This window comes from Spinacia oleracea, chromosome 6 (assembly GCF_020520425.1).
Source record: "Spinacia oleracea cultivar Varoflay chromosome 6, BTI_SOV_V1, whole genome shotgun sequence".
NCBI lineage: Eukaryota > Viridiplantae > Streptophyta > Magnoliopsida > Caryophyllales > Amaranthaceae > Spinacia > Spinacia oleracea.
The window spans coordinates 77348144-77419369 of record NC_079492.1 but is presented as its reverse complement, the minus strand read 5'-3'; the positions used below and the strand labels follow the sequence as shown (position 1 = coordinate 77419369).

The following is a 71226-nucleotide window of genomic DNA, read 5'->3' as shown; positions in this document are numbered from 1 at the left end:
GCGTGTAGCATCAATATTTAGCATATCTTTATTTCCTTGAATCAAGAACTATTCCTATGTACCTTTTCAAGTACCATAAGTATTCTTGATCTCAATCTAGTTGATCTTCACTTAGATCAATAGAGATTGGTATATGTTCGTCATGGCTAAAGTCATACGATACGTTTTTGGCGATCCTCATATTATATCATACATGATAAATTCTTTTGCAGAATAATTCCCAATTGAATTCTATTCATGTAACTTTAGCTTATTCAATTTCAGCAGATACTGAATCCAGCTAAATTCTTTGACATATAATATAGGTTAAGAATCTCATTTAGACTCTTTGATGTTTAACTTAGTAAATGCTTATACATAGTTCAAACATCCTTTACTTAGAATTATTCACATGGGTCGAATATCTCCAATGGAGACTTTCGTGTTTGATTTAGTAAATGCCATTACTTAATCCAAAACAATATCATAAGATTTTTTGCAAATAGATCTTAATACCCAGTATGTACTAAGTTTCGCCATGGTCCATCATTGATGAATTATTTCAAATCTAAGTCATTAGCATTTGAATGTTATTTCACAATAGAGAGATATGTGTGTAATACACATAGGACCAATTAAGTTTTAAGTACTCCCACTAAACTTCTTATATATCTATAAGAATCATGTACATTTTATGAAACTAAAATACTTATTAGCTTCACTAAAATACATTTCTAATTCCCAATTGCTTGCTTAAATCTGTACTTAGATTTCATAAGCTAGCTTTCCTTTTCAAGCATTTATTTGGATCCACAAATCCTATGACATACCATGTACATAGTTTATTCCAACATTTGATTGAGGAATACGTTTTGTCATCCAATTGCTATATGTACCAATATGCAATCATTGCTTGAATTATAGACTTGAGCATTACGATTATGCATGAGGTTTCAACACAATTTACACCATGAATTTGCTTGTAACCTTTAGCAACTAATCTAGCTTTGTGTGTGAACACAATTCCATGTTTGATGGTTTTTATCCTTAAAACAAACTTGCAACCAATAGGTGTGAACCCATTCTTGCAAATCAACAAAATTTCAATTTTGTCATCAAAACATTGAGTATGTTTTATGGCCTCTAACCATTTAAAACATTTGAGTCTATATATGGCCTCTAACCATTTTAGGGAATCTAGGTTTCGTCATAGCTTTCTTACAAGTCACAAACTCATTAATCTACATGATAATAGTTTGACTGCAAGTTGTAGGTTTCTTCACTATTTAATAGAAGAATCTCATAGTTTCATTGACCTGATCTCTATGTTTCTTTACTATCTAATAGAAGAATCTCATAGTTTCAGTGACTTGAATTCTATGCCTACTTGGGTATAGAACATCAAACATTAGAATATCAATAGCCACTTGAAAGTCCTTTGAATATTCTGTTCTCTTTGAAGCACTTGTAAAGTCTTCTAAGAGATATCTATTCTTTAAAGCCACTTCTAAAGTCCTTAAAGAATAAGTTCGGATTTTCTGAAGTACTTCGAAAAGCCTCCGGAATGTCCGTTTATGTTTGTTGTTCGCCTCGAAAACTTTCGAGGTCTATTTTCTCCCACTTGTCATTTTGGAAACGAATCTCCAAAAGGACATTATTTCGAGCAAACAAACATTATGTTCTCAAAAATTCGTGGTAGAAACAATACCCTTGTGTCTCATTTGAATAAATCACAATGAAACATATATCTAGACTTGGGCCTTAGTTTGTTGAATAACAAACACTAAGCTCCCACTGAGTTTAGCAACTCTTTAGATATATATAATTGAAAAGATATCCTGAAATTTCTTTTCAATAGCTTTGACGAATTTGGTTTAGTTTGGTGGTAGTTGAGCATTTTGTTTTAGAAATTATAGGAAAAGTCTTTATGATTCATCATTGATCGAATCAAGTACTAATTGACTTCGATCATTCCAACGTAGATATGCCATATCTTATGGAGCTAGATTGTGAAATTACAACACACAATCATTGATGATCATATTTGGTCTCAAGTAATCATCAACATGATCTAACCTAGATCTTTATGATTTCTTGCCGAGTGGATTTTATACTTCTGAATCTTTGAACTAGCCAAACAGATTCAACTTATATCACATTTGAGTAAATAAACCTATATTCACTCAAATCCATGTGAAATAATAAAGTCATAAAACCTTTCTTTAGCTTTGAACTCTATCGTCTAGGCGTTCTAACAATAGTTCATATTCTTTGTTACTTTCAACAAGTAAGACTAGCTTGTCTTAAGTTGATCTAGAAATCAACCAACTTTCAAAAGTCCATCAAAATAGAGCTTATGAATGTTAACTTGTTGATATGGTCTAAGCAATAATGCCAAAGATTTAATGGAACTCAAATCAAGGGTTTGATTTGAACCTAGTAAAGTTCTTTAAAGAGTTGTTTGTTTTAATCAAGCATATTGACTCAACCAGTAATTGACCATTTCATTCAAATAAACAAACAAACAAGCATTGTTTTTGTTCTTCTGAATGTGAGTCTTTCTGTGTTTGAAGCAGAAATTTAGGTATGCTGATTATGGAACAAAATAGCCATTAAGTTCCAGCCTTTGAAAGGTCTTAAAACAAACTAGATGACCCTACAACTAATGTAGCATTGCCATGCTTCATTTCCCACTTGTAGGTCATTAGTGTATCCTAGCTTCCATTGTTTGAGTTATTACCGAAGTAAGAACCTCAAGCGGTATATGATACCAAGGAAGTTTGATTGCTAGGTCACTTCTCTTTAAACATAATTTATAGGTAGAAACGGAATCGTAAATTCCTTTCATTTGTTCCTCGTTTTCCTATTTCTTGTACCCTTTCTTATAGTCTTAAGAATTGAATTCTTTAGTGTTGACTTTTATACTTTGTTAGACATGTCCAATGTCACCAACAAGGTTCTTTACCATTTTAATTTATGTTGAATATTCTGTTTCAACTAGATGATCTTACCAGAAGCTTCTAAAGTTCTCTAAGCATCGATCTATTCGAATGTCTAGGAACTAGACTCATTCGAGAATTAAATGGAAAAAGGATTTTAGGTTGTTAACCATTGGTAAGGCTGAGCGTTTAAACTCAATGCTTTATAATCTCAAAACTACATTGTATTTTGAATTCACAAGCACCAATTGGTTTGCCATTCGATTTTGATATTCGAAAACAACCATAAAAGTCGATATAAGAAACGTACATTTTAAATTGCTCACTTTCTCTCATTTCCGTGAATCGTTCTTGGATTCACTACCAATCGAGGAAATTTACTGTTACCTTTCTAAAAGGATTTATTGCAGTGCAAGATATTTAATTATAAACAATAATTAAAACATACATTGAAGCATGCAAAGTCTAAACATTTATCATGAATAATAACTTGAAATTAAAGCAACCATGCAATTCAAACAAGTTATTAGCATTTTATTCGATTTTATTGTTCCGGCAGGTGTGAATAAAATGATTCCAAGATCCTAAAATCATTGAAGAACTAAGCACAGTTTGTCGACTTAATCCTAGAACATCTTAGGTAAGCAAAAGCCTTTTGCTAATAGTCTAGAAACTATTCTTGGTTGATAGGTACGTCTAAGAACTTATTAGGTAAACCTATCGAATTTGCCACGACATAAAAGGACTCCTTACTTATATCGTTGAGTTTCACCAAAACTAACATGTACTCACAATTATTTGTGTACCTTGCCCCTTTAGGACCAATAAGTAACACCTCGCTGAGCGAAAACTATTACTAGATTGATGTAAAGGATATCCAAGCAAGTGTATATTTTGGCATGGCACCTTTTAACTCAATTTTTAAGTTTGGAACTTAAGGCTCTTACTATGTTGGTTAGATTTTAAGTGAACTAAAATCCTTAATCATGCAACATAATCAAGCTTTTGATCTCATGCATTTTAAGACATATTTAAAACAATAAATAACTTAAAACATGCATAAGATATTTGTGATCTAGTATGGCCCGACTTCATCTTGAAGCTTTGACTTCAAAGTCCGTCTTGAAAATCTCCGTGGGAGGCACCATTTTCTTCAAATAGGATAAGCTATAACTAATTACAACTATTTGATGGTTCGCAGACCATATTTGAATTGAAAAATAACTTTGGTACTTTAGACCAATTACATTCAAATTAATGGTACGCAGACCATATTTTCTATCCTATTTGGGCCATACTAGTCACTTCATAACCTGCAAAACAGTACATATACAATATATACCATTCACCCATTAATTATCATGAATGGCCCACATAGTTGGTTAGTAAAACACATTATGCATCACGTAAACATTTGCAGCAATTAATCAAGGGCACCAATAATCTACCAATTATTCAGTCCTTATTAATTCTAATCAAGTTGTTTTAACCTTAAGGATTTGTAGACCTAATCAAGAGTTTATGACTAAAAAGCGCTCCCACTTAAACCAATAAATTCATATGCTTTACCAATTTTAAACATAAAAATGTATTTCTAGTCCAACCGGAAACATACAAATTTAATTAAAATTTAAAGCTCATATCAATTTATAATTGAATCCAAAAATTTAATTTAATTTCAGTCGTATTTAAATTAATTCATGATTTTAATTTTAGTAAAATAATTAGAATAAATAACATTTATTATAATTATAATATTCAAAATTAAAATCCAAGAAAATAATTCAAATTATTAATTTTAAAATTAATTAAAATTACGTGAACTGAAATTTTCAAATTAAACATTCAAAACGATCTAATCGTAACGCAAACACCCTACGCGTTGCACGCCCATGGACCGTACGCACACAGCCATTGCTGGCCATGTGCGCGCAGCCCATGCGCTCGTCGCATAGCTGCTGTTGTCCTATCGCAAGCCTCCGCACAGCGCCCCATCGCACGCGAGCTATCGCTCGCAGTGCGCGCGCGCGCGAGATCGCTCGCTGGGTGCGCGACATCGCTCGCTGGGCGCGCTGGCTCGCTCGCTGTGCGCGCGAGCCATCGCTCGCTGGGGCGCGACATCGCTCGCTGGGCGGGCGACATCGCGCGCTGTGCGCGCGAGCCATCGCTCGCTGGGGCGCGACATCGCTCGCTGGGCGAGCGACATCGCGCGCTGTGCGCGCGAGTAGTGCTGGGCGCAGCGCTCGTGGCACGCGAGCTTGCGCTCGCTGCGCGCGAGGCTGCGCGCTCTTGTGCGAGGCAGCGCGCGCTGTGGCGCAGCTCGCTTGCTGCCCACACGCGACTGCCTTGGCTCGCCCTTCGCCCATGCCCATTCGTTCATTGCTCGTGGCACACGACACAAGGCAGGGCTGCTGCCTTGTGCTCGTGCACTACGCCCTTGCTCATTGCATTCGTGCCGCACGGGCGACGAGCTCCCTTGCTCGTCGTCGCATGCCCGCATTATACAACACCCCTTAAGGGTAACACGAAGCGTCCATTGCTTCGTGCGTGCAAGTTATCTGAACGAATCGCATAAAATTTAAAATTTATATTTAAAATTAATGACAAATTAATAAATAATATTAATTTCATAATTTTAGGGCGAAAAAATCGAAAATTTATTATCCAATTGATTTCCGATTGATATGAATTCAAGTCTAGGTCATAAAAATTTAAAATTTATCGTAAATTTACAATTTTTATGGTGGTTTTTAATCATAGGTTTCTAATTAAATTACAATTAATTATGAAAATCAAATTAATTCTAAATTATTCTAATTTTCAACAAATTAATCATAATTACAAATTAGATTGCATAATTAACAAGACTAGGCATTCAAACTTGTTAAACATATGCAGTAGGTCAATCAAAAATTCAAGATTTATCAACAAGAATCGCAAATATTTAATTTAACATCTTAAATTTACGAAATTTTGCATTCGAAAAACTAAAACCTTCGAAAAGTCATAGTTAGGCTTCGAATTTGAGAATTCTGGGTTCGGCAGAAAAGTACTATTTTTGTCAAAATTTTAGAATCCTTTTACATGCGGAATTGACACAAAAATCACTCAATTCGGATGAGTAACGAAGAAACTGCCGAAAAACTGCGTACGTATAATTAAATAAACGCAATTTGCAATTAATTAACAATTACGAAAATTAATCACCCCTTTTAATTCTTGCAAATTTGTAATATTTAACCATGTTCATGCAATTTAGATTATGAAAATAATAAGGGGCTCGTGATACCACTGTTAGGTTATGATTCATATGACAGTTCATAAATCATGCGGAAAAACCATAAAGCCAGGAAACATATTATTTACACATAATCATTTAGCATAGTTTAGATGCATACTCTTTGTTGCGTGCCTTCCCTAGCTGCGCCCGAACCGAACAAGAACAAGTCTTTAGGACTCCAAGTGTCGTCCCTCCGTAGATAGTCCACAGCACGTCCGGATCCGCCTTAAGATTGACCAACTAGAATCGCCCTTAAGGTTCTAATATTTTCGGTTGGGTAGGCAAGAATATTGGCTGATTTTTCTGCTTAAAAATCTTAGTTTTGAATACTTAAAAACTTGTATATAAATAATGAGCCCTAGGCCTTTATTTATAGAGTTATGGAAAAGGAATCGCAATCCTAGTAGGATACGAATTAATTGAAATTAGAATCCTACATGAATTCTATTTAATTAATTTATCTAATTAGGAATAGGAATTTAATCACACACTAACTCTTGCAGTTTTAGGAATCACGCATGAGCACAAACTCACACACACACACGGCAGCCACAAGGGCTGCCCATGCGCATGCGAGCAGCAGCCCATGCAGCGCGGCCCACGCATCTGTGGCCTTGGTGCGCGCTGGGCTTGTGGCGTGCGTGCTTGCTGGGCGATGGCCCGGCTTCGTGCTGGGCCTTCGTCCGGCAGGCCTCGTCCGATGCTAATTCGTACGATACGCTTCCGATTAAATTTCCATTTCCGGAATCTATTTCCGATACGAACAATATTTAATATTTCCGATTCCGGAATTAATTTCCGATTCGAACAAATATTTAATATTTCCGTTTCCGGAATTATTTTCCGATTCCGGTAATATTTCCGATTCTGACAATATTTCCGTTTCCGGCAATATTTCCGATTCTGGTAATATTTCCATTTCCAATAATATTTTCCGATACGTACCATGTTTCCGTTTCCGGCAACATCTACGACTTGGATAATATTCATATTTCCGATACGATCCATATTTCCGTTTCCGGCAATATCATCGTTTCCGGAGTATTCATTTCTTGCCTGTGACGATCTTAGCTCCCACTGAAACCAAGATCCGTCGGTTCCGAATATTCATAGATGGAGTATTTAATGCCATTAAATACTTGATCCGTTTACGTACTATTTGTGTGACCCTACGGGTTCAGTCAAGAGTAAGCTGTGGATTAATATCATTAATTCCACTTGAACTGAAGCGGCCTCTAGCTAGGCATTCAGCTCACTTGATCTCACTGAATTATTAACTTGTTAATTAATACTGAACCGCATTTATTAGACTTAACATAGAATGCATACTTGGACCAAGGGCATTATTTCCTTCACTCAATGAGGAGGACGAGCAGGCAAACCGCACTCCCCCTGGTGGACACCTAGATCCTCAATCAGATACAGTAATGGAGGAAAATCGTGTCTGTGGGTGCCCTACGAGCTATCTTGGCCGAGTTCCAAGCTGATATGGGCAAGACAATCAACGCTGAGGTGCAGAAGAGCATGTTGATTTACATCACCACCTCGGCTGCCAATCATGAGAGGCTGGAAGATAATAGGCCATCACTTTCTCTGCGTCCCCCGAACGTCTAGACCAGGCAGACAGGAGGCGGCTGCCAGCAAATCAGGCCAATCAGACCCTGTCTTACCTGCCGCGCCGACTGCCTCAGCGGCTGGTCGGCGAAACGTCTCGAGGACGTAAGCAGCCACACGGAGAGCAGGTACCTGATTCTGAATCTGAACTTTCTGATACAGGGTCAACCCCCGTCATGCCGGATAGACCTCTACCTCACCCAACTTACACATACTTGAGTCAAGCGCGCCCCGGGGCCACTCTTCCAACTCTTCAAACTCGACGTCGTTAGTCTTCTCGGCGGGAGCCGTACTCAAGGTACCAGGATCCTGTGTATCACATTCAGGAGGGAGTGTCCAACATGGCTCTAGGACATTCCACCCCTTTTGCAGATAACATCATGAGAGCACCAAGGGAACCCAAGGTTAAGCCGCCCAACATTGACGCCTATGATGGGACTACAGATCCAGACATGCATCACTTAGGTTACCGGCATCATATGTATGTTCAAGGAACAACCGACTCAACTTGGTGTAAGTATTTCCCGGGTACACTCAAAGGAGTAGTGTCTAAGTGGTTTGAGAGGCTTCCAGCTGGAACCATTTGCTCTTTCTCGGAGCTCGAGTTATTATTTTCTACTCGGTTCATGGCTCACAAGGAAGAGAAGAAGACGAGCATGAATTTGAGTCGAATTCAGCAAGGGAAAGATGAGTCTTTGAGGAGCTATGTGAAAAGATTCAACTTAGAAGCAGGGAAAATCCCAGATTTGCCGGATGGTGTTGCATTTGATAACTTCATTAGAGTGCTTAAGAAGGGCTCATTCAAGTTTGATCTGGTAAAGAAAAGTGTGCGAACCATGGCAGAGGTGCTAGATGAGGTCGAGGACTTTATCCACGCAACAGAGATTCGCAGCTTCCCGAAAGAGCCTCGAGGAAGTGATACCGTTGAGCCGGCAGCAAAGAAAGAAAAATTTGAGAAGAAGAGCCGGCCTAATGGGACTTGGGCTATTGCAAAAGAGTCAGACAGGGCTCCCGGGGCGGCAGGCTAGAAGAGGTCCAGAACTTATGACCGATAGCGATTTGAGTATAACACAGACATGTACACAATCCTGATGAACGTTGGGTCCAAGTATGAGATTGACCGGCCATTTCCCATGAAGTCGCCCCCAGAAAGTAGGGACCCCAAGCTGTACTGTCACTTTCATAGTGACATTGGACATGACACCAAAGAATGTAAGAGCCTAAAAAGGGCACTGGACGGCCTAGCTTCTAAGGGATTCCTAAAGAGTTATATCAGCATGAACACAGGAGGTTCTGGAAAACCATTCTACAAAAATAACAAATCACCTACCTCGGAAGAGGATGGAAACCGTACTGATCCAGAGTTTGTGGGCATCATATCAGGAGGGTTGGCTGCCGGAGGTCCAACCATGAGAGGTCAGAAAGATTATGCCAAGCGGCTGGGGCAAGTGATGTTGTCAGGCAAGGCCACAGCCGACCCGTTTCCAAAAGTAGAAATCGGCGAGGCCAGCCGTGGAAAAATAGCCACCCCGCATGACGACCCGTTGGTAATTGAGCTGAAGGTCGCCAATCTGAGGGTTAGGCGTATCTTGGTTGATACAGGAAGTTCGTTTGACGTAATTAGTCTTGAGTGCTTGAACCGGCTGCAACATGATCCCTCAAAGATAGAGAAAATTCACTATCCCATTATAGGCTTCGGAGGTAGTGTCATTCATCCAGTAGGCATCATTTCTCTCCCTCTGCGGATGGGAAATAAGAAAGAATCTCGTTAAATGGACGTCCGTTTCCTCATAGTGATAGATCTGACGGGCTATAATATTATTTTGGGGCGTCCTAGTTTGAACATGGCAAAGGCTGTTATTGTTACTCACTTGATGCTTCTTAAGTTTGTCTGTGATGATGGGAGCGTCAACACCATACATGGTGATCAGCAGCTAGCTAGAGACTGCTATTTAACCACCTTGAGTCCAGAAGCATGGGGGTCAGGTGAAGAGAAAGACACATTGGGAAACAAACGAAAGTGCGGCGGCACACAATCTAAATCCCTGAAAGAGACATTAACTATATCTCAGCGGCGCACATGGAAGAAAGACGACCAGAGCCTGTTGGGGCTCATTACAATGTGGTATTGAATACAGACAAACCATACAGAGTAGTGCCCATTGGAATTCCTCCTGACGACCCGCTGGCGGCAGAGTTGTTCCACCTATTGAGAGAGTTTGAAGATATCTTTGCCTTTACTGTTGAAGAAATGTCGGGCATTGACCCTGCCGTGGCCGTCCATAAGCTGAATGTGGACCCAAATTTTAAACCGGTCCGTCAGACGAAAAGGAACCATGGGGAAGATAGAAATCAGGCGGCAGCGGCGGAAATACAGAAGTTGATGGATGCAGGGCTTGTTCGGCCTAGTCAGTATCCCGACTGGGTTGCTAATGTGGTCCTCGTCAAGAAACCGAACGGCACCTGGAGGATGTGTGTTGATTACACCAACCTCAATAAGGCATGTCCCAAAGACAGCTTCCCATTGCCAAAGATCGACCGGCTTGTCGACTCCACGGCGGGGCATGTCATGATGAGCTTCATGGATGCATACTCAGGGTTTCATCAAATTCCCCTATGGCCTGACGACCAGGAAAAGACGTCATTTGTTACTGAACAAGGTCTATACTTCTACAAAGTAATGCCGTTTGGGTTAAAGAATGCGTCGGCCACCTTTCAGCGTCTTATTAACACTGTGTTCACCAAACAGCTCGGCAGAAACATTGAAGCTTACAATGATGATATGATTGTGAAAAGTAAGCAGCGGGCGGCTCATATAGCTAATCTGAGGGAGACATTTGAGATTATACGAGCTTACAACATGAGATTGAATCCTAAGAAGTGTGTGTTTGGAGTAACGTCGGGAAAATTCTTAGGTTTCTTGATTGATGAAAGAGGAATTGAAGCCGACCCGGACAAGATCCAGGCAGTAATTGATATGAGCTCACCAAAGACAGTAAAAGAAGTCCAGCGGCTCACAGGTTGTCTGGCCGCCCTGGGCAGATTCCTTTCCAGAGCCAGAGACAAATGTCACTACTTTTTTAGAGCAATCAGAAAGAAGGATAAGTTTGAATGGTCGGATGAAGCCGAGGCGACTCTGGTAAAATTAAAAGATCATTTGCACACCTTACCTCGTCTTGTTAGCCATTTGCAGGGAGAGACTTTATACATGTATCTTGTTGTATCTGAACACTCGCTGAGTGTCGTTCTACTGACAGAGAGGGAAGGAATACAGATGCCAGTGTACTTCATCAGTCATGTTCTTCAAAATGCTGAAATTAGATACCCTATAGTGGAAAATTTTGGTTTAGCCTTGTTCATGGCCAGAAAAAAGCTTCATCCTTATTTCTTAGCCCACAGGATAGTGGTCTACTCAGATCAACCGCTTAAACTGCCTTTCACGAAGCTGGAGGCGTCAGGCCGAATGCTGAATTGGGTTATCGAGCTGAATGCCTTTGATATCACTTATGAACCCAGGAAAGCCTTCAAGGGGCAAGCTTGTGCAGACTTTATTGTTGAAATGACGAGGCCAGTCTTTGCTAAGAATACGAAGACGGTGTGGACACTGTACGTAGACGGTTCGTCCATGCAGAACAGATGTGGAGCCGGGATAATCTGTCAATCACCAGAAGGGGATACTTTCAAGTATGCTATGCGGTTTAACTTTCAGGCGTCCAACAATGAGGCCGAGTATGAAGCCGTGCTTTGTGGCATTAAAATGTGTAAAGCGGCCGGCGCCGAGGAGATCTTAGCACTATTTGACTCTCAACTGATTGTGAGCCAAGTCAATGGAACTTACGAGGCTAGGGATCCGACGATGATTAAGTATATGCAGGCCGTCCACCAAGAGCTGGAGCAACTAAAAAGCTTTGAAGTAAGGCAAGTCCCTCGCTCAGAAAACAACCAAGCCGATGCCTTGTCAAAATTGGTCAGCTCTGCATCTTGTGATACCCCTCGTCACGTGTTCTAGGAGGTAAAGGAATATAAAAGCGTTGAGCAAATGGAGGTAGAAACTTTGGATAGGACCTCCACGTGGATGGATGACATAATTAACTTCAAAATGAATGGAGTCTTTCCACAAGACTCAAGGCAAGCGGCAAAACTTCAGAAAAAATGCTCCTGGTTTGAAATGTGGAACGGCACTCTTTACAAAAAGTCCTACTCCCGTCCTTTGTTGAGATGTGTGAAGCCTGAAAAGGGGAAAGAAATCCTAGAAGACCTTCACCAGGGACTGTGTAGCTCGCATATTGGGGGAAGGGCTTTGGCAGAAAAGGCACTTCGAACCGGCTATTATTGGCCGACTCTTAAGGATGATGCAATCATATTGGTCAAGAAGTGTGACAAATGTCAGCGCTTTGCTCACCTAATACACCGACCGGCTTGTGAGGGGGTCGAAAAAGTGCGAGGCTAATGCGTGACCTTGTCCCTCGTGGGTGTGACGATTCTTTTTATTCAATCAAGTGTAATTGGATTTCCTGTGAGTATACACCCAATTGACTAGTAATATAGGAGTCGTCATTCAGTTTTTAACGACAATGAGAAAAACTGACAAAACCCGGTTATCGTGACATAAAGGGAGTGCAATTATGTTTGACCACGACGGCCGTAGGTTCCCTTGTGATCCCTGGTGTGGGGATCTCTCAATATACACCCGCAAGGTAGAGATTGAGGGTTCGGGGGACTGTAACTACCGAGAGGAGTACTTTGCTCGTCGATAACTCCAGAGGCAGGATATCCTTACTAGCTCAGCATAAATAATTGAAGGGATATGCGTTAACTATTAAACTAATCTGAGTTGATTTTAGCAGTATGCAACATATAATACTAATTCGATCGTGATTATCTGATTTAAATAGCATTAAGGGACCTAGCATGATAATCTGATTTCCCAAAAATATTATATTTGTTAAGCGTGATAGAACAATCAGATTAGGTTAGTTTAACAGTTCATAAAAAGGGCGAGGAAAGCAGTTAAATCATCGAAAAGGGACACATTACGACGCACCCGTGAGAGGTGCGTCACGGTTCTCAGAAAACTAACCACTTTGACTTTGCTATTTCTCCTTTTTATTTAACGAATCTCAATTATGGGACAGGATACGTTCTGTTCGATTTATGGATCGATTGCGACAGAACGCGTGAACAGTTTCGCAGCGAGAGGCTTAGGCTAAAGGTTGGAGTCAATACTCAGAATATAATTATGTGTTGCTGTGTGTTCTTTCACGTCGAATTTAGGGGCCTATTTATAGGGAAGAGTTCGTGGAAAGATAGAATTGCAGAGTTCTAATCTACAAAGAATTAGGAAAAAACACGTACCCAAGTATTTTCAGCGCCCAGGCCTGGGCGCCGAAGATTTCGGCGCCCAGAGCCAGGCGTTGAAAATAGGGTCTGGGCTGTTTTCTTTAGTCAGATTCGGATTCCTGAAATCCGTAGAGTTTGAGATTAATTCGAGTCTTTTAGCGCGTATCAATTTTATGACGGAATGCGTCTGGGCCCGTTACGAACTCTAGGCTCGTTAGGATTTTAATTAATACGTAACTCTTATTTCTGAATCATATTAGGAATAGGATTCTCGCAGTTTTCTATCTCATTTAGGATTTATGTTGGAATGCAACACCTAATTCTGACAGATTTCTATCTTTTATGATTTTCCACTTTTAGAAGCTATCTTTTACGGCAGTTACTATTTTTAGCAGGTTTCCATAAATAGCAGGTTTCGGGTGAAATGAAATGGGGAATCGAGATTCGTTTATTTTATAGGAGATGCGTTGTCAAGTGGAGTTTTTACGTCTTCATCATCGAACCTTTCCCTTTCGGGAATGGGGACAAAAGTAGGTGTCTACAGTTAGCCCCCACTTTGACTGAGTCTTGGAGTAAGACGATGGTCAAAGTATTAGACGGAGTGCATCACACAAGCCATGGTGTATGTGACCTGTTTAGTGAGGGTCTCACGAGCCCCCGAGTGATAACATTTGACTTAAGGGTCATCACTTGAAGTGTCGACATATCCCTCACGTGTCATTGGGATTTGTCAACTGATAGTATAGAAACTTCCTCACTTTGTCATTGGAAGGATCTAAAGGTGCGTAGAAACTCCCTCACTTTGTCATTGGGAGTAGCTACAGATGTTTTCGAAATTAAAGCTGTAAAGTGTAATTGGGCCTGGCCAAGCCTAATCACGAGGTAAAACGTTTTTAAAGATTCTCATTTTCAGGGCTAGCTAAACGAGAAAACCCCCTTGTTTTTATAGGACGTAAAACGAAGGAAAATCCAGCACATCGTTCTTTTTTGGAAAAACGGAAAACCAATCCTTTAATTTTTGGAAAAAGGGAAAACCGAAAAAAGTTATCGCTGCAGCGACTAAGGACCTGCGCGGTTAGTGACGCAGACCCCGCCCGCTGAAGGTGGGCGAGCCTGTCCGCTGAGGGTGGACGCCCCGTCCGATAGAAGTGGACGAATCTGTTTTGATGTTTTGAAAATAAGGACCTACGCGGTTTGTGACGTAGACCCCGCCGGCTGAAGATGGCGAACCTGTCCGCTGAGGGTGGACGCCCCGTCCGATAGAAGTGGACGAATCCGTTTTGAAATTTTATTTTGTTTTTTTTTTGAAAATAAGGACCTACGTGGTTTGCGCCGTAGACCCCGCCGGCTGAAGATGGCGAGCCTATTTTAAATTTGAAGACTTTATTTTTCGAAAACTGAGGACCTGCGCGGCTAGTGACGCAGACCCCGCCCGCTGAGGGTGGGCGAGCCTATTTTGAATTTCTTATTTTGCCTATGTAGAAGGGCTTTTGTGATTACAACCTGTTGGTGGGTCGTAATATTTCCTGATTAGATGTGTCCTATAAGTGGGTCCACACTGTGTATATTTTTGTTTAACAATATTTTTTTTTTCAAAATACCGTTTTTTTTGGGAAAGAAATATCAAGATAACGGATATCTTACACAAAATAGGGGAGTACGCGTGCCCGACAGCGAATATTCGCTGTCTGGGAAGCATTTTCAGCGCCCAGCTGTGGGCGCTTGAATTTCTAACGCCCAGAGCTGGGCGTTGAAAATGCGAAGGGGAAGGCTGGTCTTTAAATACGCGGGCCGTCTCCTTCCTTTCCCATTTCCACCATTTTCGCTCAAACTCTTCACTTCTTTCTACTGATTTTTGCTCGTTTCTTTCACTTTTCTTCACGAATTCTACTCCAAATCACTTTCTAATCTTCCCAATGTAAGTATTTTTCAGTAATTTTGAGCTTTTTTGTCAATTTCAGTATTTTTGTCAAGTATTTTTGTGCATGAAATTGATTTGGGGTTTTTTGATTTTGTGCCCCTTTCCTTCAATTAGATAGTTGGAAATGTTCCACATAACATGTTAATTAGTTCGTGCATGTTTAATTTTTGCAAGTATGTTGATTTTTGTTGAATTTGGGCATTTTCATGCTAGCCCCCAAGTATACCTACGACCCTAGTATTTTCTTATAATGTAGGTATTCTTGGTATATTGCTTGCGTTCCTCATAATTCATGGGTGACAAATCATGGGAGAATTTTGATTTTGCTGGAGTTAATTTTTACTTTAGGGAATTTTGCTAAGTATGAACTTAGTATCATGTTTTTAGGGAACAAAAAATTGTATGACTCCATTTCATGAGTGAAATGCACTCTTTTTAGGGATCGGTATGAGTGCCGATTTTGTCAAAGGTATAATGCCTTGTTGTATTGTTGATCAGCATGTCTGACGAGTCGTTACCCCCTCCTGGTGGCCACGAGGAGCGTGGCATGACGCGTCAGTCTACTAGCCCTGGTCCCTTATGGGTGGGCCCTGAGCTCTACGACGGTCGTGATCTGCACTACGACCTAGAGCACCACGTGACTTCCCACCTTCACGCGAGGAGAGAGACTACGGTTCGCGGCTATGGCGCAGCGACGAGTGAGACCGTTTTTAGCTATCTGAGCTCGGACGCCCAGGCCTTGGTGAGGGCGAGCTCACTGTTTCCGGTGGTTGAGACCTTCTGGGAGATACTGCGGCTTAACATCTCCTTGTCCTTTCTGCGGTCGTTCATAAGGTGGTGGTGGGATACCACCAACACCTTCCATTTTCCTTGGGGCGAGATGACGATCACTCCTGAGGACTACACAGCTTTGACGGGCGTGACCTTTACAGGGAACCCCGTTCGTCTGAGGTCGGATGGCCTATCGCCGACTGTTGCTGAGGGTACCAGGCTTCTGGGCTCGTGGATGGGTAGTAGATTACCTTCGTACCAGCCCCGTGGGATACCTTTCACTGACCTGATGTGGGCTTTGGAGCATGGGGTAGAGGAGTCGCCTTCGAGACAGGCTCGGCTGTTCTACCTCCATTTTATTACTTCCACTTTTCTATGGGTCCGACTGACACCTTTGACCCGAGGTGGATAGGCATGGTGGAGGACGTGTCTACACTGGGTGACTATCGCTGGGGCGATTTGGGCTATGCGACGCTTGTCGGCCAGATGAGTTTGTCGGTGCGCGACTCGGACCCGAGTAGACGTCACTTTGTGATTACATTAGCGGGAGTGCCGCATTTGATCGAGGTATGTGCCTAGGCTTTCTTTTGTTTTCTCGCTTTTACCGGGCCTCTTTTTTTATGTTTTATTATCCTTTTCTTTTTTGCAGCTGTGGGCCTTTGAGCACTTACCTTGGCCGGCTCCCCGAAAGGGGTAGAGGCCTTTGGAGTTCCCTGCCGGTCGCCGTTGGGGTTGGAAGAAGAAGCTGACAGTGCGTCCACTGCCCGATACCGTGTGGGATCTTATCCGGGACGGGAACCCCGAGCATGTACAGAATCTTATCCTCTATCTCGTATTTCGTCATTCTTTTATTTTTTTTTTATGTGCGAGATCTGACTGTGTTTGTACAAAAACAGGTGGTTTGGACCCCATGGCTCTCTTTTAGGGGTACCCATGCTTCGGTCAGGGATAGTTATGCCCTGAGCCAGATGCGGGTCTTGTTCGTTGGCCGCCGGGACCCTGTCTGGTACCTGGGAGAGCGGGTACGTATGCAGACGGTCGGGGCTTTTTCGGTGCCCAGGCCTCCGCCTGCGACCATGCTGTCTACTCGCTCGATAGGCGAGTCGTGGAGGGTCCACTCGAGGACTGGCGTGCCGGCGACGGGGTTGGTGATAGAGGGAGCTAGCTATTACCAGTTTATCCAGGATTCTCTTCGTCTCCCAGAGCCTGGCGCTGTAAGTTGCCTCCTCTCTTTGTATTGATTTTAGTGTTTTCATGCTCGTGCCCATGTGTTTATGCCTACTGTGTTTTGTGCAGGAGTGTCCTGACCCTTCGTTGGGGGGATGGGTGCTTCCCGATGCTCAGATCTCATATACCAGAGAGAGCGGATCCGAGATTGTGGAGACTTTCCCGGAAGACCGGGTTTTTCATGCTCCGCTCCCTAAGGGAGTAGAGGCGGTATGCACCTTTTATTTGTGTACTCTTCTTATATTTTTTTCTTTCTTTTTTACTGACATTCTTGTTTCAGGTTCCGGCCCGTACGGCCAATGCGATGGTAGGGGTGATCAACCGGTTGAAGTCCGCGTTGGTTCGAGCTCGGTCTGCACTTTCTTGCAGGAGCCCCCACTCTACTCGGGTAATGTGCCCTCTTTTTTTTGATCTGTACCTTTTGTTTGGCTTTCGGTTATTCACTCTCTTTTTGTCCTTTTTTGCAGACGGCTGCTGGACGTGCCGGGGCCGACGACGCGGGTCCCTCGGGCGAGGGACACGGTCGTGAGAGAGAGAGGGCACGGCACTCGCCCCTACAGCATCGCCGTTCTGACGCGGGGGTGAGTTCTTCCGGGGAGAGGTCCGAGCCGGAGCGTAGGCGACGTTCCGTGTCGGTGGCCCGAGAGCCTAGCCCCGAGTTGCAGTCACAACCTCATCTTTGGGGTGACTCTGGCTGGGGGCCTCATACCACGGGGAGTGGAGTGGATGGACCAGCGAGGCTTGGAGACATGGAGCCGATGACGAGTCTTAGGCTTACCTCCTGTTTGTACATATTCATTCTTGTATTCCGCATGTATATATATTTTTTGCGATTTTTGGTGCAAGAATGTTTTGAGCCTTCCGTGGGCTTTGTTTTAACATATTATAGCAATATTAGTTTTCTAAACCAACGACGAATTTTGAAAAGGAAAAGACTTTCGTAAAAATAATGAGTTCATATAAGAGTGCACACATATCTTTAGACTAACCGACTACTTGGGGTATTACATATGCATGTTCACTATTTTTTTGTTTTTTTTTTTTTGCCGACTCGTGCCATACTCCTTTGTTGGGCTTGTTCCTGGAAATTCTTGTGGCTTTGTTTTTTTCATTCTATTTGGTCTTGCCCGTGCATGGGTTAGGGTAGAGTGCCCTTTGCAATATCTTTTCTTCTTGATGTGTTGCATGACTTTATTTATTTTTTAATTTTTATTGGACCGAATCCTTGAGAAGGATTGCCTACGTATTTTGTCAGAATCAGGTCGCGCGTAGTTCTAGCTTTTGAAAAAAAAATTTGAAAGGGTGTTCATTACACGCCTGCTTCCCCCCCCCCCCCCCCAAGTGTTCGTGGTTCTTTTGCGGGTTAGAAAAAGGAGTACGAACACTTTGCAGAAGCGGGAGGGTAGGTGGCAAGAGAGAATGACGCCCGATCTAGGGCGAAGGAAATATCGGCGCCCAGGCCTGGGCGTGAAAAATAACAGCGCCCAATCCTGGGCGTTGAAGTTTTGTCCTTCGCTTTTTCTACTTTATCGAGTTTTATGCCGTTTGCTTAGAGTAATGCGCAGAATGTTTGCTTATGAGTCTTAATGTGTTTTATTAGATGCCTTAACTCTGGACGGAATTTAAATATGGTACTTTTTTAATTGGTCTAAGTTTGTGAGGTTAGCGAATTCCGCTCCATCTATGTCAGCTAGTTGGACTGCTCCGCCAGGTAGGATGGTCTTTACAAAATACGGTCCTGTCCAGTTAGGCCGGAATTTTCCTCGAGGGTCCGTAGTAGGTGCGCGGACTTCTTTTAATACAAGATCGCCTTCTTTGATATTTCGAGGTTTGACTCTTTTGTTGAATTGCCTTGCGATGCGCTTTTGATACACTTGCACGTGATGTAGAGCTCTCAACCTCCGTTCGTCTAAAAGGACGAGCTCGTCGTACCTAGCTTGAACCCAATCAGCTTCGGGTAGCTTGCTTTCTAGGACGATCCGGAGGGAGGGAATCTCCAACTCGACCGGTTGCACTGCTTCCATTCCGTATACCAAGGAGTAGGGTGTTACTCCAATGGAGGCGCGGATTGAGGTTCGATAGCCCCATAATGCGAAGTGTAATTTGTTGGGCCAATCCTTATAATTTTCAGCCATTTTTTCGATTATGACTTTAATATTTTTGTTGGCCGCCTCTACCGCGCCGTTCATTTGCGGTCTGTAGGGAGAGGATTTATGGTGTTTGACATGATATTTTTTGAGCAGGTCTTAGACTTCGGCCCTGAAGTGGGAACCTTGGTCGCTTATGATTTCATGTGGAACCCCGTATCGACAGAATATGTTCTTTTCTAGGAATCGAGCGACATGTTTGGCTGTTAATTTTGCATAGGAGACTGCCTCTACCCATTTAGTGAAGTAATCAATTGCGACTAAAACGTACTCGTGTCCCCCTACGCCTGTTGGTGTTACCTTGCCGATTATATCTATACCCCAGGTGGAAAAGGGCCATGGAAAAGTGAAGGTGTATAGTTCTGAGGGAGGCAAATGGTTAAGGTTACTGAAGATTTGGCATTTTGGGCAAGTTTTTACAAAGTGATGACAATCAGTTTCCATAGTGGTCCAATAGTATCCTGAGCGGGATATTTTTCGGGATAGCATTTTTCCGTTCATATGGGGTCCGCACATGCCGTTATGGTATTCTTCCATCAGTCTTTGGGCTTGGTTTTGATGGACACAAAGTAATTTGATTTTATTCGGCGTGTATTTGTACAGTTCTCCCAGAATTATGCTATATTGTGAAGCGAGGAGGCGTAGGGCCTTTTGTGCTCGCGGGGAAGTGTTTGGGGGAATTCCCCACTTGTTTTGTAACGAAGGATGTCCGTGTACCATGGTTCTTCTTCAGTGTTTATTTCAGGTTCGGAGTCTATGGCACAACAATAAGCCGGCTCTTTCCTTCGCTCGACCCGAAGGGTCATTCCGTCCCATTCATTCGGGATGTTAAGGATTGAAGCTAGCTTCGCTAGTGCATCTGCGAATTGGTTGTCCTCTCTTGGCAAGTACGTATACTCGATTTTTTCAAATTGCTCGGCTATTTGGTCCAAGTGAGCTTGATATTTTGAGAGACTAGTGCTTCGGACCTTCCATCTTTTGGATATATGGTTGATTATTAGGGAAGAATCCCCGAAGACTTGTAGGTATTTGACTCCGAGGCTAACTGCGGCCTCTAGCCCAACTATGCAGGCCTCGTATTCGGCGGCATTGTTTGTGGCCTCGAAGTCAAGTTTGACGGAAATTGGTATATGGGCTCCTTCGGGACTGACTAGGAGAACTCCGACGCCGCATCCTTTTTGGTTGGACGCGCCATCGAAGTATAGTGTCCAATAGTCGTCTTGTATCATCAGAAGTTCCTCGTCGGGGAGGAGGTAAGCTTCCGTGGTTTCCTCATTCGTGGCATGCTCGGCCAGGAATTCGGCTACCTCTCTTCCTTTGATTGTTTTTTCCGGCATGAATTTTAGGTCGAATTTTGAGAGCATGACTAGCCACCTGGACAGGCGACCATTTAGGGCGGGCTTTTCGAACATGTATTTTAAGGGATCTAGTTGTGAGACTATGTGAACAGTGTGGGCCAATAGGTAATGTCTGAGTTTTTTGGATGCCCATACGAGGGCGAGACAGGTTTTCTCAAGTTCTGTGTATCTCGTCTCGTACTGTATGAACTTCTTGCTCAAGTAGTAAATGGCTCGCTCGGATCCATGTACACACTGTGAGAGCATAGCTCCTGCTGCAGTATCTGTGACGGTTAGGTATAGGCGTAAAGGGATTCCAGGTAAAGGCGGGGAGAGGACGGGTGGTTTGCTTAGGTATTCTTTGATTTTATCGAAGGCAGTTTGGCATTGTTCATCCCATTCGATCTTTTCTTCTTTTCTTAATTTTTTGAATATTGGCTCACAAGTCATAGTAAGCTTGGAAATGAACCTACTAATGTATTGCAGCTTTCCTAGAAAGCCCCTTATCTGTTTTTCAGTTTTTGGTGGGGGCATTTCGGTAATGGCTTTGATCTTAGATGGGTCAATATCGATTCCTCGCGTACTAACAACATATCCTAGCAATTTTCCCGAGGTTACCTCGAACACACATTTTTGTGGATTTAGTCTCATGTTATATTTCAAGATTCGGGTGAAGAACTTTTTAAGTGCCGGGAGGTGACCGCGCCGGTCTTTAGATTTGACGATCATGTCGTCCACATAGACCTCGATTTCTTTATGTATCATGTCATGGAGTAACGTGGTGGCTGTTCTTTGATAGGTGGCCCCCGCGTTTTTCAAACCAAAAGGCATTACAGTGTAACAATATGTCCCCCAAGGGGTAATGAAAGTTGTTTTTTCCATGTCTTCTTCTGCCATGAGTATTTGGTTATATCCGGCGTACCCGTCCATAAAGGAGAGGAGCGCGTGTTCTGCGGTGTTGTCTACTAGTATGTCAATGTGAGGTAGAGGGAAGTCATCTTTAGGACTGGCTTTATTGAGGTCTCGAAAGTCTACGCACATTCGCACTCGTCCATCTTTTTTAGCTACGGGGACAATATTGGCCACCCATTCTGGGTAGTTGGAGACTTTTATAAAGCCGGCGTCTAATTGCTTAGTGACTTCTTCTTTTATTTTCAAGGCTATCTCTGGTTTGAGCCGTCGTAGCTTTTGTTTTACTGGCGTCATTTTGGGATCTAGCGGAATTTTATGCTCAGCGATTTCTCGATCTATTCCTGGCATGTCTTTGTAGGACCAAGCAAAGACACCCTCGAATTCCCGCAAAGTGGAGATTAGATTGGCCTTTTCAGTGGGAGTTAAGGTGAGGCCAATTTTAATAATTTTAGGATTTTCTTCTGTTCCAATATTTACCGATTCTGTGTCCTCAATTATAGGAGTTTTGAGTTCTTGCTCACTTACATCTTTTATTAGTTCGGTATATTCCTCTTCTGGCTCTTTTTCGTGCTCATTAGTGGCGAGACATTCTGCATTATTACTCGGATTTTTAAGCGGCACATACTCAAAAGTTTTGTTTATCTTATTAAAGTCATGAAGCATTACATCAAAGAGATCTCCCGGAGTAGAGATTTCCGGGTCTAAACTATTTTTGGGAGGGGTTACAATTTTGCTAGGTTCGGACTCAGAGTCAGACTCGGATTCAGACTCTAATTCTTCGTACATCGGACCCTCTCCCACAGATATCTTGAACTTCATCCCACGAGCGTTAGTCCATTTGAAAGTCTTGCGCCACCCTCGTTGGATTTGGTCATCTTTTGAGGGTGATGGAGCGATCAATTTAGTAGGATCGAACACTTCATCTTGGAGAGCTAATGCCATAATTTTTGTTTCTTTCTTTTCTTTTCTAACCCAAACAATAGCCCGAGAGCGTGTGAGTTGGGGAGCGTTTTTGGCATAGCATGGTTCTTTGGGGCGAGTGGCCTTCGAGAACGTAAAGGGTCGTGTCCCAGAGCTTGCATCTCTTGGGTTTGTGCGACCTCTAGGTATAGATGTTCGGGATATGCTCCTTCCATCGCGTTCCTTGATGGCTATCACGGGCAAGTACTCAGGGGCCCTGCATTATTGTTGTGGAGTAGGAGACACATTAGTTTGTTTCGTGAGTCGGTTTTTTTAGACATTCTATGACTACCCTTAAGTCGGACTAGTATATTTGGAATGTTATGTGTGCACTTTAAACTCTTTATGTTTTTGAAAATCTCTGCCCGTGTGACATTCATGATTATTTGTATGGTCGACTTTTAGTGTCGAGCATTGCCGTCGTAGGAGGCCTAACAACGACGCAAAGAGTTATTAATTTTTCGCGAGTCGCTTTTGAAATCGAGTGCTTTTCTTACGCCCTCGTAGCAATTCTTTTTATGAACATTTTTTGCTACGTATTTTCCTTTCGTGCGGGCACCGAAGCTGTTGCGCCTGACCAGAAGGCCAAGCAGCAACTTCAGCGCCCAGCGAGGGGCGTGAGAATTTCTGGCGCCCAGCCAGGGGCGTTGAAAATGCGTCCCTGGTTGGTTCTCGTTTTCTGTCTTCTGTTTATGCGACTTCGATTTGCGTGCTTGCCTAATAACGTCCTTTACGCGTGGCAGCGTTTGTGGGATTCGTTACAGGCCATCCCGAGCGTCGCTTATTTTGTGGCGATCATTCGGGTTTGCGGAACACGTGTTTCGGTATAACTCTTTGGCAAATTAGTCTATGAATGTTTGGGCAGTTTTTAAGGTCGTTGGTTTTCTAGGATAGTTTGTCACACACAATCACATATTTCGCTACACATAACTACATTACAAACATGGATTTGAAAATTAAATATGCCACGTAGTTTATGATAGGCTTCTATGGGTAGTTTATTTGCGCCTGCCTTGGTACCGCTTCTATCGTAGATCCAACACATGCCCCGGTCGAGGTAGTGTCTTCAACAGACGAATTTCGCTCAAGAGGCCAACCCGCAAGTGCAAGCCAAGGGGGCATGCAGGCGAGAGGGACCTAATGGGCGAGCGATTGGGTTCGGGATAGGTGTAATACCTGCACAAGTACCGAGTGGGAAACATGCGCGGCGTATGCACCCCCCTATTGGCGAAAAAAGGTAACCTTAGTCCCAACTCCCGAGGGAGCCGAGATTCGTTATGATGTTCTGCCCGTTCACATTAATATGCTGATTTTCAGGTCGTCCCAACTTGATGGGGAAATAAACGCGGGGTAGGATCGTTTCACCCTTCGGCTATTTTGATTACCTACAAGCACGAATATTTCCTTCACTATCCCCAGTGGAGTCGCCACTGTGAGGGGGTCGAAAAAGCGCGAGGCTAATGCGTGACCTTGTCCCTCGTGGGTGTGACGATTCTTTTTATTCAATCAAGTGTAATTGGATTTCCTGTGAGTATACACCCAATTGACTAGTAATATAGGAGTCGCCATTCAGTTTTTAACGACAATGAGAAAAACTGACAAAACCCGGTTATCGTGACATAAAGGGAGTGCAATTATGTTTGACCACGACAGCCGTAGGTTCCCTTGTGATCCCTAGTGTGGGGATCTCTCTATATACACCCGCAAGGTAGAGATTGAGGGTTCGGGGGACTGTAACTACCGAGAGGAGTACTTCGCTCGTCAATAACTCCAGAGGCAGGATATCCTTACTAGCTCAGCATAAATAATTGAAGGGACGTGCGTTAACTATTAAACTAATCTGAGTTGATTTTAGCAGTATACAACATATAATACTAATTCGATCGTGATTATCTGATTTAAATAGCATTAAGGGACCTAGCATGATAATCTGATTACCCAAAAATATTATATTTGTTAAGCGTGATAGAACAATCAGATTAGGTTAGTTTAACAGTTCATAAAAAGGGCGAGGAAAGCAGTTAAATCATCGAAAAGGGACACATTACGACGCACCCTTGAGAGGTGCGTCACGGTTCTCAGAAGACTAACCACTTTGACTTTGCTATTTCTCCTTTTTATTTAACGAATCTCAATTATGGGACAGGATACGTTCTGTTCGATTTATGGATCGATTGCGACAGAACGCGTGAACAGTTTCGTAGCGAGAGGCTTAGGCTAAGGGTTGGAGTCAATACTCAGAATATAATTATGTGTTGTTGTGTGTTCTTTCACGTCGAATTTAGGGGCCTATTTATAGGGAAGAGTTCGTGGAAAGATAGAATTGCAGAGTTCTAATCTACAAAGAATTAGGAAAAAACACGTACCCAGGTATTTTCAGCGCCCAGGCCTGGGCGCCGAAGATTTCGGCGCCCAGAGCCAGGCGTTGAAAATAGGGTCTGGGCTGTTTTCTTTAGTCAGATTCGGATTCCTGAAATCCGTAGAGTTTGAGATTAATTCGAGTCTTTTAGCGCGTATCAATTTTATGACGGAATGCGTCTGGGCCCGTTACGAACTCTAGGCTTGTTAGGATTTTAATTAATACGTAACTCTTATTTCTGAATCATATTAGGAATAGGATTCTCGCAGTTTTCTATCTCATTTAGGATTTATGTTGGAATGCAACACCTAATTCTGACAGATTTCTATCTTTTATGATTTGCCACTTTTAGAAGCTACCTTTTACGGGAGTTACTATTTTTAGCAGGTTTCCATAAATAGCAGGTTTCGGGTGAAATGAAATGGGGAATCGAGATTCGTTTATTTTATAGGAGAGGCGTTGTCAAGTGGAGTTTTTACGTCTTCATCATCGAACCTTTCCCTTTCGGGAATGGGGACAAAAGTAGGTGTCTACACGGCTCGAGTTCTGACACCCATCACGAGTCCAATTCCTTTTGGTAAGTGGGGAATGGATCTCCTAGGCCCGTTTACTGCCGCTCCTGGAAGGAGGCGTTATGTCATTGTTGTTGTAGATTACTTCACCAAGTGGGTGGAGGCAGAAGCACTCAAGAATATAAAAACCGGTGATGTAAGAGCGTTCATTTGGAAAAATATCATGACCCGTTTTGGAATCCCACAGGCTATCGTCTTTGATAATGGGCCTCAGTTTAAGACGCCTAAGCTGAAAGAATGGCTAGCGGACCATGGCATACACAGCTGTTTTGCCTCTGTCGGACGTCCCCAAGCCAATGGCCAGGTTGAGGCATTTAACAAAATAATCTCTGAAGGGATGAAAAAGAAGCTTGACGAAGCCAAAGGTCTATGGGCTGATGAGTTGCCAAACGTATTATGGTAAATCCGCACCACGGCTAAGAACTCCACCGGCGAAACACCCTTCTTGTTAGCTTATGGTGCCGAGGCCGTCTTACCCATAGAGATGTGTGACCAACCTTGAGGGTCATGTTGTACGACGAAAATGCTAACTGGGAAATGATGAAAGCGGCCTTGGATTTCTTGCTTGAGGTTAGAGGAAATGCAGCCCTAAGACAACAGTTGTACAAGATAAGAATGGCGAGGGAATACAACAAGAAAGTCTCTAACAAAGTGCTCAAAGTGGGAGATTTTGTCCTCCGAAAAATGGAATCCACAGGCCGAGCCAATGAACAGGGTAAGTTGACGCCTACCTGGGAAGGACCCTATGAGATCTATGATGAAGTCAGGGATGGAACTTACCGCATTCAGGACATGCAAGGACGGCCTATCCTGCTCACCTGGAATGCTGACAATCTCAAGAAATATTTCTTCTAGATATATGCTAGCTTCGCCTTACATAGAAGGATCTGTTGCTCAAGAAGCGACCTCTAATGGTCTCAATAGGGTAGTAATCACTTTTGTAACCGGCTAAATTTGCCTTGTAAAGTTATAAATAATACTACTCTACTTATTTCATATTATTTTTTGCTCGCACGTCGAATATAAAATTATTCACCCCATGCATACCAAAGCCTAACTGAATGACGGCCTGAGAAGTGGCCCAGATTAGCACCAATTCGTAACAAGCCTAATTGTTTGAAGCCTAAGAAGTGGCCTAGATTAGCACCAAGTTGTAGGCTGATCACCTATCCAACTTTCACCTCAGCGGCACAACATGCCACTGGTAACCCATACGCAAGGGCAAGTCCATAATTCGCATGCGGCATATTTAGTTGCCCGCGGCAAGAATGACCTTGAAACATAGGTTGCTTGCCCAAAAGTTCAGCGGCACAAATGACCTTGAGACAAAGGTTGTTTGCTCAAAGGCTCCGCGGCAAGAAAAACCTTGAAACATAGGTTGCTTGCCCAAAAGTTCAGCGGCACAAATGACCTTGAGACAAAGGTTGTTTGCCCAAAATTTCGGCGGCACGGACATCCTTGGAACAAAGGGTTGTTCGTGCAATTCCTTGGTCGTCCAATCCATTTGACGAGCATGTCTAGCGGCAACCATACCTATTGATTGACTTGCTTCAATCAATATCGTAGTAAACACGCTCGTCAAAGATTGTGACGACCACAAATGTGCCTAGCGTGTACTCAGGTGCCCGCGGCAGAAATAACCTTGGAGCAAAGGTTGTTTGCCCAAAAGTTCGGCGGCACGAACATCCTTGGAACAAAGGGTTGTTCGTGCAATTCCTTGGTCGTCCACTCCATTTGACGAGCATTTCTAGCGGAAATCATACCTATTGATTGACTTGCGTCAATCAATATCGTAGTAGACACGCTCATCAAAGATTGTGACGACCACAAATGTGCCTAGCGCGTACTCAGGTGCCCGCGGCAGAAATAACCTTGGAGCGAAGGTTGCTTGCCCAAAATTTCAGCGGCACAAATGACCTTGAGACAAAGGTTGTTTGCCCAAAAGTTTGGCGGCACGAACATCCTTGGAACAAAGGGTTGTTCGTGCAATTCCTTGGTCGTCCACTCCATTTGACGAGTATATCTATCGGCAATCATACCTAAATATCGTAGTAGACACGCTCGTCAAAGATTGTGACGGCCAAAAATGTGCCTAGCGCGTACTCAGATGCCCGCGGCAGAAATAACCTTGGAGCAAAAGTTGTTTGCCCAAAAGTTCGGCGGCACGAACATCCTTGGAACAAAGGGTTGTTCGTGCAATTCCTTGGTCGTCCAATCCATTTGACGAGCATGTCTAGCGGCAATCATACCTATTGATTGACTTGCGTCAATCAATATCACTATAGACACGCTCGTCAACAAAACGTGACGACCACATAAGTGCCTAGTGTATACTAAACGGCCGGCGGCAGCATGTCATGACATTCACTCCTTGGTCGCCAACTTCATCTGATGGGCAGGTTAAACCTTTCGATGAGCGTCAGATAAGGTGACGACCATACCTATTGATTGGAAGCAGCATGGTTAAGAAAAACCGAAGTACGAAAAACAAATAAACACGAGATAAAAGAAATAACAAAAGTAGCCTACTTATAAGAACAACGCCCATAGTAAGGCGTGCAAAAGTAGCCAAAAAAGAAATTATTGTGTGCTCAGCGGGCATAATGGTACAGACGCCAGCGGCGCCAAAACAGAACAGAAAGAAATTGTTTTTTCCCTTAGTCATAAGAACACTAAAACATAAATTGTTACAAAGCAGAAGGCAGCAAATCAGGGGGCAGCAGCGTCGTCCTCGTCATCAGAAGGCACAAACTCCGGGGGCGGCTGCCCAAGACACTCAGCAGCCAACACAGCAGCATTGTGTTCTAAGCGTCGCTGGAACCACGCGAGGTCATATTCCTCCATGTGGTTCTCCCAGGCATGCTTGACGGCATCCTTCACCGCCTGCTCCCCTTGGTCGTAAGACTCATGGAGACGCTCCCTCAAGGCGCGAACCTGCGACCTAGCAGTCTCCAGCTCCCCCTGAAGTCGCTCAGCATGGCCGGCTACTTCCTTAACTTGAGGATACTCCTGAAGTTGGTCTTGAAGCGTCTGTATCTCTACCGCGGCCTTCTTGCCCTCCTCGACCATCTCCATTATGTCCGTATCCTGCTTCAAAATCTTTTTTAGCAGCTCGGCCTTTTCGGATCTTAAGGACGCCACCTCCTTCGCCTGAAGATCTATGGTCGTCTGCATCTCCAGGCGGACCTCCTCAATTTACTTGAAAGCATAATCACCATGATGAACGGACTCGGCCACCTGAGCTTTGAGCTCCTCGGCCGTGTTGGTCTTCCAACTCTTGTAGAACTCCATGCGGCAGAACAACTGCAAAAAAGTTCTATATGTTAGTAAACAGTCCAAAAACCTTTCACATACAGATAAATTTATTAATGAAGAGAGAAAAACTTACGTCAAGTAGGCTGGCCTGGATGGCACCAAATTGAGCGTCTGTCCGACGACCAGGAAGAGAAGCGACATATTCTTTTGGGACGGCCTTAAAAACCTTGCGGTATATAGCCGCCCTATCCCTTGACGAATAGTGAGCAGTAGCGGGGATATTCTCGTCCTCTGCCAAAGCTGCTTCCTTCCCCTTTTCTTCTTTAGCTATAGGAAAAACAATGGCCTTAGGATGACGAGGAGAGTAAGATGAACTGCCAGATGAGGCTCGATACGTCTGTACGACGTTCGAATAAAACTTACCACCCGAAGACCTGGCTCGGCGGGCCACCTCCGCGGGGATTTGCGAACGGACATTAGCTGGAATTCGAGCTAAAGGATCTGTCGGCTCAGTTAGGTGCCCCACTGACTTCGATTTGGACACCAAGTCCATAATCAAGGAAGGCTTATCTACTGCCAGCTCGTCCTCAACAGGGTAACCACTCTCGGCAGCTTGTGACTCCTCCTTCTCCGCTGGACGACGAGGCCTGGGCCGAGGCTTCTTAAAGCTGCTTGGGGTCTCCGAGGCAGCCGGCGCTGATCTCTTCTTCAGCTGCGAAAGAGTGGTCCCCTTCTCTCTCGCCGCCGCCTTAGCCGCATCCTTCGCTTGCTTACCAAGAATACACATAAAAGTCAGAAAAGTGATCACAAGGCATTTACTAAATAGTGGCCCGTCATCAAAAAGGACGCCCGTCCAAAAGAAAATGACAAGGTGTACCTTAGTAATCACAAGCCACTTACCAAATAGTGGCTCGTCACCAAAAAGGACGCCCGTCCAAACGTAAATGACGGGGCGTACCTTAGCAATCACAAGACATTTACTAAATAGTGGCCCGTCATCAAAAAGGACGCCCGTCCAAAAGAAAATGACGAGGCGTACCTTAGTAATCACAAGCCATTTACTAAATAGTGGCTCGTCAATAAAGGGGACGCCCGTCCAAATGAAAGTGACGAGGCGTACCTTAGTTGTCAAAATCCACTTTTCTGGACGAGTGTATTTAATTCACAAAAAGGACGAATTGGTAAAGTATTGTTACTCACCTTCTCCTCCAGCTCAGCCTTGGCCTTCTTCATTTTGGCCTCGTAGATGTCGGCCATCTAGTATGTCATGTCGCCCTTGCCTTTGTCCGCTTCAGACAGCTTACTCATTACTTCCTCTGCACACAAAAAGAAATAATGGTTATAAAGAGAATGGAACAAAGCCAGACGGTGTGTATTCTAAGACGCTACCTTTAGACATGGAATACCCTAAACCCACAGCGGCTAAAAATGCTTCATTCCGCAACTGGCTTATGTGCGGCAACCACTCGGCCGGCACATGAAATGTCTTGTTGGCAGTCAAATGATGAGTGTTGGCCTTAAACAACACCATGATATGATCCCACTCTTCGGCAGAAAGAGGTGGGAGAGCCTCGTCGTGTTCCATAAAATTAGCCGTGCGACTCCAGTGCCTCATTCTATCGTACATCTCCTGGTCGTTAGTATGAAACACGACCCATCTCTTCCTCCACATGTGCCATTTGCTGAGTTTACCCACCACAATCTGGTACGTACCCCGGCTACTCAGATTGAACCACCCTTCGGCGGCATTAGGGGAACGGGAGATGGAAACCTGATGCAAGAATGCGTTGAAGGACGGCTTCACGTTGTTCAGCGCATATTTGGCGATGTAGCCGAATACATCTACCCAGGAGTTTGGGGTCAGTTGAGCCACCCCAATGTTGAACCCATCTAGAACCTCCACAACGAAGGGGTGTGGAGGGAACCTCATGCCAAGCTTAATGGCCGCGACATAAACAGGAAACTCTCCCTCAGCCAGAAGACTGACTGTCGAGTCCAAACCGGCCGACACTCGCATCTGATATCCTTCCCCCACGCAGAGGCCGTCTCTCATCTCGGCCCCATGCCTATCTAGCCATCTCATCCAACCAATATCTGGATGAATCTCCGAAGGAAGAAGCTGAGCTTCTTCCCGGCCTCTTGGCCTAACTTGCACTGGAGCAACCTCCTGCTCCTCGGCAGCCAAAGGCAATGGGGCTACGCTCGACTCCCCGACTGCCTGGCTCGCGGTACCCCCAGACGAACTTGCGGTTTGTTCTTCCTCTACCTCGGCATACTCATCGATCTCTTGAAAGAGATCGGCATATTCTTCGTCAATTGCCGGGGCGGTGGAGGAATATCTCTCCCTAGGAGGTGTAGTCGCTTCCTCTCGCAAACGCAGGCGAGTAGGATCCGCCGTCTGCTTTGTTCTGGCCATGCCTTCTGCATAGTGAACGAAGCACGGCTTAGGGGTGACTAACAATGAAGAAAAAGACGTGACTGGGCTTCCGCCCCGACAAAGAACGAGCGAAGTAAATACCTTATTTAAACCCAGTGATTCCTTACCTAATGTTAAGGTTCCGGCTACCAACGAGGCTAAAAAATGACGACCGTATAACAAAAAACATGCAAAATAGGTGAAAACTAACCTTGAAAGATCTGAGAAGAAATTGTTGAAGAACAGGTTGAGTCTAACGAAGAACAAGTTGAATCTGATGAAGAACAGGTTGAGTCTCACGGCGGCCGGAAATCGCCTGCTGGTGGTAGAAATACGCCGGAAATCGCCTGTCTGAAGCTCTGTGAAAATTAAACGTAAAAAATGAATATTTACCCCCCTATATATAGAGAGGGGATAAAAAGAGAAAAGTGACACTTGTCACTATCTCAAACACTTGTCCCAAAAATGCACCTGAATATCAAAGGTCAAGAAGCAATATCTGAAAGATTATTTCCAGAAATGCCCTTCTTGAGGGGCAAATGTTGTTGGCAAAATTACCATGCCGACGTGTACCAATAAAGGTATGGCACTTGGCACGTATTACGGCCCGTAAGCAAACCATACGACTTCTATTCCGAAGTATAAGTATCTACCTACGTATCTATAAAGTATGCGTACTTGCATTCATGTACGTATAAATGTATGTATTCTCGTCTATACATGAGTGGCATGCGTGGCAAGTATCTTATGATGGGCACAAAAGGCCAAACAACCCACTTATGCCCTAAAAAGCCAGGAAACTGCAAGAGGAAAGGACACTTGTCCTCTCCTCCTACCTCAGCCAATCATGTGAAGGGAATGTTAGGTCATTCCCCCAATAACCTAGTACTATTTAAAGCCCCATTTTCCTAGAAAAAAGGGTCACAATCACAACACAATCAAGGACATTTACTGCTCTGCCTTCTCTCTACTTTCTCTCTCTAAAAACGCATCCTTACTTAAACATCGGCTACCGGAAACCTCCAAGTCTAGCTTACCGGAAAAACCCCACAACACCGGGGACACCACAATGGAAGAGAGTGACGAAATGGAGAAACAGGACCTTCCTAGATATGGTTGGGTCAATGATAGGTCAAGCCGAACTTCCTTTACAATTTTGGGGATATGTGTTGCAAACAACAGTACTCACACTGAATCGTGCTCCGTCAAAAGCTGCTGAAAAGACTCCATATGAATTATGGACTGGAAAACTGCCAAAGTTGTCTTTTCTCTAGATTTGGGGTTGTGAAGCATATGTCAAGCAATTCATTTCGGACAAGCTAGCACCAAAATCTAACAAATGTTTCTTTGTTGGGTATCCAAAATAAACTAAGGGGTATTACTTCTACATTAAGTCAGAGAAAAAAGTATTTGTTGCTCGTGACGGTGTCTTTTTGGAAAGAAATCACATTTCCAAATTGACAAGTGGGAGAATAATAGACTTCGAAGAGATTCGAGAAGAACAACGAATAGAGAACTCTTTGGAAGAAGTTCAAGATGAAAAAACTCAAAGGCCTTTGGAAGAGCCAGTGGGAGTAGTTCCTCAAGACGTTGTTGCCCCTCGTAGATCACATAGAACTAAGGTTCAGCCGGACAGATGGACATGTGTCCTCTTGACTGAAAACTTAGAAGTTCTCATAGTGGATAGTGATGAACCTATGTCCTACAAGCAAGCTATGATGTCCCAAGCTCCTGAAAATGGTTAGAGGCCATGAAATATGAAATAGACTCAATGTCTGAAAATCAAGTCTGGGATTTGGTCAATTTTCCGGATGGTTTACACCTATCGGAAGAAAATGGGTCTTCAAATTGAAGAAAGACAAATATGGAAATGTATATGTATACAAAGCTAGATTTGTAGCAAAAGGTTATAGGAAATTTCACGGCGTTGACTATGATGATACCTTTTCTCCAGTTGCAATGCTTAAGTCTATGAGGATAATCCTTGCAATTGTTGCATTTCATGACTATGAAATATGGCAAATGGATGTCAAAACTTCCTTCTTGAATGGTATTCGTGAGGATATTGTGTTCACGACATAACTGGAGGGTTTTGTTGATCCAAAGAATGCAGGAAAGGTATACAAGATTAAGAAATCCATTTATGGATTGAAGCAAGCATCCAGGAGTTGGAACATACGATTTAATGAAGCAGTCAATGCATTTGGATTCATCAAGAATCTTGACGAAGTCTTGTGTGTACAAGAAAGTTAGTGGGAGTAAAATTGCATTCCTAGTCTGGTATGTTGATGACATAATACTTATTGGTAACGACATTCCTATGCTGGAGTCTGTAAAGACTTAACTTGCAAAGTGTTTCTCAATGAAGGACATAGTAGAGGCACAATACATCTTGGGCATCAAGATCTATGGGGATAGATCTAAGAGGATGATAGGACTAAGCCAAAGCACTTACATTAACAAAGTTATAGCTCGGTTCAATATGATGAAAGGCAAGAGAGGCCATCTACCCATGTCACATGGGATATATCTAAGCAAGACTCAGTGTCCTAAGACATCTGATGAGCGTAAAAATATGAATATGATTCCATATGCTTCGGCTATTGGATCTATCATGTATACTATGATTTGTACAAAGTTGGATGTTTCATTCACACTCAGGCAACGAGCAGGTACCAGTCAGACCCAAGAGAGGCGCATTGGACTGCTGCCAAGAATATCCTAAAGTAACTGAAAAGGACAAAGGATCAGTTTATGATCTATGGTGGAACTGATGAGTTGATTATTAAGAGCTATACGGACGCAAGCTTCCAAATCGACAAAGATGATTTCATATCACAGTCGGGTTTTGTGTTCTGCCTCAATGGCGGAGCAGTAAGCTGGAAAAAGTGCTAAGCAAAGCACTATTGCGGATTCTACAACTGAAGTCGATTACATTGTTGCCTTAGAAGTAGCAAAAGAAGCTGTTTGGATTCGGAAGTTCATTGAAGAACTTGAGGTTGTCCCCTCCAAAAAGGGACCGGTGGCTTTATATTGCGACAATAGTAAAGCTATTGCCGAGGCAAATGAGCCCAGGAGCCACTAGAAGGTCAAACGTGTACTGTGGCAATTTCACATACTTCAAGAAATCATTGAATGAAAAGAAATCGAGATTTTCAAGGTTGGAACTGAAGACAACGTCGCAGATCCATTGACTTTCTGTTGCCACAAGTGAAGCACAACGCACATGTAGCAACCATGAGAATCAAGCATATTGGAGAATGCCTTTGATTTTCTTAAGTTTTGTTTTAGAACATTTGTTGGATATGTGTTTAAAACAATTAGTTTAACCATTTCATATTTATGAAATTCTATGTTTCACATTCATTTAATTTTGGTTTAATATTAAATGATAAATTTTCAAGTGATTCAAAACATTCAAATGGGATATCAAGGATGGATTCCTTGATCAAGAAACACCTATAAGTGAACTTGATTATTGATGTCACAAAGGATCCCTAATCTAGGTCATTGAAAGGTTGGACGAACAATAACAAATGAAGATAAGATTGCAAGTAGATTTATAGTTCAGTTTCTTGAACTAAATGAGACTTGCATGTCAGAAATCTTTTGCATAGATACTTATTGGAATTCATATCGGATTGACCATGAGAACACTTTAAAAGGTTAAAGTCATGTCATAAGTACGTCGTTCTCATTAATGGTGATTAGAACCATTCCTCAAAACATGAGTATTTATGATTGCTTGTTTGAAGATTAGTTCGTTTTGATGCTCCCTAAACGTCGCACCATAAAAGGAGACTATAAGAGCAGCATTCATGCGTATTATGAATCAAAATAAGTCTTCATAGATTACAAGATTGGATTGTCCTCCTATCTTTGATAGGACATGGTGTTGTTGTGTAACAAAACCTCTCAGAGAGTTAGATACTGTGAAAATGCATGGTCGTGCTTAGAATCGTTAAGGCTTAACCTTCTGTAAATGTTTAACAGTTGAACTCAGTAATCCGAGAAACACTTCTGGGCCTAATAAGGATGGCTTGGATCTTACCTTATGTTCAGCAAGTAACACTAAGCGACAGAGGAATGTGAATGCACACTTGTCTAAAGCACAAGTGGGAGACTGAAGGAAATGTGTCTTTCACCCAAGGTGCATTAGTCTAATACCAAGGTTCAGATTAATTACGAATAATTAATTCAGTAAGATCAAGTGACCGGAACAGCTAGCTGGAATAATGTTTCCTATCAGTGAGTTCTAATCCTTATTAGGCTCACAACTAACTCTTGACTGAACCTACAAGGTCACACCAATGACATAAAACAAATCGCCGGATTAAATGAATCGGAGATTCGTTTAATGGCTTTTCGGGAAGTTAGTTCGGAAAACATAATTATGCGATAAGACGTTGGACCGGAATCGTATATGGTATTGCGTATATTCGTAAGCTGGGCGAAACGAATAATTGTATCGTGCGACGTTAGATCGTATCGTACTATATGATAAACATTGACCGAAGCATCATCGTACGCATATGAAGGGCAACCCACGAGCTGAGTGCGCGTAGCACCTAGGCCCATGGGCACGCGAGGCAAGTGCAGTGCAACACAACAGCAGGCATGCCAATGGCCTTGCGGCTTTGTGTGCGTGTGGGCCACGAAGCACATCAGCAACAGCAGCACTGCACACGTGTTGGCTTGGGCGCGACCCAAGGCCCAACGCGGTGCAACCCTGCTTGTTTGTGCAGTGTGTGTGCTGGTCGGCTAGGCCTTGTGCTTGGTTGGTTGGCGCACACATTATTTATGTTATTATAATAACATAATATTCCTAAGTTTTCCAATACAACTAATCATACACAAAACCCTAGGCATCCTTGAGAACCCTAATTCTCTTTGTGCCTCCAAAGTGTGTTCTTTCCTAAAAGTTCAAACGCTCACTCGGGGCGCATCTGCACGTGTAGGTACACTTATCAGAGGAACTACGATTGAATTTCTCGTTCGTGTTCGTAGACTAATTCGGGAGTACACGTTACAAAGATGTGTATTGCTTAAACTACACTTTACACCTGCACCCTGAATTCGAGATTATTCAGCTAATAGGTTAATTTGATTGACGGTAAATCACATCCTGGCCAGAAAGAAGATCCGCCATTTCCTAGGCATAACAACTTTGACAAAAAATTAAAAGGTTCGAAATTTTTCAATAGTGGAATCACAATTTTCAATCCTTGCCAAACTCCTTGTAACCATAATAACCATAATCCAAAGGATTGTTTCCTTCTTTTTTGTATTAATTTCTGAAAGAATACAATTGCCATTTACAAATATAATCCAAGCCCCCGGTTTTCACACCGGACTTAAAAAACACCTTACCAACCACCGCCGCCGGCGCCGCTGCTGCGGCCTCAGCCTCTGTCAACGAGAAACTCGGTAATTTCCTTGTATAATTTATTACGTTATACGGAGTAGATGAAGATTTAGTTTTTTTCTTGAAAAGTGATACAATTAAAGTAAATAAATAAATAATTAATTGTAGTATGTATTTTAAAATGAAACCCAAAACAATTGTCGTTGATCTCCGTCTTTCTTTCTCTCCATCCGATTTCCGTACTCGCAACTTCTTCAACAGTCATACAATCAGGTAAATTTTCTCGACATTAATGTACATATATTATGGAATTCAATTAGGTATTTGGGTCTGATTTATTTATGAAAAGGGTTTATTTCAATTTCCCTAAAATTTTCTAAATCGTGATTGGGAAGATTGTTTCTTTCTTTGTGTTTTACTGAAGAAAATGTAATTAGGATCAATTAAAGTTCAATTTCCAATATGTAATGTGTAAAATAATCAATTTTTTTGGAATTTCTATGAGCTAATTGGATTTAGGATGGTTTATTTGGTTGTCTAGTTGATTTATTGTTTGATCGTATAAAAATAGAAAGAAGCAAATTTGGTAGTCTAAATTATTGCTGAATGTTAATTAGTTAGGTATTACACGACTTTTTCGATATATTACTCGGAAGAATGGCCACAATAAGCCTAGTTGGTAGGTTGGAATTGCTAAAATTCTGATTTGAGCTGGTGACAAAGTCATTGAAAGCAAACTCTTTTTCATAAAGTTTGATTTATGTTGCACCTTTTAGGTTAATCCTTGCAAGGATTCATGAAGCGTTACATAGCATTCGGTTATGGAACTCTAATGTATGCTTTAAGAAAAAAGGAAGAGAAAAAGGGATGTTCGGAAGATTAGGAATTGGTTTCTATGTACTAAGTTATAATTTACCCTTCATGGAAGGTTGATAAGAGAATTAACATCGAAGAATTTCAAAAGAAGGGGCAGGGATTAGTCGGATTAGAAGCAATTAAGCTAGTGAGATCTGGAACTCGAGGTGCATTCACTATAAGCATGGTTCTCAGGATCGGGATCCCACTTTGGATCGGTGAGGAGGTAGGACGGAATAGGTAGAACCAGATCGTAAGATCCTAAAGAATTGCAATGAGGAATAATAAAAATGTTATGAGATGACTAAATACACATCTTTCAAACAATATTGATCATAAATACATAGTTTTTCTCACATAATATTGATGTTTCATATTCAACATGACTTCGTAAGAGTGAGTTAAATTAGCAAAGACAAAACTCCTGCGTTTATGAAGTTAGGTTATCATTTTTTGAACTTAAAGAGAACATTAGTTGCTTTGGGGATCATTTTAATAAGTAAAACAAAAAGTAGAATTATCATATCCTGCACGATCCTGTAACAATCTAAGTGAAAAGTAGGATTGACCAATCCTGTACGATCTAGACCAATCCTTTACGATCCTGTTGTGATCCTAGCAGCCTTGCGATTCTGCTTGTGGTCTGGATCGTTTTGCTAAAATTGGATGTACGATCCGGATCCCGATTCTAACAACAATGGCTATAAGCAATGGTGTATGGTTATTGGAGTTAGCACTTGAATGCATTATGATTTTTAATATATTTATTGAAAGGGGAAGCATCACATAGTTGTCAACTGGTTATTTTTCCAGGAAATGGAAACAGCTGTTACAAGCATGCTGCGAACTTCAGTAGATTGGGTGTCAAGTGCTTTTGACGCTCCCTTTGCCGGGGCTGTTGTCTTTGGAGTTCAAATTGGGGGTATTCTCTCAAATCCATCACATCCCTTCTTAGGGACTAGATGATATTTGTTACTTCCTCTGGGAAAACTTTATAACCTTTTTCTTTTTCTTTGGTTGAAGGTCATCTGTTTGTCGAAGGTCTTCTCTTTGTGGTCATCCTCTACCTGCTGACTCAGAAAAGTTATGCGCCACCAAAGAAACCACTTACAGACAATGTAGGTTATTACTAAGCTAGTACCATGTGTTAATTTCCCAGAACATACCATTGTCTGCCCATTTGATGTTTATCCTAGTACATTTTTATACATAAATCTTAAGTATGTTGGAGAACTTTTTTGAGAAATTTCACTTGAAAACGATATGTTAATGATCAGCAACTATATCTTATGTTCATTTATCCTTCAGTGTGTTTTGGAATTAATTAAAGGTTCATTTTCCATGTGCTAGATTCTTCACATTGTTATTCATTTTCGTGAGGGTAAAGTGATCTTATAATTATTGGGCGTCTACATGTAATACGCTTTGAGTGTATAAAATGTAATTACTGCGCTACCTGATCATGGCTTACTGCTCCTGAAGAAGCAGCTGCGCACAACAAAGGAGTCTTAGTTACTATTCTTGTTTTTCTATATAGTTATCTGTTTTGACTACGTGGATCATCTTAGTTTATCCGAGTCAGTCTGTAGACTAAGCAGATAGTACTCCCTAGTGGTCTTGTACCTTGCTGTCACACATGTTTGGAAAAATGTATAATTTAGGTCTTAGGCATTTCCTTACTTTTATGAGTTCTATCTGCTATAACTTTCCTTGATTTTATATTAAATTTAGTTGCTTAAAAGTGTAGTATATCATCTTATGTATGAACTCTTTTGTTGGTATATATGTAATGGTGGTGTTAAAGTTTAGTATTAGCTATATTACAAGCTAGTCTGCTTAGCATTTTGCTACATCCCTAAATGTTCTTTTATGTTGGCAGGAAATAGATGAAGTGTGTAATGATTGGACTCCCGAACCCCTTATTCCAGCTATAACTGAAGAAATGCAGCGTGAACCTCCAAAACTAGAGAAGTAAAACTGATCATTCTATTAAGAGTTGGTTCTGTAACCATAGTTACATGTCTTGTAGGCATGCTAATGAATGATGTCTGTTGTGTGCTAAATTTTTTTAAAATTTTAAGATGGAATATAAAGTTTGGGTTTATTCGATGTATATCATTCAGCAAATAGTTTGTCATTCGAATCAAATATTCTTACAATCTTTGAGAGATTTGCCATGTCTGAGGTTTAACTGATAAAAACATTATTTTGGCGCAGTGCTGCTGGGTCACATACAATAATCAATGGCAAGGAAGTTGTGAATTTTGCGTCAGCTAATTATCTGGGATTGATTGGTCATGAAAAATTACTTGTGAGAAAATCATATGCTTGTTATTTACATTCTTCTTCCTGCTGTATTTTCCATTCTGACTTGCTTTGATTGCAGGATTCTTGTACGTCAGCATTAAAGAAATATGGTGTTGGTTCTTGTGGTCCTCGTGGTTTCTATGGAACTATTGGTGAGAGATAATTATTTCTCATGGTTGAACTGACTCATGTTAAGTACAAGTTGGAAACTTGACTCTGGGCTCTCGTATGTAATCTTTTCTCACTTTTCTGTTGTTGTAGATGTTCACCTGGACTGTGAATCCAGAATTGCAAAGTTTTTGGGAACGCCGGATTCCATACTTTACTCATATGGGCTTTCCACCATGTTTAGCGTAATCCCAGCTTTCTGTAAAAAAGGCGATACAATTATTGTGTAAGTATAAGAATCCTGACTTGAAAAATGACTAACTATATGCAACCATGCATAACAGAAGTCTGTTGCCTGTTGTCCTTTTAAAATCCATATATGTGAAACACGACCCATCCTGTTGTAAGTTCAATATAGCTCTGCTGACAAAAGTTAAGAACTCGCCACTGCAAATGTATTTCCTATATAGTGACTGGTCTAGTATGAAGAGTACTCCGTATCAAGTTCACCCGAAGTCTGACCATGCTGCATTATCATTTCATTTTATAAGTTTAAACTTTTGATATCTGCTTAGAATGGTCCTTCTTTTCTCCATACATATGTGCCAATGGTTAATTAATTATCATTATTATACATTTCCCTTTGCCATATGAGGTGTATTCCTTTTCCCTCTGTCCTGTGAGTCTACCTTTCTGTTTGAATTCCATCTGTTGGGTGGTCTTTCAGGGATGAAGGTGTCCATTGGGGTATCCAAAATGGACTCCACTTGTCAAAAAGCAACATTGAGTATTTCAAGCACAATGATATGAATTCCCTGGAAAGCATTTTAGAGAAAATAACCTCTAAAAAGAAGCGGAAGAAAGGTGGACGGTACATTGTTATAGAAGCAGTTTATCAGGTATATCGTATACATATCGTTGGTCACTTGGTTGTAATATGTAAATTTCTCGCATTTGTACCACTAATGATAGCTTTTCTGGCCCATCTTTAAGAAGCTTTAACATTCGTATTACCTTTGGGGGGAAAATTTGCCAATTACTACTTAGCTCTTTAGTGACTTTGCGAATTACTACCTTTTTTGTTAAAGGTTGTCAATTACTACCTAGGTGTTTAGTTATCGTTGTCAATTGCTACCTTAGCCCGTATTCCTGCCAATTAGTAACTAATTATATCATAATCAACCGTAATCATACTTTAATTAATTAATTAATTAAAATAAAAAAAATTCCAAAACTAATAAAGTCAGAAAATCAAAAAATATGCACACAAAAAATACCAAAAAAACCCAAAAAACGTAAACTCCCAAAATTATGTGTTTAAGGTCAAATCATAATTCATTTCTTAACTAATATGTGGAAGGACAAATTAAACTCCCCTTGATGAGCAATGCTCAAATTTCTTTCTTCTCTCTTCCATGTCGCAAGAAATTACTAGGAAGGTACTGTAATTAATTTTGTTGTCAATTGCTCCCAAAATCACAACACAATCAATCATCATCTGAAACTCTACCGAAATTGCAACACAAATCAGAAACCCAAAAACCCCATTATCTTTGTTCTTGTTGCTCCTCTTTCTCTCTCCTATGTCGGTGGCTCGGTGATTTTGTCATTACTACCTCGCACCACCATCACTAGCTTCTCTCACAGGCGAACTTCTACTTTTCGTTCTGCCTTTCATCTTCCCACCCCTGCGTGATTGTTATTGTCGTCGTTGGTTTGATGGCTTGATATTTCATGGAAGGATTATTCTGCATTTGAAGAATTATTATGGGAGTTTAATCCTTTTTGGGTACTTTCTGATTATTTGATTTAATTAGTTTTGGAATTTATTTTTGTTGATTAATTAAAATAATTAAAGTATGATTAATGGTTTATTATGATATGCTTAGTGACTAATTGGCCGGAATATGGGCTAAGGTAGCAAATTGACAACAATAACTAAACACCTAGGTAGTAATTGACAACTTTTAACAAGCTAGGTAGTAATTCGCATATAGGTACTAATTGACAATTTTCCTCCTTTGAGGATGGGGGGTTTTGAAAATTTGTCAACTTTATGGTATTTCTCATTTTCACATGTGGAGCGGAAGAGAATAGTTCTCTCGCCACTGCTAGTTTCTAGTAGCAATAGGGGTAGGCGAAAACTGTATTGAAAGAAAAGACCTGTCTTTTCCAAATCAAAGAGAAAAAGAGCCTCTTTTCAAGTTTCTTGCCATAGACTTTGAGACTTGAGTTGCCAGAGTGGAAAGAAATGGCAGAACTCTTGTGCTTACTTAGCGAGAACACCCTATCTAGATTAAAATTCTTTCTTCCGGGGAAGAAAAGATGCCCATGACTGTGCAGTATAATTTGAGAAGCGATACATTTTTTTAAATAAGAAGCAATAAGTTAACTTGTCAAGAATTTTGTTGCACTTTAGCTCCACGTTTAAGGTTCCTCTTGCGCCATCAAACATATAGTTCTATTCTTTTTTGTTTTAGAATTGTGCTCTAGTGTATATTTCATATTAATTACTCACAATAGGGCTATCAGCTGGTTGTTGACAGTATGGATTTACAGATTGCCTTAATGCTTGAATAAGTGCCTACTTGGACGTAGAACTCATAGGAAGACCTCTCTCTTCGTTCTGGAGTACAAGTGTCTTCACTCTCATCCCTTCCTAACTGTCACACTGTATTTTTCCGTTTGTCCGCTTCTCTGTTGCAGACAAACCTCCAGCAAGAACTTTATGTTCTTTTCCTCACATTTTTTATACCTTTTCAATCTAGCTTTATTACTTATTTTTATATATAAAAAAATGAGTGGAATATACAGCATACAGAATTTAACAGCTTCGTACTTGCTCACACAGTATGAAAAGATACGGACAGTAGGATACTGATGTGATGTTTTATTGTGATCTCTACTCTTTTTAATTCTTATAGGACAAGTCATCATATGAAACAAAAATTCATATTACTTCTTTTGCTTGCAGAATTCCGGACAAGTTGCTCCTCTAAATGAGATTATTAAATTGAAGGAAAAATACATGTGTCCCCTTTTGATGGACGAGAGTAACTCATTTGGTGTGCTAGGAGAGTTTGGAAGAGGTCTCACAGAACACTGTGGGGTTCCTGTATGTACTCCAATTTTGAGATTTAACTGTTTCTTTCATCTCCATATAATACCCATTGTGACATGTTTGCAGGTTGAGAAAATCGATATCATAACAGGTGCTATGGGTCATGCATTAGCTGCAGAAGGAGGTTTCTGCACTGGAAATTTAAGAGACATTGAGCACCAGGTATGATGATTTTATTACAATCAATCATTTGCATGTCATATCTTGTGGTCCTGCAGCTGTGCTCAGTTGCATTTTCAAGTGTGATTATTATGGCATGACAACAAGAGTTTTGCTCACTTCAATTCCTCTGGCTAAAGTTGTGATATTTAATTAGTAAAAATAAAAATACTACACCGACCGCACACAATTATATTGTAGATACTAAGTTTTTGAGGAAAGATTCATCAAGTACAGGTGCAAATCAAAAAGATACTTGATTCATAGAATAAACTCAATGATAAGGATAAGGAGGAAAGAACACAAATTAAGATTTTCATTATTCTGAATTTTAGTATTGTAAGTTCAACTTTATGGCTTTGAGAACAAAGTATTCCAAGACTACTAATAATAAGTGAACGATAGAGATACCGTAAAGATACTACACAACCTTCAAACTCTTAATCATCAATGGTGTGTAAATAAGTCTCAGATTGCTGAATTCTAGCCGGAGACGCGCATTCTTGGGTACTCGTATCTCATGAATCCTCCTTTTTCCTTCAAGGAGTAAAAAGACATAGTTTATAGCCTAGAGCATGCAGTTTGATCAAGGATAAAATCTGGATGATTTTTTTTATAACACTAGATCTTGTTCGGCATTAGTTTCAGTTTTCAGTTTAAAGAAAACAAGAAACTAATCTTTGTTTTGTTTTGAGTTTTTTACAAAACTGATACAAAAATCAAAACTGATACACTGCTTTTAGCTTCATATCCCAAAAAGAAAGCTGGTAGTATATAGTTTTCTCTTTCTCTTCTATAGAAATTCAACCCACGTGTCTCTCCAACAACTATCCTCACCTGCCACCATTGTGGCACCATTCATTCTCTTCTCATTCACCTTTCTTCAGCCTTCTACCCCCCCTCTCGAATTTAATTTCCTGCATCCATCTTCAAATTATCTCCCAATTTGATTTTCTTTTCTTTCTCTGTTTTATTCAAATGGGGCACGAGTATCATCTAAATAGAGCAAGAAATAATGTGAACATGGTGGTTTGTAGAAACATGTCGGCGGTGAACAAGGCCCAAGATGCCGGCAACTCAGGGTCTCCGTTCGGGGTTCGGTTTGGATTATTCCAAACTATAATTCAGTTTTACAATTTAGAGTCCAATCCGATCCGAATTTTAACTTAATCCAATCCAAATTGAAGTTCGGTTATTTTGATCCGATCCGAAAATTCGGATTAAAATAAACGTCCAATTTTTTGATCCATTTTTAATAATGCTATAAAAACTAAAATACAAATTAGCATACATATAACTATTTTCCAGTGGGTAGATATCGTAGAATAGAGAAAAAGCCCTTAAAATGATCAAACTTTTACCCAAACGGTCAGCAAGAATTTCCACTACTTTACTGGATATTTCTGAGTGAACCAAATGCTCAAAAATGGAGAATTAAAATACTAATTAACATGGTCTTTAGAATTAAAAGTAACATAGTTCAACTACATAAGGAAATTAGAAACAAAATAATGGTTCAACACTTTAACACGCAACAAATAAATAAAGTCTTTAGCACTCATTAAACATAAGTAGGAAAGTGCATTTAAGCATTAAACATAGTTTAAGAAGCAGCATACCCAATTCCTCCCAAACCACCAGAAACATTTTCCGTTCCTCGAATCAAGACTAGCAATCCAGTACTCCAAGTCTCCAACAGTCAACAGCTACATCCTATTCAACATAAAAGAAGTAAAGAAAAGGTTTGTTTTGAACAGAACTAAATTACAAAGGAAGAATAAGTTCAGAACTTACCTTGAGGCTTATATCTTCAGCAGCAGACCACTCAATCATCTACCTCAATCTTTTCAGGTCCACCAATTGACATTTTGCTCAAGTCTTGCAATTGAGATGAAAAAAATAACTAAGAGAATCATATATAATAAATAACAACATATAATAACATGAAATTTAAATAATTTGAACTATTACCTTCTTCTAGAAGCTCCAGTTCTTCCAAGCATTCTTCAACATTCACTGAATTTGGGGAGGCATGCATCTAATCTTGAGAGCAAACAAGACACTCTACAACTTCAGAAGAAAGAGAGGTTCTAAAAAAATCGAGAATACGCCCCCCCAGTCCTGAATGCACTTTCAGATGCTACAGTTGAGACTTGACATGCTAACACATCACGAGCCATTTTCCTCATAGTAGGAAACCTGGTACTGTTGAATTTCCACCATCCCAGGATATCAAAATCATCAGAATCTTCCTCTTATCTTCTTCCAAGTACTTGTCTAACTCCATCTTTAGTTCTCCCTCTTTCTCACACTTGTGTTTCTTATACTTGTTCTTCAAAACCTCAACTTTCTTTTGTGCAGATAGTGACACTTCCTCCTTAGGTACAAAAGTTGATGGCAAAACACGATACTCCTCATACAAAGAAAATAGAGTTTCCTTTAAGTTTTTTATGAGCACAATAGACTCATTTATCATCCACTCAACATAGTCCAACTTATAACGAGGGTCAAGGACTACAACAATAAATATCATTAAGTTCATCTTGTAAGGATTCCCTCAATACTTTTCATACTTCTCCTTCATTCATCAAACACATTTATGGTTCCTCAGATAAACACCTCTTTTAAGAGCACAACAACATTGACAAGCTCATGAAAAAATTGGTTGGGAGTCAGATAAGAAGAACCAGACACGCAAAGTCAACTCGTAAAAGCTTTCTAAAAATCCAGAGAACCTCTTAACATTACTCCAATCATTTAACGTGGGGGCTCCATTCCCTTCCCTCTCACTTAGCTCAACATTATAAAGGGGGTCCTCCTCGGAATACCTTTTAAAAGCTTCCTCAAGAGTAATGGCAGACCCTAACATGAGATAAGTAGAGTTCCATCTAGTGGGCACATCAAGACACAACAACTTTTTGCTACTTAATTTTTCATCCTCGACACATTTTTTGAACTTCACCAAGCGTGCGCAAGAGACTGCTTAATAAACCTCACAGCATGTCTAACACATAGAACCGACTCATCAACAGATTTCGGACCATCAGAAACAACTAAATTAACAACATGAGCAACACAACGCATATGAAGGTAACGACACTTACGAACCCCTGGTTTCCAACCATTAGTCTTTCTTTTCATGTAAGCAACCGCAGTGTCGTTGGAGCTAGCATTATCAACAGTGATGCAAAAAAAAAAAATTCAAGCTCCCATTCAAGCAAACACTTCTGTATCATTTTTCCAATTTCCTCACCCTTGTGACTTGCAATAGTACAAAAGTTCGATATCCTTTTTTGCAATTCGCATTCATTGTCAATAAAATAACAGTCAAAACCATGTAATTAATTTGCTGAATGGAAGTCCATGAAGCTGTTGTTATTGAAACCCTTGAATTACATTTCCTCAGTACACTTTTAAGCTTTCTTTTCTCTGTTAAAAATGACTCATAACAATCCCTTGCTACAGTTGGCCTAGATGGAACATGAAACCTAGACTCCATAACACTACAAAAGTATCTAAAACCTTGACCCTAAAACGAACTTAAACGGAAACTCATCAACAATTATCATAAAAGATAGAGCATTTCTAATAATAGCAGGATCATATTTTTGATATGTTAAGCTACTGTTTCCATCTTGTTTCTTAGCATCTTGAAAAGAAAGCAAACTTTGCTTAGAATCTTTTGGAGTGTTAAAGGGATACTTAGGGCATTTAGATATATGAGCCGGAGAGGACTGGTTCCATTCCTCTTAGGATCACAATTATACTTCATGTTGCAGTATTTGCAAACTGCTCGAAGCCCAGTAGCCGTTTCTTCCTTAGTAAAGTGCTCCAATACCTCAGATCTATCTTTCATCCTCTTCCTTTTAGATTTAGATTTCTCACTCTTGGTATTTTTGATAGAAATTTGCTCTTCAACGTCAAATTCAATGGGATTTTGTTGTGACGTCCTAAAACAATATAAATCACAAAATCAAATAAATTTAGAGGAATTAAAAAACTGAAAACTAAAACAACTTCCATGAAGAAGGAGATGGGAAGAAGAAGAAGAAGAAAAATTAAAACTAAAATTAAGATAGAAAAGAAGAGAAGAGTACCTCAAGTTGTGAGGAGCACGAAGGACAAAAGCAGATCTTCAATTGAGAGGAGAGACTCGAGTGAGGAGTCTGAGGGCCGTGAGAGGTAAAGAAGAGGAAATGAAGAAGGAACGACAAAAGTGAAAAATATCTCACTTAAATAGTTAAATATTTTAGGGTTTCCCAAATATTTAGCTGTCATTTTTTTATAAAAAATATAACCCAATATTACGGTTATTTCGGTTAATCCAATCTGAAAATCCAATTTTTCAAAAATTTTCAATCCAATCCAATCCGATTTAACAATTAGGTTTGGGTTGGATTGGATTTCGGTTTTTATCCGAATAGGGGACACCCCTATCGGCAATGCTGCAACGTTAGAGATTTAAACGACAGACGATGATGATGATTTAAACAGTCCTAGTCCTGGCGGCGGAACGACGGACTAGAGTGAGAAACCGAGTGGTAACATAAACACCGCCGGGACTTGGGTCTCCAGATTGATAGCCATGGGCTAGAATTTAATAAAACAAAAAACCCTAAACCACTAAGTGGTTTCCTCTGTTTCGTTTTTTATATCCGAAGTTTGCAGGATATTTTCTTTTTTAAACAAAATAGGCGAACAAGTTTTGTTTAAATTTTGGGTAAAAAAATAGAAAAACACTAAACAAAAGTGCTGTTGAACGCCCCCGTAAGCTATTGGAGACAAAATAATTATTTTTATTCTCCCTATGTTCCTAAATAAATGCATTGCTAAGGGTTGCACATAGTTTTAGGAGATTTATAGATTAGATCCCGTGCATGCACAAATATCCTAAAATTATTATGTGACAGAAATATTTCTTCTCCCACTGCTACTATATAATTAATAAATCTTAAATATACTCCCTCCGTCCCGAAATACTCGTACCATTTTGACTGGACACACTTGTCAATGCACAACTTTGACCACCAATATCTTGAACTACATATCATAAAAACTTATAAAATATTAATATTTTGAAAATATATATTAAGATGAAGCCAACAATATATTATATATTAACATTTGTTTTCATATATTAGAAATAAAATAGGGTTAAAGTGAATTGTGAATAGTGCAAAAAGTCAAAACGGTGTGAGTATTCCGAGACGGAGGGAGTATCAATTTAATCATCTAATATGCAATATTGGATGAAAAAATATTCTGCTATATGTTTAATATGTTAGGAAAAGATTTATGCTTAAAATGCTAATTTGACAAAAATATTGAGTAAATATATTTTCCAGTACTAATATATTCATTTGACTAAAATATTACACGCAAATCATTTTTAGAAAATATCTCTGTAATAGATATTGCCATAATATATCAAACTGATACTCCGTATTCTTTTTCCATAAATAAACAGTGAAGATTCATTTGTTCTTTTGGCTGTGGATGTAATGGACTAAATCAAAATGGTTCTTAAAACCTCTTCGCTTCCTTTCCATGAAGTAGAAGATGGTCGTCCCGTTATCGCTTTTGGGTCAATTGGAAACAACCTCTCTGCAATTGCAGGGGTAAGGTTGCATACGTCCGACCCCCCCTTACCCCGCTTCTCGCGGGAGCCTCTTTGAGGCAATGGGGTTATGATAATGATAATGATGAAACAGTTAATTAAAAAAAGGCGGAACTGTGGAAGATGAAAAAATAAGTAAAGTAGAAATATTTTTTAAGAAAATGTTTTGGCAGGAAAATAAATAATGTTTTGTCCTGGTGTAAGTTTTATTAGAGAAAGAGAGCATTTCTCTAGGGAACACTCTTAAATATTGATGTAAGCCCAAGGCCAATGTATTCTCTTTGTGCGTCATATACTGATCTGAATCTGATATTAAAAACCCCCACTTAACTTATCCTATATCTTACTGCTGATGATAATAGTCTCTTTTCTAAAATACGTAAGGAAAGGCTAATGTCTATGTTCTTTAATGATGTGCAATTTCTTGTTTTGATGTTTACTTGCAGCGCCTAAGCAGCTCCGGCTATGTTTTTTCTGCTTCTTTACCTCCATACTTGGCAGCTGCTGCAATCTCTGCCATTGATGTCCTTCAAGAAAATCCAGAACTGATCAAGAAGTTGAAGGAGAATGTAGCCCATTTAAGGGAAGGTATGTTTCTAACTGTTTTGTTGCAAAAATTAGTGTACGTGAGGACAAAGCTCTGTTCGTACCACCACGAACTAGGTTTGTGGATATATCTTTGACGTTGTAGTTTGGTTTTCACTGTTAACTGTGATGTAGTTTAGGATTTAGGAAAATTTGTAGGGGACTTGTATTGAATTCAAGAAATAAATAGATTTACTTCCTTTAAAAAGAAATACTTCGTATATAGATTTACATGTTTTCTTGTTGTGGTTACATAATATTGAAGCAATATGCCATAAGTCCAATATTACATACTTACATACACGATAATACTATAGACTAGTGAGGGTCAAGAACAGGTACATTTAGACCTCCCAAAAACTGTCTAAAATACGGGTGTGTTATATTCACCTTATTTTCACTTATTTTTCCTGAACTTTAACCGAACTTATTTTTGTTATAAGTTGTACTTGGGTAACCATTAATTTTCCTTGAACTGATCGGGACTTATCTGATCTTATCTGGATAAACGATAGCCTAATTTTCTTTCTGCTATTGGAATTTTGATTCGGAACATTTTTTTTACGGAGTAAATCTTTTTGGTTAATTTTTGCTGTTTTGATTTATTGTCTAGGTATTTAGATGTCTTTATGATTGAAATTTTTACTCTCCTTTGTTTTATACTTAGTACTCCGTTTTACAATGAAGCTTCCTACCCAACCGGCTCGACTTTGTTGCAAAATCTGATTCCTATTGGAACTGATTCGAATTGACCTATATGTTGCGGCTTGGAAAGCCTATATACTCCCTCATTCCATTTTTGTTTGCCCCATTTTCCCCTTTTGGATGTCCCTTTAAGATTGCTCCATACCTTAATGAAATATTTTCCCACTTGCTCTATATATCTCTCCATGAGCCCACTTTATTAACTCATGTGCACATTTTACACCCAATTCTTAATAAAGTGAAATTTTGCTATGGGGCAATCAAAAAGGACGATGGGAGTATTAATTTGAAATGAAATCACAAGACAGAAGTTTTGTGTTGGGATGCATCTTAGGCTTGACCTAAATTTAGGATAGTCACACCTATCTTCTTAGGGTTAATTTGTGTAATTTTTCTAGGCTTCATAATGGGCTACTTGTTTGTGTTAATCTAACTAGTTTAAAAACTGCAGGTTTGTCGGATCTGCAAGAATTTGAAATTGTAAGCCACCCTGATTCTCCCATAGTTTTTCTGAAACTAGCGAATTCCACAGGCTGTTCAGAGAAAGACATGCAACTGCTTGGAGACATTGTTGATCAGGTACACAAGTCGAAGTCACCGGTCAATTTGGTTTATATACATTTAGATTTTAGGTCTAAAATTTTTGAGTTATTTGTGCATTATGCAGCTTTTGGAGAAGCATGACGTATTCGTTGTGAGTTCCAAGCGGTCAACCGTTGATAAATGTCCACTACCTGTTGGTATAAGATTATTTGTTTCTGCTGGGCATTCAAAATCTGATCTAATGAAAGTTTGTCAAGCAATGAAGATTGTTGTGCCATCAGTGCTAGAGAACAATTGCTGAAATTTGGCATCTGATAAATTATTTGATTTTATCTCTGCTTGTGGATTTGAAGCCTGAGATATTGAAGCAAGATTCCTATTGAAGGCTCCAATTGAATAGGCTTTATCTTATTTGAGGTTGCAGGAGTACATACGTGCATTTTAACAAGATGTACCCCGCGAGTGAAAGGAAGCGCATGAGGGGGGGTAAGTGATTGGTGTCGTGACGTGGAAAGTTCTGGTGAAGTCGCATTTTTGAAAACCTGATATTTTGTGATATTGCGCCTTGTTGCTTGAGGGTGTCGCTTAATGTACAATATTGCCATACACTTGGGTTGGCTCTTTTAGATCTGGCTTTTCAGTGTAATCTTGTGTTCTTACAACAAGATGAGTCTGTAGGGAATAGTGAGTAATGATTCTTGTTAGCTAATGTGAATTTGTTCATACTGTATTTCTGATTCTTTTCTATTGCGCTTAAAGTATTGGACATTATATGTAGATAAGCCTAATTTTCGTTATTCTGACTAAGAGAATCTAAGAGAATACTAAGAGAATCTTTTGGCTTATTTTTTGTAGACTGATTCAGATGGCAAAATATACCATTATTGACTAATGGCCCATAAAACTTCATTGATTTGCACTGGATATACTCTTGCACTACTAAGCTACAGTGATATTACATGTATCTTGAATGATGTTACTAACTTGGTTGCTAAACTCTTGCAGAAGACATTTAATATGGGGGAAAAAAAGTTACCCCCCGTCCCCGTCTCATGCAATCAACCAGAATTAAGACCAGAACTAAATCTAAATGAACTATAATGTTACAAAGTCGAATATTTCTATACATCTACATTTTGGGCACTGGAGTGACGTTTTGCTAGAGAACAAAGGAAGCGATTAAGCAACTTCTTAGCAGCAGTCAATTCGGCACTCTTTTTCAGGTCTTCTTCAATGCCATTCTGGCGATCTTGCAGAGTGTGCAATTTCCGGACAAGTTTCCGCAACTCCTGCATACACAATTCACGTCACAAGAAAATTGTGAAACACAAAATAATTGCAAAACGGGTGAATATTGAAACTCTAGAAGAATGATGGAACTGCTGTAAAAGTACCATCATATGACACGAATTCAACTAAACACCATCACCAAAGGTTTAGGGGAATAACACTCACAATAACACATTTAAAAATGAAACCATGTTCAGTTTTCTATGTTTCCAACTTACCCAGACACTCTCCAAGTGTGAGCAACCTTAGCCCATATATTTCACCTCATAGGCTCACAGAAACTAATACCAAGAATAGAAGTGCATTAACTCTAACAACGCATGAATGTGCGTGATTCAAAGTAAAATGCCCTGGGAAAAAGAGTATATAACAGCGGCCGCCCAGCTAACTGACTCTCTTTTTTTATAATTCAAGAGAACAAGACAATCAACAAAAGACTGTTCCACAAGTTCTCATACATCATATGAGCCCTCAAGGAATAAGTTGCATAAGTATCTTAATAGAAATAAGAGAATATCCATATACAGTCCAGCGAATATTTTTGAGATACAATAGCATAAATAATTAAATAATTATATGGAAAAATTATTTTAAATAATCCAACATTTCGACGATTTTCCGTTAATATCCAACCTTTGAACTCATTAACTTTTATTGAAGACTAAGAACCGGTCAAGAAGGTCAACTTTTAAAATATTTTTTCTGCACCTTCCTCCTCCTTTTTACCTCAATGATCATCTTCCTTATCCTTCTTCGTCTCCTCTCGCCCCCTCCCAGCCCCACCCAAGAAATCCTACCACACTAACAAGGGAAAACAACATCAACAACAACGAGCACGCAGCAGCTGCAGCAGCTACTTTGCTTCCTGTTATTATTGATGTATCATTGATGTCGCAAGGGAGAAAGATAGACGAGGAAGAATCTCACAGGGAAGATGATCTGTGATGATGGGCAGCAAGCAGTACAAGGCGAAGGGAAGGAGTACGATGAGCAGCAGCCAGCAGAGAAAAGAACTACAGAAAGAAAGAAATGAAGAATTTGGCAATTTAAAGCAATTTTTCCAAAAACAAAAACTTGTTTTTGGCTTCTAGTTTCTCTCCTCTCTGCTGCTTCAATCATCGATTTGTCTAACTTCAATCTGAAATTCGTCAATTTAGGGTTTGAACATCCCAATTTTTGCTGAATATATACTCTAGATTTCAATTTCTGTTGAAATTTACAGATAATTGAAGCGGGTGATTGCAGAGTAGAACAAGGGCAAAAGTTGGATGCTAACTATGTGGTCGATAATGTAAATTTCGAACTTTGATTGTTGTTATACCAACTTATAACAGGGAAAGGAGGAAAGAAAATAAAAAGAGAAGGAAAAGGGAAAAAAAAAAGAATTTTAAAATAAATAAATTACAATGAATGATTGCATGACACGTGTATGGGTTGTATTGGGTTGGTGACCGGTTGGGTGCAATAAAAATTAATGGGGTGCAAAATTAATGGGGTGCAAAGGTTGGATTATGATAACAACAATCCAAAGGTTGAATTAGTAACAGAAAATCGTCAAAATGTTGGATTATTTAAAGCAATTTTTCCTAATTGTATACTCTTTTCTCTATTGACGATTTCACATATCCTACATATATGAGAATGGATGTTTACCCATTTCTGGTCACTTGAGCACCTAGAATTCAGATCAGCCTTCTAAAGAAAAAAAAAATTATCCATGATTGCCTAGTTTGTCAAAACTCAAAAGGATCTTTACATAAGCCTTAAAACATAACAGGAAAGGTTTTTTGGATGATTGATAAGGCACCATCAAAGTTACTCTAACAAGTAACACAGTCATGTTGAGGCTCTATAAATTGGTTCCTCCATCTCACTACTTCACTAGTTTCCATATCAACTAGTGGTCAATTGTAAGAACCGTGCATCAACACACGCCTCACGCGGCACAGTAAGAACTTAGCCTCACTTGGGTATGTGAAATACAGAATGTTTATACTAATGCTTGTGCATCAACACACGCCTCACGCGGCACGTAAGAACTTAGCCTCACTTGGGTATCTACTACCTTAAAAATACACCACTTTTGTATTTACTACCTTGTGAACATTTTATTGTCATTTACTACCTTAAAGTATGTTTTGTTTTGGAATCATTATCAATTTACGGTTTTCTCGTTTTAAAATTAAGATATCTCGTTCGTTTCTTAATTGTTTTAAGTGATTCGAAACTTATTCTCCTCCTTTTATGTGTAAGGATTCCATAGATACCGTGTTTTAAAATTTTGTAAAAGATAAAACGAATTAAAAAATATTTGTGAATTTTTATAGTATTTGTGAATTATCAAAAGAGTTGTTTTGAAATATTGTTCTCTATGAAATCCTTGTAGAAAAAGGAGAAAAATGAGCTTTGAATCACTTAAACCGATTAAGAAATGAAAGACATATTCTTAATTTTAAAATGAAAAAACGGTAAAGGGGTAGTGATTCCAAAACAATAACATATTTAAGGGAGTAATTAAAATAAAATTTTCATAAGGTAGCTAATACAAAAGTAGTATATTTTTAAGGTAGTAAACACCAAAATTTCTTAAAGAACCTATATAAACGAAAAAAATAACCTAATACACTTAGGAGCTACGATCAATTAGTCATTTACATGCATCACTCATATCGATATTAACTACATAACTGGTGAGTTATTCTTATGCTTAATCCAAACAAATGCTACAGCTGTAAAAAAAACTCTTCAGTAGATGCTGAAGGCAGTGATCGTTGTGTTGATGCAAATGTCCCTTCATAGGCAGACAAGCTTAAGGGGAGCTGACATTTCATATTTATCAGGTGGTATCTTTGAGATTGAGAAATGTTAGAAGGGTAAGTCTAAGAACTGGTGAATCACGTGGATTTGGGAACTGGCGAAGTCTTTGGAAGTCTTCAAGAGGATTGAGAATAATAGTTTCCTTAAATGCTACTACCGTGCTGTGGGGTCTGCTAAATTGGTGATATTGCTACCAACACTTCTCAATTTCTACGGGGGAAAATGAACATAACCCCACAAATCTTTGCAGTTATCTGAAACGTCCACTATTCGGTTTTGACCAAAACAACAGTTGAGGAGGCAACTAGTCCTGCCCATACACAATATATTTTTTCATCTTATTACTTGTTAGTTGTTACACCCAACTAAATGATAAGGACAGTTGGGCTCATATATCTTTTTGTCATGCCCTTGATGAGCTAGATAAGGTCAAGTATTCCAACTGCACATTTTGATCAAGAGAAAGTCTTGTAGGTAGAAAGATACAAATGTCGAATGCTAGTGTTGAACTTTGGTGGATCCTTGAGGTAGCGTTGGACTGTGGATAAAGCATTTCCACTCCGTGGCTTCACAATACAGTGGGATCCAAGGTCGCTTGGTTGGGAGTTGGGACTTGGACGACCAAACCCGAGGCTGCCAAGAGATTCTTACCACCTACTTGGCCTGCCAGTTTATAGGTACATGCCTACAAGGTAATTTAACTACCCAAACTTCCTCAATGATTTTGTTTGACTGTTATTCTATTATTTTTCAGAATGACTAAACGGAGCCCAAGGCTCCAGAAGACTTACCCTTTTTAGACTTATAGGAAAAGTACATGTATGTGGTCATTGGTTCCGGTAGAGAAGAACCTCGAGGAGGGCCCCAGTGAAATACAGTCTTCGCCCAACTCCTCATCTTAAATTGGAAGCTGATTTCCATTGCTGCAAAGTTAGATCCTTTCTTTTCTTACCGTGCACTCACTCAATCTGATAGCTAAACCCCCAAGGTGTAACGAGGCTCTTAGGTAAAGAAAATTTCAAGAAGCATTAAGGCTCCGTTGGTTAGGGTGTAAAACGATTTTCATGGAAAACGATTTTCCCTTTTCAATCATTTTACGTTGTTTGGTTTGGCAAGGGATGGAAAACAATTTTCCATAACTCACTCAAAGGTGAAAAAAAAATTCCATTTGAAAGGGAGGAAACCACTTTTCCACCTTTCCTTCTTACCTCCCTCTCCCTCTCCCTTTTTGCTTCAATCTTCACCATCTTCTTCCATTTTCTTTTAAGGAACCAAACAAAGAAAAACTTGTTTGGAATTGTGTTTTCCCTTGAATAATGTTTTCCATGGAAAATCATTTGCACTGAAAACGTTTTACACCAAACCAAACGGAGCCTAGATGGAAAGTCAAGGTGGTGGCCAGCAATAGAGTTAGTTGGTGATGACAGAGTCGCATTGACAAAGAAAAGCCTCAAGAGTAAGGGGATATTACTGTACTAAGGATATGATGGCTGGTTTTGGAAGAGAATGCAGGGGCACAAGTTTTATAGGGAGTTCTTCCAACCCTCCCTAGATGGCCGGGATGGTGCCAACAATAATGCTTAAATGGACTAACTTTGTATTGGAATGTCTCCATAACCTTAATATATTCCTTTGAATTATCTAAATAAATAATTGCAGCGACATCAGTTGAAAATAATTTCAGCAAGTAGCTGAAGTTGTATGACAGCTAAAGATACTAGATTATCATAAGCCGTCATTTTTCAGCTTAGCTTAAATTTTCAAAAGCTATCTGACAAATATTTCTATTATTTTTTTCTAGAGACTGACTTTGGTCAAATATCTAGCTTATTCTCCATGCCAAACAGACTCTTTAATACTCAAAATCGGGACACTTGAAAAGATCATCTTACTTGGCGGTCAAAATCCACGCTATCAAGAGAGTATACTTCATTGCTTGTCTGGATATCCTTTCCAATAAGACCGTCAAACCATTTGCTCGCTAGCAAGACATGATCGCCAGAATCCTGTATAAATAAGAGTTTAGCAAATTAGATGAACATAATTTTGGAAGTTTCACGCAAAGAAGAGATGACACATAAATTTTCTTTACTGAGTTTCTTATAAGTTTGGATGTCTCTTCATTACAACTGTCCTCCATGGTAAAGCTCTCTCCAAAGTATCCGAGTGAAGTACTCCTAAACAATTAGATTTATGTGCTTTTCAGATCTAAATCAATTACCTCTTTTTTACACTTACACCATAATTAGCTTTAAGTCAAACATCAGGAATACAAATTACTACATATGGAGTATCCATTTACACCATCATATTAGAATCTCCATCAAGTCAAGCTTACGCCATACCACAATCCATTTACCCTATCATATTATAATCCATTTATCATATAAAAATATCTATCAAGTTTATACTACGGAAATCAGAATATGTGAGAGACAGGTTCCACTAATTCTCTTAAGTCTCAAGATAACCCATTTACTATATCATACAACATATCTATCCTAACAAACAATCACCAAAAACGTCAATAAAGGTGATAGCAATGCTTCACTTGCATCCTGTAGACAGTTAATACCTCCAGTTCCTGTTCGGGTTCCGATTCAAATTCGGATTCATGAAGGTCTTCCTCAGGGCCTTCCTCAACCAATTTCCCAGAACCTGCTAAGGCCTGAAATGTAGACTGGTCACCATCTTTTGTTGCTTGAATTAAAGATCCAAGCAAATCAGGCTGTGCATCAGCATCCCGAAGCAGCCTCCCTGTCAAACCAGCCCGGTTATCATGCATACCCATAAAATAATACAGATTGAAAGAGTCAAAGAACTACTGTAATTCAATACAAGTGCCCTGTATCCAGAATAGGTATGAATGTAAAACACATGAAATTCTCAACACAATACAAACTCGAAACAATAACCCTTTTCTGACTAGCAATTATTCGATTTCTACCTCATACAGAGTATAATGTAAACAAGAGGCCACTGAATAACACAAACATGTCATACACAATATGCACAAACTGTGAAATAACATCACAGTACGGAGTATAACGAATTTCAGCCACATTAAGCTTCCTTTCCTTTTATATAGAGAAACAATTGCAGGTACATTTCTCATCCACCCAACACAGACCCTCGAAACACCAGGAAAAACGAAAAAAAAAAAACAGCAACAATTACCTATATAATTGAACTGCCTTCGCTTCCCTTCACGAACATCTGCTCCTAGTTTCTGCGGCATAAATATAAACACTTTAAGTGCAATTCGATCCTCCACTCGATTTCGAAACTAAAAACTTGAAACTACATTGGAGTATCTCACACACCTTAACCACCATTAGAGCCTCAAAAACCTCTTCCTCCAGTGAAGCCGCCCTGCAACATAAAATCAACCCAAAAAGTAATTGAATACCACTTCAATATAGAAATCTGACCAGCGAATTAACATCACCATAGACAGAAAACCACCATATCAGCTAAAACTGTTCAACACCCACTTTAAAGTTCGCTAATGATGAAAAAATAACTATTGTTTGTGCATCACTCTCCTTCGCAAGTGACCGACTCCCTATACACAAAGAGGGGAAAGTGAGAGCAAGAAGAGAATCTAAACTTGAGAATACGCTTAATTTGGGGGGTGGTGAAAGAGGCGAGGTCCATGCCCCAATGAACAGCTTGACGAGCTTTACGTTTCATCTCATTACGGCTTCTCCTTTGCTTCTTCTTCTTATCCTCCGCCGTCGTTTCGTCATCCTCGTCGTCTGACTCGCTACTACTAAGCTTTTTGCTGCGGCTGTCTTTCAAGAGGTCGACTTCCTGGGGTGAACGGAGAGCGCGAGGTTTGAGGTGGGCGTGGCGGCAGTGTGAGAGCATAAAGAGGCGGTTAGAGGCTGTGATTGTGGTGGTTATAGTGGTGGTGGGTATTTGAAGAGAGAGTAAATGGAGTAATTGGCGTTGGAATAGCGGTACCGCTGCTCTCACCACCTGCGCCATTTTGTCTTCCTCCTCTGTGTGTCGCCGGCTAAGAAGTTTGCAAGTAAAGATGAGTTATTTGGATTTGAGCCAAAAAAAAGAAAAAAGGTGAGATTTTGTTGATTTTCATTTGAAAGGCCGTCGCCCGGACTTGAACAGGCTGCAGTTAGACTGGTGGTCAGGTTGGTTATCGGTGGTTTTGGTGGGTCGTGGGTCGGGTTGGTTTATGAAGTAGGGTCGTTGGTTATGAGGGTCATGGTAGGTTGTGCGGGACCGGTGGGATTAGACGTGTTTTGGGGTTGATGTGAGTCGGGTGCAGTGGCGGTAGGGATGTCAATAGGACGGGGCGGATGCGTATATAGGTCCCTTCATACCCGCCAATCACCGTACAAAAGTCATCTCATCCCCGCCTCAACGGCAACAAACTAAAATCCATCCCGCCCCACCACCCGCCTAGATATTCATCCTCGTCTCATCCCCACCCCATATCTGCACTAACACCCATATATTTTTTCTTATTTAGTAAACATTATAGAAAAAAAGTAACTTCTATAACACAAAATTCAAACAAACAAAATTAAAAGTCTTGCCTTAATTCATATTATCACATACTACAAACAAATCCAAACGCATAAAAAAAGTGTTTAACCTTTTATCTTGTTTAAGTTTTTCAATTCACGTAGGAAGTGATACTCGGATAGGGTTGACGACTATCAAGCAGGGTAGATAGGGTGGGGCGGGGCGGGTCCAACACAAAATCCACACCCGCCCCATCACTCATGGCGGGTATGATTTTTATATCTATCCCCTCCACATCACCTGCCAAACCTCCCTCCATCCCCACCTACTTGGGGCGGATGTGGACCGGATCTCTCATAAAACCTTCCCACTGACATCCCTAAGTGGCGAATGTTAATTGTGAGTAGGGTGGGCCCGGTCCCCGGGTGAAAAATTTTATAATGTGCTTTTGTTACGGCCCCTAAAATTAGTGTAGAATTATATAAATTGCATATTGTTGTGGGATCTTTTACGGTGATGACGTGTCACGCGTTCCTCGGAGGTATCAAGTATGAGCTAGCACGAACTTCTGGCAACCTGCAAAACAAGAATATTCCCGTAGGAATATTCCCTCCGATGCTTAAGTAAGTATAAGCTAGAGAGAGAAGTAATTTGTAGAGAGAATGCAGAGTAAAAATAGTTTGAGGTTGATGGGAATGAATTGATTGCCCCTTACCTTGGGATCTGAGCCTTTTATAGGGCTAGGGTTTCTCGGGAAGTGATCCCTCAACCCTATCTGTGGGATGCGTGCCCCCCTGGGGATTTGAGACACGTGTCCTTTGGCCGTTAATCTTGGGCCTTTTATAAACTGGGCCATAGATCATGGGCTCTCCCAATTAGGGTCGTGCCTTTATGTGGCTTGAACACCAAGGTCCAAGCCTACTTCCTGGGCTTGATCGATGGGTCAGTTAAGCTGGTTTGATTGGATATTATGACTTCTTTGGGCCTTGTGGTGGAAGCAATTAGGCCCACATCATTTGCCCCTTATGAGGGATAAAAACGGACGTTAGTTTTCACTGCTCTTGGGTTGTCCAGTAAAGCAACGACGCGTGGCAGGGGTAATCATTTCTTACCCCTCTATAAATAAGTGACAAGTTTGAGTGAATTTCCCCCTCATTTTTAGTGATTATTGGAGAGCCATAGGAGAAGGCGATTTCCGGCGTCCAACATCCACCAGGAGACACTGTAGCACCACCGTAATCTTCAAGGTCCTGTTCTTGCAGTTCTTCATCGAATTTCTTTGGAAATCTTCTCTTTGACCTATCAGGTAACATCTATTTTGGATAAACTTGTTTGTTGATTTCGATTATTCCTTGTTCCCTTTCCTTGTCAATGTTGTGAGGACCTCGTCAAAACTGAGGGCAGCAACCTGCTATTTTGACGTCTTTACTCTTCAAGTTATGCCCCTCGTCTTGAGCCAATTCTTCAGCCTGTGCAGGATATCATGGCGCGAATAGAGGACGAGCCACATTTCGAAGGGGAATCTTCTTCCCCCATGGAGGAGGACGCCCCCACAAACGAGCGCGCCGACGGGGCGCCAGCGGGCCCTTCAGGTGGAGAAGAAGGCCGCCTTCACCCTAGTGAGATTTTCCCACTTCAGACGTGGTTGACTTTCCTCACTGCCCAGGGGGCTGATTATGGGGCGTCCCTAAACCTGGGTTCTGAGTACCAATTCTGCATGCCGGCTGGCATAGACTGTACGTATCAGCTTTGGCTTGATGAAAGGGGAGTTCGCCGTATACAGCTCCTTTCTGAAGCTAGGCATGAGGTTTCCTCCTCACCCTTTTGTGGTGGAGGTGTTGGACGGCTTCAACATCGGTCTGAACCAAATGTCCCCCAACTCCTGGGCCGACGTCTTTGGCTATATTGCCCGGTGTGAGCTTGAGGGTATTACTCCCTCCTTCCCGGCATTCCTCAGGATGGCCTCCATGTCTCAGGTTCCTCGGTCCGCCGAAGGTTGGTTAGCTCTTACTTACAAGGGCACCTACCGAACTGTGATGGGCAAGGCATCCAAATGACATCACTGGAGGAAGAAGTGGGTGGTTATCAAAACCACTAATTTAGAGATGTGTGACAGGATGAGGCGTTGGACGCTTCAGCCCAATTTTGTGGGAAAGAGCGGCTCCTTTCACCCAATTTTCCCCGCCCTCTGGAAACGGATCTCGTCCTTATTCAAGGCCAAGCCGCTCATAGTTGGGACCAAGACGGCCTATATAACCGAGGGGTGGTTGCCTCATTTGGATCAGCTAGGTGATCCTGTTTTCCTCTCGGCTGTGGGCTTGTGTCCGTATATGCCAAGAGGTATTATATTGTACTTCAGATTTTTTTCGTTGTTTTATTAATGCCTTACTTCATGCTAACATCTTCCTTGATTTTCAGACGAGGCTATGGAGAAGCTGGATGACGCAGCCAAGGGCCGAGTAGATATGCCGTCTTGGCTGGCAAAGGTGCTTGACTCCAGCACTTTTGAGGCGTTACAGCGTCAGAAGGCGGCTGAGCAGGCTGCCCCTGAGCAGGCGGTTCATCATCCTACCCCTCCCGTAGAGGAGAAGAAGGTATTGTTCAAGCCTTCCTAAACATGTGATTTCCTTCGATGTTTGCAACTGACGTGGCCTTGTTTCTTCAGAGTTCGAGGAAGGTTGCTTCGGACGCTGCACCTTCGTCCAAACGTAGGGCTGGTGGCACAGGAAAACCTTTTTCAAGTCAACAGCCTCGAAGCCTCGAAAACCTTTCCAGTGCGCATCAGACGGCATCCGCTTCTCCTTGTTCTCAAAAAGCTGAGGCGGCGGTTGATCCTCTTGCGGGGATTCCTGAAGCCGTCCGCCGTAACATTCCTCCGAGGACGGCGGAGAGGGCTAGGAGTTCTGGGGGTAAGTTTTACTCCAACATCGTAACCACTTGTCGTTCCTCGTCTAGCAGTTCTATAGTCTCTCCCAGAGATTCTAAGGCCGTTGTTTTTCCAATAAAAATACCCGACCCCCAAAAAGCCATTGATGCTGAACTGGATCAGATCGCTTCTTCAGGAGGGTTTACTTCTCAGGATCAGAGGCGGATAATGGGTCTGATGCGCAATGCTATTCCTCCAAAGTACGCTGAGACCCTCCCCGAGGCGGTCGAGAATCAACTTGCCGCCATGCAGTCTTCTGCACTGGATGTAAGTTTTTTTTTTATTCTTCTTCTTTTTACGTTCTATCTTTGATAATTACTCTTGCTGTTTTGCGCAGATGTTTATTCTGCTGGATTCGCTAAAGAAGTGGTGTACTGCTCTGGTGCATGAAGAGGCTAGACACCGTCTTCTTGCTAGTCAGTGCGGCGATCAGCATTTTGCCGAGCTGGAAGAGCTTCGTCTCAACAGGCATGGGGAAATCGATGTTGTGACCAAGTCCCTGTCCTCCCAACTTGCTGAGAATAAGCACCGTCTTGAACAGATTTATCAGAACTTCTCTCAGATTGAAGATATTTCTAGGAAGATTAAGGAGAAAGAGACTGAGTTTTCTCGTCTTGAGACTCGGTTTGAGGAGTTGGAAGAACAGTTGGAGGCGGCTCGCAAGGAGGTGGCCACGTCAAAGGGTGTGCTTAACCAATCAGTCGTGCTGGGTGAGAAGTCGATCCGAGGGGGCATGGAGCTTGCCTGGAATGCCGAGTTCAGCAGTCAACGCCCCTTCAGCTGGTTTGAGAAGTTCCTCAATTATCAGGTTGAGGTGGAGAAGGCCCAGAAAGAAGGACGCGCTCCTCCTGAGTTTGTTCCCAGCGATGATGATGAATGAGGCATTCTAGGTGCCTTGTATATATTTTGGGTTTGTTTTTGTGACGCCCTGCTTAATGGCACTATGTGCATAATTTGTAATTATGACTAACTTATTGGAATGACTAGGCGTCTTTTGAACGTTTTTGTTCCTAGCTTTTGTCGTTTCTATTTATTTTTTTATTAATTCATCGTTTATGGCTGACGCCCCTAAATAGAGACGGCATATATGTGCCTTGGTCTTTTTGCCAAGGTCTTTAGCTACTTTATTTAGCTGCTTGAAAAATGTGTCCCCTGTGTTCTAGGTGATCACCCTAGTGACGGTGCTAATCCGGGCCACTTCTTAGGCCTTTAAACGATTAGTCTTTAATTCTTAAGAGAATGTCAGTTTGCACTTCTCCAGGAGATTTGATAACATATTTGTCATAAAGGTTTCCCAACAAGGCCGGCTTGCAGGAAATTTTTCATTTAAAAATCATTGAGCCATGCTACATGATGCGTCTATAGTTTGGACGTCTTTACTAAACATTTAATCAAGATAACATAGATGTTAATTTAAAAAAAGTACTTTTTCAGGTTGTCTGCATTCCAAGTACGCAAAATCGGACGTCCCTGCATGTCTTGGATCCGGTAGGTTCCGTCTCGGACTTCCTCGTAAATCTCGTATGGGCCTTCCCGAGTCGGAGTGAGTTTCCCTTGTTCATTGGCGCGTCCGACGGCTTCCATCTTTCTAAGCACAAAATCTCCAACCTTTAAGATTCTTCTAGAGAACCTTTTGTTGTACTCCCTAGTCATCCGGAGTTTGTATAGTTGCTGGCGCAAAGCCGCGTTCCCTCTAGTTTCTGGCAAGACATCCAAGGCCGCTTTCATCATTTCCCAATTGGCGTCTTCGTCAAATAACATGACGCGCAGGGTTGGTTCACACATTTCAATGGGTAGGACGGCCTCAGCTCCATAGGCTAATAAGAATGGTGTTTCTCCTGTGGAGTTTTTTGGCCGTGGTCCATATAGACCATAAGACATTGGGTAACTCGTCGGCCCATAAACCTTTTGCTTCATCAAGTTTCTTTTTCATCCCCTCATAGATGATTTTGTTGAATGCTTCTACCTGTCCGTTAGCTTGGGGACGGCCTACTGATGCAAAACATGCTATGATGCCATGGTCAGCCAACCAACCCTCCAATTTGAGTGTCTTGAATTGTGGCCCATTGTCAAAGGCAATGGACTGAGGCACGCCGAATCTTGTGATGATGTTTTTCCAGATGAATGCTCTCACATCTTGGGCCTTAGTGTTTTTCAGATCTTCAGCTTCTACCCATTTTGTGAAATAGTCGACGGCAACTATCACATAACGCAGTCCTCCTGGTGCCGTCGTATAAGGGCCTAATAGGTCTATCCCCCATTTGGCAAATGGTATTGGGCTGGTGATTGGAGTCAGTCTCTGTGCTGGTCGTCGAATTAGATGAGCAAAGCGTTGACACTTATCACACCGCTTAACCAAGTCTAGAGCGTCCTCCTTGAGAGTGGGCCAATAGTATCCAATTCTTAGAGCCTTTTCTGCCAGGGCCCTCCCCCCTATGTGCGAGCTGCATAATCCCTGATGGACATCTTCCAATACTTCATGCCCCTTCTCTGGGGTTACGCAGCGAAGAAGAGGCCGTGAGAAAGCCTTTTTGTATAGAGTTCCGTTCCATATTTCGAACCAGGTGCATTTCTTTTGTAACCTTTTTGCCTGCTTGGGATCATCAGGGAGTACTCCATTCATTTTGAAATTGACGATATCATCCATCCAGGTGGCCGTTCGGTCCAAGACGTATGTTCTTAAGTCGTCAATGCTCTTGGACTGTTTTACCTCCCAAAATACATGACGTGGCGTGTCGCAGGATGCTGAGCTTGCCAGCTTGGATAAAGCGTCTGCCTTGTTGTTTTCAGACCGAGGTATGTGTTGTATTTCAAAGCTAGTCAGCTGCTGGACTTCCTGGTGGACCTTTTCCAAATATTTTATCATGGCGTCATCCTTGGCTTCATATTCTCCTTTTACCTGACTGACAATTAGCTGTGAGTTGGATAAAATCAGGACCTCTGCCGCCCCTGCTGCTTTGCTCATTTGGATTCCGCATATCAAGGCTTCATATTCAGCTTCATTGTTGGACGCCTGAAAGTTAAAGCGCATTGCATATTCATAGATATCCCCCTCTGGGGATTCACAGATTATGCCGGCTCCACAACCGTTTTGGGTAGCAGAGCCATCCACGTGAACCACCCACTGAGCTTTTTCATTTTTGAAATAGGGTGGCCTAGTCATTTCTACAATAAAGTCGGCAAAAGCCTGTCCCTTTATAGCCTTCCGTGGCTCATACGAAATATCAAATGCATTAAGCTCGATTGCCCAGTTGAGCATTCTCCCGGACGCTTCCAGATTGGTAAATGGCTGTTTCAGAGGTTGATCCGTGTATACTATTAGCCGATGGGCCAGGAAGTATGGACGAAGCTTTTTGCTAGCCAGGAACAGAGCGAAGCCGAATTTTTTAACAGTTGGGTATTTGAGCTCTGCATTCTGCAACATGTGGCTGACGAAGTAGACAGGTAGTTGCATCCCATCCCTTTCTGTAAGTAGAACGGCACTTAGAGCGTAGTCTGAGATGGCAAGGTAGAGACACAAAACCTCTCCTGAGAGGGGGCCGACGAGCCGTGGCAGAGTGTGCAGATGTTCTTTCAAACGAAGGAAGGCGGCCTCTGCCTGCGACGTCCATTCAAACTGGGTGCCCTTTTTGATGGTACTGAAAAAGTAATGACACTTATCTCCAGCTCTAGACAAAAATCGTCCCAAGGCGGCAAGACAACCAGTTAAGCGTTGCACATCTTTGACCGTCTTTGGCGACGTCATTGTAATGACGGCCTGTACCTTGTCTGGATTGGCCTCAATGCCCCTTTCATCGATCAAAAAGCCAAGGAACTTGCCGGAAGTTACTCCGAAAATGCATTTCTTTGGGTTGAGTCTCATTTGGTAAGTCCTAAGGGTCTCAAAGGTCTCTCGCAGGTCGTCGAGGTGATCCATTTTCTGCTTGCTTTTTACAATCATATCGTCAATATAGGCTTCTATATTCCTCCCTAGTTGCTTTGCAAAAACCGTGTCCACCAATCGTTGGAAAGTGGCTGGGGCATTTTTTAGGCCGAACGGCATTACTTTATAGCAGTACAATCCTTGTTCTGTGACAAATGACGTCTTCTCCTGGTCTTCAGGCCACAAAGGGATCTGATGAAATCCGGAGTAAGCGTCCATGAAACTCATCATGGCATGCCCTGTTGTTGAGTCGACGAGTCGATCTATCTTTGGCAGCGGGAAACTGTCCTTGGGGCAGGCTTTATTTAGATCAGTGTAATCGACACACATCCTCCACGTCCCATTGGGCTTAGGTACTAGTACTACATTGGCTACCTAGTCTGGGTACTGACATGGACGTATGAAGTTTGCGTCCATTAGCTTCTGAACTTCAGCCGCGGCGGCTAAATTTCTTGCTTCCCCATGATTCCTTTTCTTCTGACGTACTGGTTTCATGGCGCTATCTACATTCAGCTTGTGCACGACTACTGAAGGATCGATGCCTGGCATCTCCTCTACCGTGAAAGCAAATATTTCTTTGTATTCTCGAAGCAGTTGCACCAATGCCGCTGCCATTGGGTCGTCAGGAGGGATTCCAATGGGGACTGTTCGAGATGGATCCGCTAGGTCCAGAATTATAGCGTAATGTGCTCCCACTGGCTCAGGTCGTCTATCTGCATTATGTGCCGTTGGTATCTCTCGGAGTTTACGTTGGTTCAGTGATTTAGCTTGTTCGTTCTTCTTTGGAGAGGCTCCCCATGCCGGCGGTTCCAGCGTTGATAGGTAACAATCTCTGGCAGCTGTTGGTTTCCATACCGGGACCTGATGCGTCCATTGATTCCTACGAACTTAACCAGTAGTAAATGGGGAACAATCACCGCTTTTAGATCATTGAGTGCTGGGCGCCCAAGTATGATATTGAATGCGGTGAGGCTTGCCACAATTGTAAATCGGATGACACCCTCCTTGGTCACCGGAGGGTCACCAATGGAGAGTGGGAGCAAGATGGAGCTAATTGGGCGGACGATGCTTCCTCCAAATCCTACTAAGGACCTAAATACTTTCTCGATGGCTCCGGCATCGTGCTTCAATTTTTGCAGACAGTGGAGACTGATTATGTCGGACGAGCTACCCGTGTCCACCAGTACTCTATTCACCCTGAGGTTCGCCACTTTAATCTCTAAGACCAAAGGGTCATCATCATATGGTGCTGCCGCCTTTCTGTAATCGTCTTTGGAAATTTCCACAGAAGGTAAATTCATTTGTGCGGGCCGGCGATAAGATGGACCTGCTTGCCGTCCTTCCTTACATGGTCCTCCCGCAGCTATCCCCCCTAATATCACCGTAACGACTCCTTTGTCTGAATTGTTTTTGCTATTGGTGGGGAGACTCGCATCTTCGCCTGCGCCTGTTAAACGGATGTACTGTCGTAGGCGTCCTTTAGCCGCGTGGTCGCTCAGTATCTTCCTTAACATCCGACAGTTTTGAGTGTCGTGTCCCTCTTGTTTGTGAAAAGCACAGAATGGGGCCTGTTGGTTTGAGGTAGCCGGTCGTCGGGGGGGACTGTTGCTCTATTCCTTGGTTCTGTCCCTCAGCCAAGAGAATGTCTTCAAGCGTCGTGTTAAACATAAGGGAGCTTCCTGCCGTTGACTTTCTTCGTTTTCTTTTTACTTCAGTGTCGCCACCACTTTTTCTCATAGTGATGTTCTCATGCCGCCTTCCAGAAATCCTGAGAGAGTGATGACCTTGAGATCCATAATTTGTCTGCCGTGAGGCTAGACTCGTCCGCCTCCCCGGACGCTCTTCTCTTACATGCTGACTTCCTTTTTCCAGGGTGCGTCCTTCCAGGGGTGGATCCAGATCATCTGATAAGGGTTCCATCATTCTGCCGTCATCCTGCTCAGGGTTGGCTTTGTGGGGAGACCTGGTGATTCCTTTTTAGAGGACGTGCTAAGACCTTTCTTGCCATTCGTCCAAAATATTCTGATGGAGATCGTTCAACAAGTACTGCAGGGACTTCGCAGAGGCAGGCCGGCTAGTTGCTACGTCACAGTGATTGTTGGTCTTATTTTTAAGCATCCCTTCATTAGTAGGAAATCCTGTTCTTTCCCCTGATCCGTCTTTATGCTTTTCGCGCCCAGATTGTAGTTCAGCCATGATACTGTACCTCCCCACAGACGGCGCCAAATGTTGTGGGATCTTTTACGGTGATGACGTGTCACGCGTTCCTTGGAGGTATCAAATATGAGCTGGCACGAACTTCTAGCAACCTGCAAAACAAGAATATTTCCGTAGGAATATTCCCTCTGATGCTTAAGTAAGTATAAGCTAGAGAGAGAAGTAATTTGTAGAGAGAAGGCAGAGTAAAAATAGTTTGAGGTTGGTGGGAATGAATTGATTGCCCCTTACCTTGGGATCTGAGCCTTTTATAGGGCTAGGGTTTCTCGGGAAGTGATCCCTCAACCCTATCTGTGGGATGCGTGCCCCCCTGGGGATTTGAGACACGTGTCCTTTGGCCGTTAATCTTGGGCCTTTTATAAACTGGGCCATAGATCATGGGCTCTCCCAATTAGGGTCGTGCCTTTATGTGGCTTGAACATCAAGGTCCAAGCCTACTTCCTGGGCTTGATCGATGGGTCAGTTAAGCTGGTTTGATTGGATATTAGGACTTCTTTGGGCCTTGTGGTGGAAGCAATTAGGCCCACATCACATATCATATTACTTAATTTTTCTACCGACCCCCTCGTTAAATTGTTTAAGATCCACCGTTGATCGGGTGGATTTAAAGGTGTATTTTTGGGCTAAGGTGAGTTGTGCGGGTTGGGTGGGTTCGAACAGGTCAAATGGGTTTGGACCGATTGTTTAAGAAAAAACTTTTTTGCGCTTATGAGATTTTTATCATATTTTTAGCTTAAAAACAAAGTTAGTTGCTTTTGAGCTTAAAAACAAAGTTAGATGCTTTACATAACATTTTAATTAGTTAAAAATAGGATGGTCCGATTGTTGACCCTAAAGTTTTGATGATGACAAAGCAAACTCCTGACTATTGGTTAAGTTATGTTGCAAAATAGGTTCCGAGATCCTTAGAGGAATAATGCTAAGTTAAGGAGATCCTGAGTTGGATAAACTAAGCAACGTGGAATATATGCAAGTATTTGATCCATGTCAGACACTACGTTGAAGAATTAATCATTTAGCAAGTTTACAAAGGCGAGATCCTTAGGCGAGTTGCTAAGGCGAGATCCTCATGTATTATGTGGATCCTCGATGTTCCAGAGAAGGAACAAACTGCGAAGACTTCGAGTGAAGCTTCCTAAAGGTGCAACATGAAGACTATAACATATGAGATTATGTTTACGATTTATGTCAGTATTAAATAATGTTTATACGTAGTTTGGAACGAAAGGAACATAAGTATTTTGGTACGTTTTTAATGAAAAATATTAACTGTAATTATAAAAGAGTTTTAATCAAGAAAAGCTTTGTTAATAAATAAAATGAATTTAATAAATAAAAACATAGGATTCTAAATTCCATTTTCCTTGTTTTCCAAGCAAAAGGTTTTCCCATGATCCTTAAAACTCTTCTCGGTACTTTTCAATTAAACGTGCAATTAGTGTTTGATTTGGTCTCCCCTATTTCTCTGCAACTATGCCCATGTTACTGATCGAGCAGTAACAGTTAGTGGGTAGTTGAGGGAAACATGGGTATCCAACTTTAGGTAAAACTCCTCTATAAAAGGAGAAGAGTTTTTTCTTTTCAAAACACAACTGATCTCTGCAAAATATATCTTAAAGAGCTTAAACGTTTTAAAAGAATCAGTTTACAAAATAGAGTGTTCCTTTAGTTCCTTATTGCTATAAGCTTTATTACGTACTAGAGTTATCTATCAAATTGTATTTTGGGTTTAAGGGTTGAGTGATCCTTGAGTGACTTAGTGTTAAGTCAGAGAGAGAAAGAGTGACTTAGAGTTAAGTCAGAGTGAGAAAGAGGAGCACAGTAAACGACGGGGATTGCTGTGGGGAACTCGTGTTCGAGAGGAACTCGAGTTAAAGAGTGTATTTGTAATAGAGGTATTACATTAATACAAAAGATTTGTGAGGTTCTTCTTGATTAGGATCAAGAAGGTTCCTTGGTTTCATATCTTACTTCGCTTATTGATCACAGTTTCTTTATTGTTTAAATTCCGCAAGAAACTTACCCAAGTTCCCAAGAAACAATTCACCCCCCCTCTTGTCAAGTGTTCCTACTGAACTATCACCGATACTTTATGATCCTACCGACCCTCAACGATCTTGTGCCGACCTAGGACGATCTAAACAGATCGTACAATAATCCTATAACAATTTAAGATTCTAAGTGAAAAGTAGGATTGTCTGATCCTATGCAATCCTATATTCTATAGAGCCGTTAATACCAATATAGACCAACAAGAACACCAATTACTCAAGTTTCATGAGGAAGGTGAATTACTACAATGTCTATTTCATCATTTTATGATAATAGAATATTAATTACAAATGTAGGAAGGGTATTCGTGTTAGGTTATGACAAATATAAAACATATATTTCATGCGGAAAAACCATAAAGCCAGGAATCCAAATTAATTGCCACATAACAATTAGCATAATTTAGGATGCATACATTTGAAGCGTGCCTTCCCTAGCTGCTCCCGAACCGAACAAGAACAAGTTTAGGACTCCAAGTGTAGTCCCTCCGTAGATAGTCCATAAGCACGTTCGGATCCGCTTTAGATTCAATTAACTAGAATTTAGCCTAAGGTATTATGTTATTCGTTTATAATTGTGTGGCAAATTATTAACCTTTAGTTTTTAACTTAAAACTATATGAATACTTGATGTATTATAAATTGTGATTGCCATCACCTATTTATAGGGTAGGATTATCGGAACTAGAAACCTACTAAGATTCAACTTATCTAATTCTATTAGAATTAGATTCAAATTAAATCTATTAGTTTTAGTGTTTTGCATAACAACTAATTCTAGTAGTTTCAGGAAAATACTCTAATTGGATAAATCCTAAACACTTAAGGATTCGAAACACGCACGAACACTACGACACGCACGAACAGCCCGCAAGGGGCCTGCCCGCGCGCGCGGTGGGTTGGCTCGGCCCAGCAGCTGGTACACAGCCCACGAAGGGCGCGCCAGCTTGCTGGCCTTGCCGCATGCTAGGCCTGGCCTTGCTCCTTTTCTTGGTTGGGCCTTGCTTGCCTTGGTGGGCTGCTTGCTCGCCTGCTGTGCTTGCGCGGGCTTCGCTAGGCGCGGGCCTAGCTTCGTGCTGGGCCTTGCGTCCAGGGCCGTCTTGAACATTTCGGAGGCCCTG

At 41.3% G+C, this 71226-nt stretch overlaps 5 protein-coding genes across 5 annotated transcripts; 3 read left to right on the top strand and 2 right to left on the bottom strand.

Moving 5' to 3' along the window:
- Window positions 1-8153: 8153 nt before the first annotated feature.
- On the top strand, window positions 8154-8840 carry LOC110800779 (uncharacterized). The gene has a single exon (XM_022006100.2). It carries the CDS (start codon window positions 8154-8156, stop codon window positions 8838-8840), a length of 687 nt encoding a protein of 228 aa, XP_021861792.2.
- Window positions 8841-10195: 1355 nt separating this feature from the next.
- On the top strand, window positions 10196-11821 carry LOC130463280 (uncharacterized). The gene is made up of 3 exons (XM_056832368.1): window positions 10196-10312; window positions 10562-10780; window positions 11006-11821. Exons 1-3 carry the CDS (start codon window positions 10196-10198, stop codon window positions 11819-11821), a joined length of 1152 nt encoding a protein of 383 aa, XP_056688346.1.
- A 24332-nt stretch (window positions 11822-36153) lies between these two features.
- Window positions 36154-51165, top strand: LOC110800776 (long chain base biosynthesis protein 1). Its single transcript, XM_022006097.2, has 13 exons — window positions 36154-36456; window positions 38063-38171; window positions 38273-38367; window positions 39129-39220; window positions 39467-39560; window positions 39636-39708; window positions 39818-39950; window positions 40392-40563; window positions 42639-42779; window positions 42852-42947; window positions 49008-49149; window positions 50303-50430; window positions 50519-51165. The coding sequence occupies exons 2-13, from the start codon at window positions 38066-38068 to the stop codon at window positions 50693-50695; spliced, it is 1449 nt and encodes a 482-aa protein (XP_021861789.2). The 5' UTR covers window positions 36154-36456; window positions 38063-38065; the 3' UTR covers window positions 50696-51165.
- Window positions 51166-51254: 89 nt separating this feature from the next.
- On the bottom strand, window positions 51255-58619 carry LOC110800778 (uncharacterized). The gene is made up of 6 exons (XM_022006099.2): window positions 58112-58619; window positions 57825-57873; window positions 57679-57730; window positions 57077-57258; window positions 56394-56507; window positions 51255-51683 (listed from the first exon to the last, which is right to left on the bottom strand). Exons 1-6 carry the CDS (start codon window positions 58489-58491, stop codon window positions 51516-51518), a joined length of 945 nt encoding a protein of 314 aa, XP_021861791.2. The 5' UTR covers window positions 58492-58619; the 3' UTR covers window positions 51255-51515.
- Window positions 58620-63328: 4709 nt separating this feature from the next.
- On the bottom strand, window positions 63329-65831 carry LOC130463279 (uncharacterized). The gene is made up of 3 exons (XM_056832367.1): window positions 64626-65831; window positions 63909-64505; window positions 63329-63826 (listed from the first exon to the last, which is right to left on the bottom strand). Exons 1-3 carry the CDS (start codon window positions 65829-65831, stop codon window positions 63329-63331), a joined length of 2301 nt encoding a protein of 766 aa, XP_056688345.1.
- Window positions 65832-71226: the final 5395 nt, after the last annotated feature.

Excerpts from the sequence above, each read along its gene's own strand:
- LOC110800779 (XM_022006100.2), top strand. The coding sequence starts at position 8,154 with ATGGCTCTAGGACATTCCACCCCTTTTGCAGATAACATCATGAGAGCA.
- LOC130463280 (XM_056832368.1), top strand. The coding sequence starts at position 10,196 with ATGGATGCAGGGCTTGTTCGGCCTAGTCAGTATCCCGACTGGGTTGCT. Across the intron at positions 10,313-10,561 it reads ATTACACCAACCTCAATAAG|CTCGGCAGAAACATTGAAGC; the intron begins GCATGTCCCAAA and ends TTCACCAAACAG. Across the intron at positions 10,781-11,005 it reads ACCCGGACAAGATCCAGGCA|GGAGAGACTTTATACATGTA; the intron begins GTAATTGATATG and ends AGCCATTTGCAG.
- LOC110800776 (XM_022006097.2), top strand. The coding sequence starts at position 38,066 with ATGGAAACAGCTGTTACAAGCATGCTGCGAACTTCAGTAGATTGGGTG. Across the intron at positions 39,951-40,391 it reads AAAGGCGATACAATTATTGT|GGATGAAGGTGTCCATTGGG; the intron begins GTAAGTATAAGA and ends GTGGTCTTTCAG. Across the intron at positions 49,150-50,302 it reads TGTAGCCCATTTAAGGGAAG|GTTTGTCGGATCTGCAAGAA; the intron begins GTATGTTTCTAA and ends TAAAAACTGCAG.
- LOC110800778 (XM_022006099.2), bottom strand. The coding sequence starts at position 58,491 with ATGGCGCAGGTGGTGAGAGCAGCGGTACCGCTATTCCAACGCCAATTA. Across the intron at positions 56,508-57,076 it reads AACCCGAACAGGAACTGGAG|GATTCTGGCGATCATGTCTT; the intron begins GTATTAACTGTC and ends TTATTTATACAG. Across the intron at positions 51,684-56,393 it reads GCGTGGATTTTGACCGCCAA|GAGTTGCGGAAACTTGTCCG; the intron begins GTAAGATGATCT and ends TTGTGTATGCAG.
- LOC130463279 (XM_056832367.1), bottom strand. The coding sequence starts at position 65,831 with ATGGATCACCTCGACGACCTGCGAGAGACCTTTGAGACCCTTAGGACT. Across the intron at positions 64,506-64,625 it reads CACGTCATGTATTTTGGGAG|GCAAAAAGGTTACAAAAGAA; the intron begins GTAAAACAGTCC and ends GATCCCAAGCAG. Across the intron at positions 63,827-63,908 it reads TCATAGCATGTTTTGCATCA|CAAAAGGTTTATGGGCCGAC; the intron begins GTAGGCCGTCCC and ends AACTTGATGAAG.